The sequence below is a fragment of the Miscanthus floridulus genome, chromosome 11 (genome assembly GCF_019320115.1).
Source record: "Miscanthus floridulus cultivar M001 chromosome 11, ASM1932011v1, whole genome shotgun sequence".
In the NCBI taxonomy this organism is placed as follows: domain Eukaryota; kingdom Viridiplantae; phylum Streptophyta; class Magnoliopsida; order Poales; family Poaceae; genus Miscanthus; species Miscanthus floridulus.
In genome coordinates, this window is record NC_089590.1 from 76,840,549 (window position 1) to 76,901,496 (window position 60,948).

A 60,948-nucleotide genomic window follows, 5' to 3' on the forward strand; every position below is an offset into this window, starting at 1 on the left:
TGTGGTGGTGACCGCTGTCCCGCTGACCAGCCGAGTGGCGTCGGCTACCCATCAGGCTAGGCGTGGCCGCAACCGCTCTCTGACGTGTGCGGGACGCTACCGACCATGGCGCTGTCCAAGCGAACCTAAAGGGTTGTGCCTTGTCCTCTTGTTGTTTTGGTTACTGCAGTGCTTGCCCTCAGCCACACAACCCACCTACCAAGCCCGAGATTGATGTCGTATGTAGTTTATTACATCGCGACACCATGCTGTTACGTGCGCATGGCAGCATGCGGGCACACCTTCAATGGCTCTGTCCAAGCGCTAACTGATGCGCCGCCTATTCCTCACTAGTGCGGTCATATCCCCGCGCTGCCGTGCCTCGTCGAGTCATGGCTGGGGCATCTCTACCGGTGTCGCTTTCCCATGATGTGGCGGTGGCAGTGCACCACTCTCCCTCTCCCTTTCTTAATCACTAGCCCAATTTTTTGCACCGGTGGGTTGCTTAGCAAGTTAGCTAGGTGTCACATTCTCATCGAGCCCAGCCGTGGTCTGTTAATGATCAATTTTGGTTTCTCCTCGTCGTCGGTCATGTGCGCCGCTGTGACTAGAGGTTTGGGGGTAAGGCTTGTAGGAGTAGTAGCAGTTCAATTGTTCATAACCCTGAGTTCGCCTTGACTCCCTCCATCCGTTGCTTGCGTTATTTTGGCTAGGGTGCTCATCATCGGTGGGGTGACACGTCAGTGTCCATCGCAGAGCGTCGCCACCTCGCTCGGTCACACATGGCCAGACCGTTGTAGCGCTCCCATGCTTCAACCGTCAGTAGGGTGTACACCATGGTGAGCCACTGATGCTTATCCGCCACTTCTACTCTGTCGTGCGTACTTAGGCTCGCTGGAATAGTCATGCCACCACCGCGGATAGCCGCTCGCCGCTGCAGCCCACGACAGTGCGCCTTCGAGTCCCTAACCGCCACCAATCCGTGCATGTTTAGATGTAGATGGTGGTCGGTCCCTTAATGTCATCGTAGTAAGCCTAGTTTGCCTGGTGTAACCGCCTTGTGCCGTCGGCTGCCACACCGGCGCACGCGGGGATTCTAGGGACCTCTCCGTGGTAAAGGTGAAAACATTCGAGGGTTTGGTTAAAAAGTTACTAACGGTAGAATAAGTGTGCATAGTAGTCGTATTAATCTCTGAAAGCTCAGGGCCTTTCTGCAAAAGGGCTAACACGCATGGGCGCCCCTGGCCTTGGGCCGTACTGGGCCGCAGCGACGTGCACACAGCCACGCCGCGCTGGGCTGCCAGGCCAGAAAGGGTCGCTGACGGCCCTTTTCTTTTTCTAATTCCTTTTTTCTAATTTAGTTTCTAAGGTAAACTTGTAAATTCAATATAAAATTATGTAGTTGACCAAAAATTATAAAACCAATTTTGTTAGATTCCTAAAATCGTGATCTATCTACTAGTATATTTTGTTCACATAGTTTTATAATATTTTTAGAAGTGATCTAATTAATTTGAGGTGCTTAATATTGTTAAGATATAAACTTGCAGGAAGTTTTGTGATAAATTGGTGATAGTATTAGCTCTAAAATTTTCACAGTAAATTCCTAACATTATTAGGTGATCACTGTAATTTTTGTAGCTCCATAATAATTAGTTTGCTAAGGTAGCTAAATGAGTTCTAGTTTGAAAATATATGTTTAATCAATAAAATGTTGAAACACCTTAGGATTTTAGAATTAAAGGTATGGAGGGCTCGCATGGAGGCTTTACAAGGATAGGATGTGCAAGAAGACAGTCCAACCATAGTGAACTTGACCATGTACCTGCTTGCTCTGGATGAGCAGTATGATCGGCAATCCTCAGAGCTGAGGAAGTGCCTCCGGCGAGCCGAGGAAGCTGAGATCTTTTCTAGGATGCTCGAGGTGCAGCTTGTTGAAGTGCATGCCAGTGTGGCAGCCGCAGAGAGTGAGGAGACTGTCATGTTGAAAGCCTTAAAGGAGGCTAAAGATTGGCTTACCCATCAGTTGGGAGAGGCCTACCTTGTCACTAGGGCCAAGCGTAGGATGTTGGCCACTGAAAGGCAGGATCCCTTGATCTTGGAGAGAATCTCTGTTCACCCACCGGAAAGAAGGAGAACCGGTGTTGTAGTACCGCCAGCACCCCCACCCTTGGAAGTGCAAGAAGTAGAGCCCTTGCGTCCCCTCACTCAACCACTGCCTAGAGAGGAGGCAGATCCATAGCCAAGGCGGTAAAAGAATCCACCGAGTCCAGGAATGAAGATGTGTGGTCTGACAAAGTAGATTAGTTGCCTTAGGAAGATGTACCAATAGTTAGTGGTGTCTTTCGTCGTTGTCCTCCAGTACTGTAATCTTTCTGCTGTATTTCATTCATAGTTATTGAGATCGTCTGGTCGTAGAGAAGGTGAATGATGTGTTGCGAATGGGAGAGTGATTGCATGTATGTTGTACCTATATAAGGACGTTTGGAATGTGCATTCTCTTTACTTCGTTGTGTTTATTATGTCCATCTACCCTTAGGTCTCATTAGACATGCTTAGGGTTTTCAAGGGCGACATTAGGTGAGTTACAAGAGATGTTACTATTCAGGTGTGAGCAGACCCACCGTGATTGGATAACGTAGGACACTGTATTGACTAATTGTGAATGTCCTAGCAAAACACTTCAATCTCTTTAAATCAAATCAGTTGTGGGATTTGAATTCCTTGTCCCTTATTGCAAAAGGAACCCTTATGGTCTGAATCTTCCCTTGCAATACTCCTCTGATTCTATGGTCTATGACCCCACCGCCTTCATTGTGTGTAAGTTGGTAATAGTTGCCAGGTTAATAGCTTATGGTGCCACGATGAAACCGAGGGCCCCTATGGAACAACTGCCACATGGTGACGCTGCTCAGCACGCTCTGGTATCAAGGTTGTTGACCAAGTACCTTTACTAAGTTACACCGCCATACCGCTCTTGACACAAAATATTCTTCTTGGAAATATTCGGATGTTCAAACAGGAAATCCACAACGCGTTGATGAAATAGTGCTTCCTCAAAGTAAATAAGAGAATGTGGTTTTGGAGGAAGCACGTATGTCGTGATCTCAGTTCATACAAAAGGTTGGCGCCTATTATGGTTAAGAAAAAGAAGAGCAACAAGGAAAAGTTAGCCTTTGGGTGGTTGGGAGTGATTGGGAAAGCCTGTGTGGACGTCGTGTCCCAAGCCGTGTGTCCAGCTCGACCATGCTACGCATGCTGGTCACTATTGCCGCATGCCCTGTGGACGCCATCAGTGTCAGGGTCCACTAGCACCCTGTCCTCGCTTAACCAGAGAATTATGCCGCATCCACCGTACTCGTGTGTTGTGTGTTTCCCTTTTTCCCAGCATCCTATCGGCTTTCGATCCTCACCCTCATACCCGTACCGGACCCCCCTATTTTCCTATTTGGGGGACATGGCCGCCCGCACGCCTCCCTCGTCGAGCGAACCCCTATACTCTCCCTTTTCCTCCCTCCACTCAAGCTCACGTAGGGAGCACACCATGGTTGATGCTCTCCACACCTCATGACCGCCAATGTTTCCCTTCCACTCTGCCTGCGCTTCTTGGTGCATTGTGCCCCCACCTTTGTTCTCCACTATAAGATGCCCTTGCTCTCTCCTTCATCCTCATTCCCTCGAATCCAAAGCAGAGCTACGAGATCTAGTCGCCGTTTGTGAAACTAGGGTCGCCAGTCAGAGGTGATTGGGTAATATGAGAAGAAGAAGGGATCTGGATTTTTTTCAAAGGAGTTCCAGTCCATCTCTAGTTAGTTTGGTCTTAGAGTTCATGATGTTTGAATTCTCAATCTCCTATTTCTGGATTTGTTGGACATACGTCATGTTTTGGATAATGATTTTCTTGTTGTTTCTCCATTGTCCTCATCTATCTTGACTTCTAGATTAAGCCTTGGTTGTACTAGGTTGCTCTTAACCGTGTATCTCTAAATCCCTGTGTGGTTTAGTGTTCGACGTCGTGTAATCTTCCGTGTAATCGCATTTTCCCTTTCTGATTCTTGTTTCGAATCTCAGGACAAGATTCTTTAAGGGGGGAAGATTGTAACACCCCTGGTGTTACGAGCTTGTTTAGTACCGAGATTTAGGTCCAAGAAGGATTAACCTAACAAGTTTCTAGGTTTTAAAATTTTATAACGCACGTGAGGCGAAAAACAATTTCTATGAACAAGGATCAAACATAACTTGTATTTAGTACTTAAATAAAAATTGAAGTACAAGTTAGTAGATGGAAATGTAACTTTTACTTTTGGAAAATAGATGTTGTTAACTAGTGTTTTGGGAGCTCAAAAATCAAATTTGACGTTAAGATAAGATCTTTTCATTAAGTCGGCAAACACTTGAACTATTGTGTAAAATACCATTTTGGTGAATTATATTGAGCAAAATAGTTAAATGGTGCTTAAATATTTTGCTCCTATGAGTTAGTATAAGGGATGGACTATTGCATGAAATACTTGTTGGTAGCAGTTAATAGGGTTTAGGCCTTTTAAAAATTGTAACAAAAGTGTTAATGGCTGTTAGTTTGAATTGAACCCTAACTTTTCTAAGTATGGGAAAAGTAGTAAGACAATACTATCTTGACATTTAAATTCTAGCTAAAATGTTTAAACACTAGCTGCATGTTTTGGTATTGTTGATTGCATCAAAGTGAGTACTTTAGCGTGGTGAAGTACACGGATGAGTTGGGGTTGTCGTGGCATCGCAGAAATTGTCCTAACTTTGTAACAACGCGATGTCAATCTTGTTTCGGGCTTCAGTCGGGAACTGGTGTTCAGCGCAACGAGCTCCTGTTGGCACCTCTCTATCTCCCTCGATGCTCACTCCCCGACCATGATCGTTGCTCGGACAAGAAGCACTTAGTGGCTACTAGAATCTTGAACTCTTGCTTTAATCTCAACTAGGCTCTAAGCGGTTAGTTTTGACGCTTTAAAATTCATGCTTCGCACATGGTTCAGATGTTTGGGCCTAGGGACACGATCACCACGTCCGGTGTCACGCTGTCATGGGCTACCTGCACTACTACCGGCTGCTGCTACCACGCGCTGCGTCGCGTGTTGGCTGGTAACCCTATGGCCACGACTGTTGTCCCACTCACCAGCCGAGTGGCATCGGCTGCCCGCTGGGCCAGGCATGGCCGTAGCTGCTCTTTATCGTGCGTGGGATGCTGCCAACCATGGTACTGTCCAAGCGCACCTACAAAGCTACACCTTGTCCTCTTGTTGTTTTAGTTACTGCAACGCTCGCTCTCAGCCGCAATACCCACCTACCAAGCCCGAGCTCGACGTCGTACGCAGTTTATTACATCGTGATGTCGTGCTGCTGTGTGCGCATGGTAGCATGTGGGCACACCTTCAATGGCTCTGTCCAAATGATAACCGATGCACCACCTATCCCTCGCTCGTGCGGTCATATCCCTATGCTGTTGTGCCTCGTTGAGTCATGGCTGGGCCATCTCTGCCAGGGCCGCTTCCCGTGATGTGGTAGGGCAGTGCATCGCTCTCCCTCTCCATTTCTTAATCACCTGCCCGAGGCTTCCTAGTCCAATTCCTCGCACTGGTGGGTTGTTGAGCAAGTTAGCTAGGTGTCGCATTCTCATCGAGCCCAGCCATGGTCTATCAATGATCAATTTTGGTTTCTCCTCGTCACTGGTCATGTTTGCCGCTATGACCAGAGGGTTGAGGGTAAGGCTTGTAGGAGTGGTAACAGTTCAATTGCTCATAACTCTAGGTTTGCCTTGACTCCCTCCATCCGTTGCTCACGTTATTTTGGTAGGGTGCTCATCATCGGTGGGGTGACATGTTGGTGTCCATCGTAGAGTGTCGCCGCCTCGCTCGGTCGCACGTGGCCAGAACGTCGTAGCGCTCCCCTGCTTCAACCGTTAGTAGGGCTTACACCATAGTGAGCCACTGATGCTTATCCACCACTTCTACTCTTCGTGCGTACGTAGGCTCACCAAAACAGTCACGCCACCGCCGTGGATAGCCGCTCGTCGCTGCAGCCCGTGACAGCGTGCCTCCGAGTCCCTAACCGCCACCAATCCTTGCGTGTTTAGATATAGATGGCGGTCGGTCCCTTAATGTCATCGTAGTGAGCCTAGTTTGCCTAGCATAACCACCTTGTGCCATCGACCGCCACGCCGGTGCGCACGGGGATTCCAGGGACCTCTCCGTGGTAAAGGCGAAAACATTCGAGGTTTGGTTGCAAAGTTACTGGCGATAGGAATAGTGCGCATAGTAGTCATATTAATCTCTGAAAGCTCAGGAGCCTTTCTACAAAAGGTCTAACATGCGTAGGCGCCCATGGCCTTGGGCCGTACTAGGCTCCACGACGTGCGCGCAGCCGCGCCGCGCTAGGCTGCCGGGCCAGAAAGGGTCGTTGCCGTCCCTTTCCTTTTTCTAATTTAGTTTCTAAGGTAAACTTGTAAATTCAATATAAAATTATGTAGTTGACCAAAAATTATGAAACTAATTTTGTTATATTCCTAGAATTGTGATCTATCTACTAGTATATTTTGTTTACATAGTTTTATAATATTTTCAGAAGTGATGTAATTAATTTGAGGTGCTTAATATTGTTAAGATATAAACTTGTAGGAAGTTTTGTGATAAATTGGTGATAATGTTGGTTCTAAAATTTTCATAGTAAATTCCTAACATTATTAGGTGATCACTGTAATTTTTGTAGCTCCATAATAATTGGTTTGCTAAGGTAGCTAAATGAGCCCTAGTTCGAAAATATAGTTTAATCAATAAAATGCCGAAACACCGTGGGATTTTAGAATTAAAACATTTTTCCGGAGACAAAGCCTTACTTGATGGCTTGGATACGTAGACTAGTACGTTAGTCATTAAACTAGCTCGTTAGCTTATGGAGCGTAATCGTATTTTAGAGTTGCAGTTACCATTGATTAATTATGTCTCTACGTTGCATCCACGTATATCATAATAGGAACAACGATGGACCATGGAGATGACCGAGATCATCATGTCACCATGAGGGGATGCTAACTTTTGGTTATATCTTACCAGGCAAGCCCCGGTGCATAACCCCTATTATTCTATACTTTATCTTATGCTTGTGCATTAAGTTTCAAGGAGTTGAATGAAAACCACTTGCATATATATATCCTTATCGTATGAGTCCTACTAGTATGTCAGGATCGTGTAGATTGATATGCTATAGGATCCGGTAGAAGTCGAGTGGTTATCTATCACTCGCGAGAGATAGAAAATATATTATTGTTATTATTATATTACTATCACATGGAATATATATGAATGATAATTGGAGACCGGTCGAAATGGTACTTTGGATTTTGACTTGGTTAGGCATTCGAGCGAGGCTCGGATTGCACTTGTTCCGCCTATGTCGATTGAGAACCGTTCGTTATTATGGATGGTAGTCAAGACATAGACTTATTATCCTGAGCACATACTTGCTTATGGGAGCGGAAAGGCTCGTTATGCTCTTGTCGTGGGTTCAGGCTCTTTTCGGACCGATTGATTGGAGACGGGGAAAGGTGGAGGTCTAAGCACCATACTGAGACTGGGTCTCAAGTGTGGGGGCTTAGAGTCTAAGTTTGGACGGGGACCTGGACCCTATGATAGAAGTGAATGGGTTGGTCTTGTTTATGCTTGGGGTACAAGCGAGACATGTGTTTTGGGGTACCCAGATGGGATACATTGATTCGTGAATCGTAGTTTCTGTGAGACGATATGACTTGGCTATGGTCTAGCACCGTAGTAAGAACTAGAACTTGAAAGGTGATAAAATGGTTCTGATTGCTTACCACCTGCTTGAAAGTAGCATAGGTGCTTACATAGAATGGTTAGTTAATGAACTAATGATGACTGCTAATAAAATTGACTATAAGGACGCACGTTTAGTAATGCTTTCTGTAGATGCAATAACCCACAAGCCAAATAGCCTTGCATATCCTTAGAGTCTTTTATTTTTTCTCCTGTTGGGTAAGTCTTGCTGAGTACAATCGAGTACTCAGGGTTTTATTTCCCCTGTTGTAGGTGATCGAAGGATATATAGAGCTGACTCTTGTGTGTGAAATCCTCCTGGTGGGCCTAGAGAGGATTCCTTTCATGCTACGACCGTAGTGTTTAATTATAACCTTCACTAAAAGTTTTTATAAGAAAAGATGTAAAATCTGCTAGCATCTCTTGTATAAAAATATCCACTATGTTAATACTTCGTCATATCATTAAATTAATCTTGCTTACTCTGTAACTCTGCTAACATTGTTATATTCCGTTGTTATCATAAATTGAGGTTATATTATGTACTATAATAAAGTGATGTAAGAAATGACTTAAGAATGTTGTGAGCTTTATTCTCTCATTTATGATCCTGATGGAAAAATGTGGATTTTTGAATTCTCCCTTGGGGTATGCTCGACGAAACTATGTAGTTACTGTCCTCTCTTGGGTATTTAGTGTCTAATGGAAGACAAGTACTCCTAGGAGGCTTTAGATTAGGCGGTTCTTCCACAAAAACCGCGGCAAGCATTGTTGTTCGTTGGGTGTCACTGAGTGTGAGGTCTCCGGTGGCTCGGGTGGACTCAAGAACATGGAAGAACTCAATGATCACACAAGGGACACAAAGGTTTATCCTAGTTCGTGCTATCAGGGTCCTACGTCTAGCATTTGAGGATCTTTGTATTCAAGAGCACCCAAATCGGGGGTTACAACAGAGTATAAGAGAGAGATTTGGCAGGGGATCGCTCGGTGCTGATCCTAGGCTCATCGGTGGTGAGGTATCCTGCTCGTTGGAGAGGAGGAAGACGATGGAAACATTTGAGGAGCTCTCGTTACTCCTCTCAGGGTGGCTCTACGCTCGGTGCAGAGCTCGAGCTATTCGGTCATGAGGACTGGAATGATCTGTTCTATTCCATCCTCCCTCTCTCTCTCTGCAGTATTCGACCTCCCCTTATATATTGAGGTAGGTTGGGTACATGGCAGTTTGGGGAGTCTAGTCCATGGTCTACATGCGCCAGAGTCTAGGAGGGCCTTGCAGCAACGCGTATGGCTAACTTGTAAATTCCATTCCGGAGGTCGTTCCATTTTGCTATTGGAATGGAACATTCTAGTATTGGCCCATACTAGTGTACCATTCTAGACTTTATAGTAATAATAATATGTGAATATACTTATACATAAATGTGCATATAAATATATACCGACTTAACTTATGGTGTAATTATCACTTTTACCAAACTAACATATCATTCAGCAAGTTCATAAGACCTTATTTCAAAGTTCAAACTCCAAAGTTCATACATGGAAAAAATAAAATACATGCGGCCACGGACGATATTGATCGGTATTTGACCGGTATTGATCGGTTTTGCCCTGTATTGACTGGTATTTGACCCGGTATGGGATTGCGGCTCTTCTATACCGGTCAAGGTGCCAGTATGAAGCATTCCAGCCATTCCAGCCGGTACCAAAATGGAACTTAAAACTATGGCGGATGGACCTTGGTGTTGTCATGGAGTCAGAGAAGTCCTGGGCGTCGTCCGGTTGCTCTGTCCTGATGCTTTGACTATCAGGCTTTGTCGGCTTAGACACGCCTCCACCAGATGCATCTTCTGGAGGCTTCCATGGCGGCAAAGGCACTCGGCTTGAGGGGCTGACGAGCGGGCCCAGGAGCCCCTGAGCCCCTGAATCCGTTGGAGGGGTTTTGTCCCCTTGTGTCATGCCCCAAGTGTGACCTTGTCGGAGGAGTGGTTGGCAGCGCTTTGCCCGCGCGTGTTGTGCTAGGGAGCCCATGAGCCTTCAGCGCTTAGGGCACTTGCTTCTAGCTTGGGCCTTGGCTAGCGCTAAAGGCTAGGACCAACGATCGGACTCAGACCCCCTGACGATCGGGAGCCTAAGGCTCGGACGAGCCCTCGAGCCCCGAGCAGAGGTAGAGGGCATGCTCGGGCTCGGCCCAGTCCTTGGGCAGAAGGTGTGTGCGAGCGCACCAGAGGGGTGTAGCCCCTGAGCTCCTGGGCAATCCTGAAGGGATCGATCGAGAGGTCCTTTGGTCGGAAACCTCTTACCTCAGGAGTTAACATACCTCTATGTTAGGATCTCATCACCAGCCATCGATGCCCATCCAAAATGGATTGGGTTCTCATCCACGGTAAGAGAAAAGGAGAGTGCCTCAATAGACGCCTCCAAGGAGGAATATGATGCCCAACAACAAGGCAAAGGCTTTGCCTTTCCGTTAGAAGACAATCTACTTCCAATGACCAGCACAATCCAACGTTGATGGTCGCACGTCGACCACAACCACCATCGCACATGCCCTCATACAAACGATGCCACGTGAAGCAAAGATCAATCCCCATCATGAGCAGACTTAAGCACCCAGATAGCCTCTGCTGCTGCCAACACCCTGCGTCACCGGTAATGCCGCCGGAGACGCCAGATCCACACTGTGGCCGCTGGCGTGGCACACACGCAACCTCTATGTGCACTAAAGCCAGGGGCGCCCCAAGACCACCCAACGCCACCACCTATTTCCATGTTTCCAAGGTCTCACAGCAGCGAGACGACGATGCATCAAGGCGCGGCAGCAAAACAATTATATTCGAGTAGAAAACCCTTTTGCAGGTCCTTTTAGAAAAGACATTGATTTTAATTTTGAGCCCAAGTGGCTATGCTTTCTCCACATCATTTGGATTATTGCTTTTTTATTTCAATAATTAGATTATGAGTTGAATTTTATTATATACTAGGAAATTAACCCCGCACGTTGATCTCCGTGGTGGTGTTGGGGGTGAACTGGCCCGGGTTGGGCCGGCACAGCGCCTCCAGCAGCTCCTGGTACGCCGGGCTGATGGTCCCGTTTGCCAGCCGCTGCCGGTTCGTGGCCAGGAAGGAGGCGCAGTTTGAGCGGCCGATGGCGTGGGAGCCGCACATCACCACCATGTCCTCGGATGCTCAGGTTCTTCTCCTTGAAGCCGTCGATGAGGACCTCCGACGTGCTGTCCGGCCGCGCAGTGGGAGCGGCGGATGGTGTGGGAGCCGCACAACAGCACCATGTCCCCGATGCTCAGGTTCTTCTTCTTCTTGAAACCGTCGATGAGGAGGCTGGTGTTCTCTCCTCTGTGAGTATTTATCTCTGGAGTAAATTAGCGAGGAGGTTGTTTCAGAAAATAGGAATAGGAATGGTCTCTTGGTGGACATCGGTTTCAGAGATGGAGAGGGACAAGGTGATCGAAGGGACGGATGGGTGGAGGCTGCCTGTTCGTGTGCTGGTCGATGCGACGATTTGGACAGATGGATGGGCTTAAAACAGAGATGATGCAATGGCCTAGATTTCAGATGACGTGGCTCGCTGTGGTTGCAGCTTTATAGCAATCAATCAGCCTGTTCGTTTGTTGGTTTCATTGAGGACTTATCAGCCAACCAACAATGTTTTCCTCTCACAACAAACCAGCAACAGCCGGACTTATCAGTCTAGAAACCAATCAGCGAACATGCCGAATAATCTGGCCTCCATCTATATATTAAGAGAGAGAGGACAATGCTACGGTATCCATTTACTTATTAGAAGTTAATACCCTCGAATAAATCTGGGTAATTGAATTTTTAGAATTTTTAATTAATTTATTGATTAAGTGACCTAAAAAAAGAAGAAGAAAAATTCTCAAATCCCTCTCATCACGGCATCCGTGAGTGGACGTGCATGTCCCTCCTTCTTCATGCTCACGGCTAATGAGTTTTTCCTGTTTAGAATCGATCATGGCTAATGACGATATCCTTCTTTCCTACGAGTTTTTATTTATCTATATGGGTGTTATATATTTATATTTTAAATCCCTATGTGCCTAATTATTTTTTCCTAATAACACGTTAATATACACAATTCAGTTATCACTTTTTATGAAAATGTACAAGTTATGTATATAAAAAATATGTTACATCAATTACTTATAAAATAAATTAGACCTAACACGTATAATTAAAAATGTTACACGCATAAATACAAAGATCTTTGTACTTGGTTCTAAATACAACTATCACGTCATATAAAACACGTCTCTACATGTGTGCAGTGTGTCCAACTATTGGATGCATGTCCAAACATTGTCCACGTTATATAAAAAATCTTTTAGATCTCATCATGTTGCATCATATAGGACAATTAGATTATGCATGGGTATTAGATCTAATAGGCAGATATTTTATATATTTCTCATATTACTTCGTACGAGGTAGGTAATATGTGATACGTATTTAACATCTAGATTTTGAGTGTACCGTAGCAAAGCCTTGTATATAAACTCATTTTAGTTGTCAAGGACGAATCTACACCCAGAGCCGAGTCCAACAAAAGTATTTTTCTCTCGCACTAAACCAGCCAACAATACTTTTAACCAGCCAACAATACTTTTAGCCATGGCTTATAAGTTAAACCAGCCCAAACGAACAGGGACGGTGTCTTGGGTTCACAGGAAAGGCTCGCTCTTAGGAAATCCATAGGAACTAAGGGGTAACCCCGTGCTTCGCGCGGGTAGCCAGAGACGATGCTGGCAGTACACACCATATCCAACAGATTTAAGTATAGCAGCAAATGCGGTGTATATATCAGGCGATTGTGATTGGAACATAATAATCTATATATAGTTGTCTGCTTCTCTTGCAAGAAGTTGGTAAACTGAGTAATACTTGAACAAAATATATATATAAAAAAGAAGAGTGAAATAAATTGCCTAAGGGCACACATAAGTAGAGGTACATGGAACCATGTATAACCAAAATGCAGTGGAGAATAGGAGTACAAAGTAAGAGGTCTTGGTGGTGCTATGGACAGCTGCTGATGGTGGGATGATACTAATCCTGCATATATGCGGAATAAAAAAACGCAGGAATGTACTCTGTTTCCACCTAAGGCAATTGATCCCTGTGTACAAATGCAAAAGCAGGTGTAAAACCTGATGGTAAAGGTAAAAGAGATTAATATGTATAGCATTGTACTGAGAAGCGGCTGGTGGAGGGATTATTATTTGATGAGAACAAAGTGGTGTAATACTATGGATTATGAAGCAAACAGAAAAAGAGTTAGAAATAGCAGAAGCTGCATTAAGCAATTAATAATATTATTAGTGTTACTCTGAGCATATGGTAATGGTAAGGAAATATATTAATATTACATATGTATTTACCAAGAGTTTCAGGAATTGATTCAATGTGCACTAAAAAGATGGAATTAAGAAACAGAGTCTTCTATTGATAAATGGTGCGGAAGAGAGGTGGCCTGAATGGTAATGTGATAACCTTTGTTGTTTGTTCAATGGCCTGAGCACGCATTTCACAGGAGAGCAACAGCAGCAATATCATGAGGAGAGATATTAACACATGTACCATGAAGAGAGGTGGCACCATCAGAGGTAGGTGTACTATCAGGATGCGTTGCACGATGATGCCTCATTGCTTCACGGGGGGTCATTTGGGATCCTGACGTTGGTTGTCCATAACATGACAAAGAACTCGATGTATTCCGTTTCATCCGCCCGATGGCAGGGCGTTCTATAGGGGGTAACAAAAATTAAGGAACTCCATAATACGTGGACTCTAACAAAGTAAATGTATGTCATCACGGTCTTCTAGGAAAGGAACAAATATGGGAAGGTAACATTTGACTAACCCGAACACTAAGGGCTCAGAAGGGAAGCTTTTCTTCTGAGGGAGATGAGAAATTTCCTCTTCCTGCATGTCATCGACCTGATTTCAGATTTCTATACGGGGCTTCGCGGCACACACAGTGCAGTTGGCAGTGCTGTATGAAAGAGTAACTATAAGTTAGCAATAATGGTTGAGCAACAATAACATGAAGAAGTCTAGTTTTTTTAATGGTATAAGGGAAGAAAGCATCTTAGACAGCACGGACAGAAGTGAGGGTAAGCTGCAAGTAGTTAAAGGATCGCAGGTAAACACTGAGAAGGTAAACACAAAAGCCAAAAAACAATGATGCTCGGTACCAGCAAGAAAGGCGGAGCATAATGTGCATTGGTATTTGCTAGGCGTAAAATTCAGCAATCCTAGGATTAAGGATACAGAACCATAACAATTTAGAAAAGTATTCAGGCGCTAAGATAGGCATCATTGCCTAAGCACTGTCATAAGCAAAAAGACAGACGCCGGTTTTGTAAAATAAAACTGATTGACCAAAAACAAAACTTTTTGTGAAGGTAACAGTAAAGTATACACCCTTGGACAGACCCCAGTCCATAGTTATCAAATATTAATCATGGCATTAACCTGCTCACTGCTGGTTTTGATTCAATGTCTTTTATTCATGCAATCGTCCTGTTAAATCAGGCAGCAAGAACTATTGCAAAATCTGCAGGACATATTGTTTGGTTGAGTGCAGTGTAATGAAGTTCTGTATTGTCCCCAAACCATCAATGATCTATTTGAAGTACAAAGTGCAGTCTGTTTTGTCCAAGAACAAAGGATGCAGAGTAGCTGCACTTGTGCAATTTCTGAAAAGAGCTGGAAACTTAACGATAAACCGCATAGACCGAATAGGTATATATCCACAGTGCCATACCACTGGCGACAAAAATATATAGGAAAACTATTTTTTTTAGCAAAAATATATAGGAAAACTATGAGAAGTTTGAAAAGGTAGCTCACTGACCTGCTAACCTCAATTAGTGGCAAATGGTCATACCGCGGTTTCTCAATAAAGTTTTGTACCTATAAGAAATTAACAAAATGTTGCTGAAGCATTTCAGATTTATCATAGGGGGAAGAAATGCAGCGGCAGGATGCTGTTAAATTCGCAAGGCATGTTATTAGAATTAACACATACGACACTGAATCGTTGATGATACGGCTTCTGTTTACTAATATGCAAGAGAGCTGCATATCATTACTTTCTACAATTAAACAAAGTGCAATCTGTTTTGTCCAAAAACAAAGGATTCCTAGCACCTGCACTCATGTAATCTCTGGAAAGAGCTGGGATTAAATGATACAGTGCATGGAACGAATAGGTATATATCTGCAGTGCCACACCACTGGTGACAAAAATATAGAGTATAGGAAAATTATGAGCAGTTTGAAAAGGTAGCTCACTGACATGGTAGCCTGAATTAGTGGCAAATGATCGTACTGCGGTTTGTCGATCAAGTTTTGTACCTATTAAAAATTTAGAAAATGTTATCTGAAGCATTTCGAATTTATCATATGCGAAAAATGCATTGGTAGGATGCTATTAAATCCGGAAGGCATGGTATTAGAATTAACACATATGACAGTGAATGCTAAATGATATGACTTTTGTTTTTTTACACGCAAGAGAGCTGCATGTCTTTATATTCAGAATAATGGTGATGGTTTGACCAGAAGCCATTTGATACGTATTTCAATAGCCAAGGATGCTGTTAAGAATTGGTGCTGAAAAGCATACATGGGAAGTCATACATACCCTGACCTGCATAAATGTATGTGAACACTAATAGAATAATGGAGCCGAGCAGGCAGGCGTACGAATGGAGGATTGAGCGAAGTTGTCGCACCCAGGTCCGATGCGGCGTAACCTGTTTGAGGTGGGGACCCCTGTAAATTCACACGCATGCATGGTCGTTAATTTTTTTTTTTTTTGGGTGGGGGGTTGGAGAATCAAAGCTGGTGGTATGCGTAAAACACTTGTAAATTCAGTAATCAGATGAGATCGGAATACACATAACCAAATAGCATAGTTTAGGGTTTGGTGGATATTTTTTGGGGAAAAATCGAAGCGGGCAGTAGGCATAACACACTTCTAAATTCAGTAATCAGATGAGATCCGAATAGAAATAGGCAAATAGCATAGGTTAGGGTTTGGGCGCTCTGGTTTCGTGCAGGGAACAGAAGGGGTCGGCATACCTGGTGGGACGGCCATCGCCGAAGAAGGCCCCGCCGAGAGGACCAGCGGGGGAGAAGGGACGGGGGAGGTGCCGGGCTTCCGCACAGGCAAACGCGAGGGCATCGCTGCGTCGCCGCGCCGCGGCGACGTCGATGCGGTGGTGCGCCGCTGGGAGGCTATGGTGAGGTGGACGGAGGGCGCAGGTGGGGCGGTGCTCCGGCGGGGTCACGTCGCAGCCGGCGGCGGATTTTCTCGGTGCCATCGCCACTGCGGTTCCTTTTTTTGCGAGGGAAACAGGACGTCACTATTGATCAACAGTGCGGTTAACCAAGATTAGAGATCTACTAGCAGGTACCCCCGTGCTTCGCGCTGGGCAGCAAACCGGAATTGTAGCACCTCATATGATTATACATGGAACAAAAAGATTAACAAAATTAGTTACAGATGGGTTGTCATTGTAGCCGTTCGTACGATAATGTTAGCATAGTACATGGATGTTTCAGTCGGATATGGAGGCTCATTTTGCCATGGGCCAAGGAACTTTTAATGTTTGGCAAAGCTGTCCACCGAGCGAGCGAGGCTTGTCGTGGGATGCGTTCCATCAGACTGATTGTGGTGATGATAGATAAAACATCGAGGACCCAGGAACTATGCAGGCAGATTGAGAAGTATGTAGGTTAGGTGCAAAGGTCGAAGGATATACATTTGCATTTGCAAACCGAAGAATAGTATGAGAAAACAAAAAACTAAATTAGCAAATATGGCTTGTTGCTTACTGGTTGGCATTGCAATGTGTTTACTATGAGGAAAGTCGGAATTGGATAGTCAATTTCAGGTGCAGGATTAAGGAATTAGAAAAGCAATGGTTGGAATTGCAATGGTTGGAATTGCTTACTGAGTCTAATTCCTTAATCCTGCACCTGACACAATGGAACACAGCGACTCAGTCCGATCGCAATCCCATTGTAAAAGCATGGTTCAGGTGCAGGATTAAGGAATTAGAAAAGGCAGACAACACATTCATTTTTAAACATGACAGCACAGAGGAGACTGAGTCAAAAGCACCGCTGCGTACCTTGCCATTGTGGACCATGCCAACATCGCTACTGCAGGTCAGCAAATCCACGATACACTGCAAGCGTCGTACGACTGACGATGTCGTCGCCCAGGTATAGCCCGTGCTGGCTGAGCCCGCCCTCACCGACGACTTGATAGATAACCTGGGTACACACATGCATACCTGTAAAGCAAGGCCGAACCCAGTACTGTCCTCAAGCTCAAAATAGAACAACTGAGAAAAGAATTGTCAACAAACCTGCTTTGCTGCAATCGCACAATATAACAATGGAAGTGAAATAATATTTTCCACCTAAAGGGTACACTTTGGTGTCCTTTGGTGGGGCGCCTTTGGTGTCCCAGCATAGCAGGTCCCAAGCCCTGGTAAAGGAGGAGGGTTGTGTTAGGCGTGGCGAGCCAATGTAAAAACTTAGCCACTTTAATGGAGATGAAACCCGAAAGAAAATCGAGTGTGGCAAAGGGTAGAGCGTACGAGGATCTTTACCAACATTTGAGTACGAAGGAAGGAGAGAAGGACATTTATTCGTGAGAGAAAGACACGGGACTTTAACCAAGTTAAGTGCATTAAGGATGAAAGGGAGCATCTCTTGGTGAAGGAGAATGAGATCCGACATCGATGGCAAGAGTATTTTGACAAATTGTTCAATGGTGAAAATATGAACACAACCTTTCAGTTGGATGACTCTTTTGATGACACCAATAGGCGCTTTGTGCGGAGAATCCAAGAATCTGAGGTCAGAGAGGCATTGAAAAGGATGAAAGGAGGTAAGGCGATGGGACCGGATGGTATCCCAATCGAGGTGTGGAGATGCCTCGGGGACATGGCTATAGTATGGCTAACCAAGCTGTTCAATCATATTTTTCGATCGAACAAGATACCTGATGAGTGGAGGAGAAGTATATTGGTACCGATCTACAAGAATAAAGGGGATATTCAAAGTTGTACGAATTACCGGGGAATTAAGTTGATGAGCCATACTATGAAGCTATGGGAGAGAGTTATCGAGCATCGCTTGAGAGCAATAACGCGGGTCTCTATGAACCAATTTGGTTTTATGCCCGGAAGGTCAACCATGGAAGCCATTTTCTTAGTAAGACAAATTATGGAGCGGTATAGGGAGAAGAAGGACCTACACATGGTTTTTATTGACTTAGAGAAGGCTTATGATAAAATACCAAGGAATGTTATGTGGTGGGCTTTGGACAAACATAAAGTTCCAACGAAGTACGTCGGGCTCATTAAGGACATGTACAACAATGTTGTGACCAGAGTTCGAACAAGTGATGGAGACACGGATGACTTCCCGATTAGGATAGGACTACATCAAGGGTCAGCTTTGAGCCCTTATTTGTTTGCTTTAGTGATGGATGAGGTCACAAGGGACATACAAGGGGACATCCCTTGGTGTATGTTTTTCGCGGACGATGTAGTGCTAGTTGATGAAAGCCAGACAGGAGTGAATCAGAAACTGGAGTTATGGCGGGAGACTTTGGAGTCTAAAGGTTTTAGACTCAGTAGAACTAAAACTGAGTATATGAGATGTGACTTCGGCACTACTACTCGGGAGAAGGAAGATGTTAGTTTGGAAGGAGTAGTGCCTAGGAAGGATACCTTTCGGTATTTAGGATCAATGCTACAGAGGGACGGAGATATTGATGAATATGTTAGCCATAGAATCAAAGCAGGGTGGATGAAGTGGCGGCAAGCGTCTGGTGTCCTATGTGACAAAAGGGTACCACAGAAGCTAAAAGGCAAGTTTTATAGGACGGCGATTAGACCTGCTATGTTGTATGGTGCAGAATGTTGGCATACGAAAAGACGACATGTTCAACAGCTAAGTGTCGCGGAAATGCGTATGTTGCGTTGGATTTGCGGTCATACAAGAAGGGATCGAGTTCGGAACGATGATATACGTGAGAGATTAGGGGTAGCGCCAATTGAAAAAAAGCTTGTCCAACACCGGTTGAGATGGTCTGGACATGTGCAACGGAGACCTCTAGATGCACCGGTGCGTAGTGGAATCCTAAGTCAGGATAGTAACGTGAAGAGAGGCAGAGGAAGACCGAAGTTGACTTGGGTAGAGGCAATAAAAGGAGACTTGAAAGGATGGAATATACCCAAAGACTTAGCCTTAGATAGGAGTGCTTGGAAGACAGCTATTCACGTGCTTGAACCTTGATTGCTTCTGATGGGTTTCAAATCTACAGCCTGTTCGCTTGCTCGTAAACGATCGTAAATTTCCAGCCAAGAACAGTGTTTTTCTCTCACACCAAACCAGCCAGCAGTAAATAATCCACGATCGTTTACGGTCTCCCGAACAGGCTGCTAGCCTACCCCAACTTGTTTGGGACTTAAAGGCTTTGTTGTTGTTGTTGTTGTTGTTGCTAAATGGTACACTTATTCAGTAGATAACAACCAAATAGGTTGCTTATGAAAAATTACAGTAAACAGAAGTCAATGGTTATTAGTTAACTGACATAATCAAGTTCCATATTCAACAACAACAACAACAAAGCCTTTAAGTCCCAAACAAGTTGGGGTAGGCTAAATCAAGTTACATATTCATTTTTGTAAAAAGAAAAGCAAAAAATTACTTGTCCAATGTGAAGTTTAGAACTGGAACACAATAGGTAATGTGACATAGCAGTTATATGGTCAAATGATCATAGAGGATGGATGAATAGTAAGTTGGAAACGAACCTTAAGTTTAGTTTTAGCAGGCGGATAAACTGTACAAATTAAGCCCACTGTGCCCTCTTTTATCTGTTATGTACACAGGGAAAATTTGAGCTGAATGCTTTTGTACCTGTGAACATGTGTATAAATACCAATTATTTGGTCACTGCTCAAAAAACTGAACAGACACAGGGGAAAACTACAGGTAAAAGAAGAGAATGGTTATTAGTTAACTGACATGATCAAGTTACATGTTTATTTCTGTAAAAAGGAAAGGGAAATATTTTTTGTCCAGTGTGAAGTTTACAACTCAAGCACAATAATTGATGTAACATAACAGTTATATGTTCAAACGATCATAGAAGATGGATGGATAGTAACTCGACAACGGACCTTAGATTTTCTTTTAGCAGGTGAATGAAATCTACAAATTAAGCCCACTTTGGCTTATTTATCTGTAATGTACACCGAATAAAACTGAGGTGGCTGCCTTTTTACCTGCGAACATGTGTATAAATACAAATTTTGTAGTCACTGGTCCAAAAACTGGACAGATAAAGAAAAAAGAGGCACAGTGCTCTCGATTGGTACACCTAGTTTGCAGCACAAATATATCGAGCAAAGCAGAATAGCACATATATCATCTTTAAGGTGCCTAAACAGAGCAGGAAGTTTCGTATTAAAAGTACTGAGACTTGATAGGTCCAGCTCCAGTTCCTGTCCTATCTGCCTGAACGGCCTGAGCAGTATCAAAAGCATAGGTCACACGAAAAAGGACCATAATACTATAATAGAGGTTGATTAAGCTGCATACATTGAATATTTTTTTGCTGCCTGGTAAACGCCCTACTTCAATGAGGCTGCTGTACAGGCTATTGCAAGTGCAGTATCACAACAATATCAAAAGTAATGAAGGTGCAGTAAAAACTCAGAACAAATCAAGATAATTTGGCGGCTAGGGTTTGGCGAGGCACAGGCGCACAACAGAAGTGGCGGTCGTCAGGGAGAGGTAATGAGAGAGAGGGGGGAGGTACCAAACCGGCGAGCGGAAGGTTGGGCGGGTCAGGCGCGGTCGCGGCCACCGGCGGGGCTCGGCCGCGGCGCCGGGGGGTTGCTGGCGCGGGTGCGCTCCAGCGCACCTTGCCGGGAGGCGGCCACCGCCGGTGCGCGGCCGTGCGGCTGCGCCGTAAAGATGGGGCGGCGCCGGGCCTGCCGCCTGCTGTGCTTCTGCTGCAGGGCTGCGCCAGGGCGAGGTGCCGGGGGAGGGGGAGACGGACGCAGGCGGGGTCGAAGAAGCCATGGCAGCCCCAGGCGGCGACGGCGAGGAGGGCTGACTCCGTGGAGCAGGCGAGGTGGGGATTTTCTTTCCTCCTTCGATGGTTTAGAGGTGGGGAGGAGTGCACGGGTGGTTCCAGAAACATGCGACGATTTACTGTGGATCTACAGTGTGCTGGGTCTTGTACGCGGGAGGGGCGCTATCGATCAACCGTACCTTCCATCGGGAACGAAGGGAAAAAAATGTTCGGTGATTTTGGCTGGGCTATCAGCCGTTCGACGGCCAGGTGCAGCCGAATGGCTGAGCTAATAGCGAACCTTCTGGCCGCCTTCTGCTCCCTCGCTCAGTCCGTTCTCCGGCGCGCCGCGTGGCTAGGGTTTGCGCTTGCTCGCCTCTGCTCCGCTTTCCTCCACGCGGGCTGCGGCGGCCCTCAGGTCCGCTTCGCCGTGGCTGGCCTAGCAGCTGTGACCGGCTCCCTCCCCTCCCGCCTCTCTATGTCGTGAGGGCCCCCCTTGCCGTCAACAGCCTCCACGACGAACGCGAGCTCTACATCCCTCTCAAAAACCGCCTTCGTCAACGTCCGTCCGTCGGCAACAAGGTACCCCCGGATCTGACGCCACCGTCGTCCCACCCATCTGGATCTGACGCCTCCGTCGCCCCCCACCCCCACCCCTTCGGTTCTGAGGCCGCCGTCGTCCCCCCTCCGGATCTAACCCCCACGTGCTCGTTTTGCAGGTGTACCCCGAGCGCCGCCCACGAATCCGCCTGCCGCTTCGCCGGATTCGGGGAACCTAGGTACGTTCTCGTGCACCTACGTGCGTGTTGACTTGTTTCTCGCACTGTAGCGCTCTCAATTGAACTATTACCCTTTCTGTAGCGATTTCGTGGCCGTGCTAACAACTGCTGCTCAACACTACCCACACTGACAGCGTCGTCCACTTCATCTACACCTCACAGGAAGTAAAAGCTCATATGGACAGTGCAGTAAGCGTAGTGAATCCTTAACATCTTTTCACGACATGATAATGTATTTTTAAATTTATTTTGTGAGGGCAAAAGTCATCTGTAGTTTTGTTTTATAAGCAAGAATAATATAATAAGCTAACAATCTGTTGATTGCTTTCAGTAGTGACACCCATTGCCCAAACAATGAACTAACCAGATTTGCTTTATCATCGGTCAAGTGATTATGTTCATGTATTTTTCCAAGATAACTGATATCATACTTTATGCTTAAATTCATGTTTTTTAAATTCACAATGATAGATTTTTTCCATCATAAAGTTTCCTAAACAGTCCAAGCAGTGCGCACACAATCTGTGGAAACTGAAGGTCCAACCTGCTGAGCCGAAGCCTGAGCTGGACACGAAGAAATGCCATATTGTGCTTGATTGTTCACTTGTATCGCTAGTTTTTGTTGGCTTTGTAGGTGTCCTGATTGGTGCATTTGTTGTTGCTGTCATATGGAAGTGAACAGGTAGAATGTGTGTTAGTCAGCTAATGTAAGTGTGGGTTGGTTGTGTTAGAGTTGTGGCTCCCTGTTTCTTTTATAAACTGATGAGGTCCAAACCTTTTGATTAAGTTATAAATCTGTGGTTAGCTTCCAGTGAGCTCAACTTGATCTGTGGTAGCTTAACTTGATCTGTGGTCGCCATGTTTGAGCAAAGCTTGTGTTTATCTTTTCAGTGTTCAACAGCTTTAGATGTAACTGTTAACAAAAAATAAATAAATGTCAATGTTGGTTACAGACTACATATCAAATTGTTGATGTATGGGTACAGATCTTATATGTAGAGATGTAACAAGTGTAACAATGCATTATGGAGGTTCAGATGTGGCTTTTGTTTGTTCCTCAGGCTCCTTTGGTTGTCATTGAGATGGCAAGACTGATCTTGCATCCAAGGGCCTTGGAGGTGCTGTCAACTCCTTTAAAGCAAAAGTCTTGTTCTCGTTTCTTGACAATAACTCATCTGAAGGGAAATTTGGTGGCGGTAGACAGTTTTTGGGCGGTGGCGGTGGAGGCATGGACTTGGGCGGTGGCGGTGGCGGTGGCGGTGGCGATGGCATGTTTTTGGGTGGCGGCGGCGGCATGCTCTTTAGGGGTGGTAGTGGCATCTTAGTGGATATAGATAGATGTGATGGCATGTCCGCTTCTTCTGGCAGAAGCATTCCATTTGATCTAGGATGATCTTTCTTTGGAGGTGTAATTGATGAGCTCCCAATGTTACCTACCAACTATCTAAACCTGTCTTAACAATTTTGGACCCCAGTTGTGAGTTCTGGAAAGATGAAAGAAAACAAGAACACTCATCCATCAAATTCATGTGTGTTAGATGTAGATCCAAGGTGGCAAAGATAAACAGAAGACTCGATGCAACAGCTCACTCACTATCTTGAACCTTGCTGCTACAAGTGACCTGTGGCAAAGAGGAATGTCAACACTTAAACCAGTAGCACAGGACTCAGCACCAAGACCAGTTCAACACTTAAACCCAACTACAAGGTTCTAGGATTCTAACACTTAAATCAAGGTTCAACACTTAAATCAACATAACAGCATACCAGTAGCAGCATACTAGGTTCAACTGCTGATCTTACAACCATACAAGGTTCCAGCATACCAGGTTCACAACCATACATGGTTCCAACATTCTAACTACAAGGTTTCAGGAATCCAACTACAATGTTACACAAAAGCATATCATAAACTAGGGTACCCCATAAACTACAACAAGGTTCAACTGCTGATATTACAAAAGCATATCATAAGCTGCTAACAAGCTCTAGTCTTCATAGACTAGCCTCCTAAGGCTACTAACAACAGTAGTAGGTGGGTCGGCTGTTGCCTTCTTGAGCTTCTTCTTGATGGGTGTTTTCTTCTTCTTTGTTGTGCCCTTCTTTTGCTTCTTCTGAACTTTCTATTTCTTGCCTTGGGAGGGACCAACTGCATTTATTGGAGCTTGTTTCCTATATTTTAAAGGTGACATTACATATTGTGAAAGTGAAAACAAGACAGATTTAGTGCACAGAAACATGCCTTTTGTTAGCCTTGTTCCTTGGTGGAGCTCTCTCACCATCTTCTCCAATCTCTGCCTCTTTGCAAGTTTTTGAAAAGTGTCTAAAATCTCCACATCTCCTATATTTGACCTTCTTTTTAGATGCCCTTTTCTCCAAGCAACCTCTATGCCTTTGAACCTTTGGTCTTCCTGCTCCTCTACCTAGCAATGGTGGAAACACTTTGAATCCAAATTCCACAATAGGCCATTGTGACCTATCTAGGATAGGTTCAATTCTATCCTCATAGGTTGCCTTGAACCTAGCCACTGAGTAATACTCATGGACAAAATCTTCAATTTTCACCCCTCTGTTGGACAGAATCCATGCCAAAGCATGTTTGCAGGGCTTCCCTGTCAACTGCCACTGCCTGGAGGAGCATTTATGGTTCTGCAAGTCAACTGTTTGTCTTTTCTGATTGTTCCACTCATCCAAGATGGTCACTTCTGCAATATCAACATCACTAACTGATACCTTAACCACTTTGAGGTTATTGCTGATCAAGTTGAGCTCCTTCATCACATTTGGGAGTATTCCATCTATCCACTGCCTAGCAAGCATCTTTCTAGTGTATCTCTTCTTCATGATTAGCTCTCTGATTCTATCAACTAATTCATGTAGTAGCAGACCTTTGAACTTCTTTACTTGTGCATTGAAGCTATCTAAAATATTATTTGTCAAATAGTCACACTTGTTGTTTTCTGAAAATGCACACCTATACTAGATCCTGTTGTGGTGCTCCTCAAGGTACTCAATGGCTTTAGGTGCAAACTCAAAATTTTTCTTCATGTGCCACTGAAACAGCCCTTGTGTGTAGCTTCTAGCTGTAGGGTATAAGTGATCAGTGAACACCTCACCAGAATACTTCTTCAAAAAATTCTGATACAAATGCCTCATGCACTCCCTGTCTTTAGCTTGTGGGAAGCTAGACCCCACTGTAGTCTCTAGTCCTTTACATGCATCTGTACATATAACCAGATTTGGAACATCTCCTATAACCTTATGCAGCTGCTGCAGAAACCATTTCCAATTATCTTTAGTTTCTGACTCGAAAATTGCATAAGCGATATGGTACAACCAATTGTGTCCATCCACACTAGTAGCTGAAGCTAACTAACCCCTGTATTTACCATACAAACAGGAAGCATCTACCCTAATAAAAGGTCTACAGCTAGATAAGAATCCATCCACACATGGTCTAAGAGCAACAAACATCCTCTTGAATCTGTTTTTGGCGCCAATCTTCTCTAACTCTATCTCTACTAAGCTACCAGGGGATACTTTCTCAATTTGAGCTTTCCAATTGAAAAGCAACTGAAAACTCTCTTCATATTTACCATGGATCTGCTCTAAAGCTACTTTCATACCTGACCATGCCTTGGAGTATTTCAACTTAATGCCATAGTCACCCTCCAATTTGTCCTTACACTCAGTTGCACCTTTGGTTGGATTCTTCTTTAGCTAGTCTGCCAACCTATCTGCACACCAACCTTGGGTGACCATCTTTTCTTCTCTGAGTTTTGTGGTAGGACAGTTGTGTTCAAAAGGTAGCCTTTTGATCTACACAAACAAATGCAATAGGACATTAGTTACATAAATAACAAATTTAATAAACAACTTCAACAGTAATGACAAATTTACCTCTATTGTCTTGCCATAAGAATTTCTAGAAGCATATATACACCAAGGATATCCCTCTGCTTTACACTTGCAATAAATCTAGTAGGGTCAGTTTGCACACCAGCAAACTCGAAGCCTGTCTTCACTGCATAATGCCTAATTGCCTTCCTGAATGCAACAATATCAGGAAAGAGCCCTCCTTTCACAATATTGGGGTTTTCTAGATCATGAATCACATGGACCTCCTGTGGATCTGCATCATCAATCTCTGCCTCAAGAGGAACACCTCCTTCAGCAACACCACAATCATTTGCATCATCATTAGCACATGGTTCTGGGTGAGAACTGTTAGCAGTCTGTGCATTGTTAGTGTACTGATGAGGAGGTACGGGTATGTACATTCTCTCACCATCGACACCCACATACACCTCCTCATTATCAAACATGTCTGGCTCCCTACCAGGCTCTAGTTTAGGCTCTAAAGGATACTCTGGTCCTTTATCTGGCTTGGTAGCAGGGCTAACAGGAGGATTAGGCTGCTCAGCAGGATCTAAAATATGATTCTCATGCCTATTGGGATCTGGACTAGGATTCTCATGCTCAATAGGAGGAATCACACAAAGAGGCTCTAGGATAGCAAACTCACCAACATCTGTAACTTTTCTTTCAAAAACTCCTACAACAAGTTGGCAATGCATCTGATCCTTATACATTTCAAACACATCATTCAACTGGAAGTCATTAACTAGTCTGACGTCTTCACACATCCTTTTGTCAAAGAACCACACACAAGGACTCTGGGTAGGGGACCATTTGAACTGATTGGTCAAGCTTTGCATCAGCAACTCAAAAGTGAACAATCCTACCTCCACATCCCATTTTATCACACTACCCTTCGTGTAAGCTTTCCTACCATTAATGTCTGTAGTACAGAAATCTTCAACTTAATCTCTAAGGAGAACAACCGAACCCTAGCAGCAAACAAACAATTCACAAATAAATACACTAGGGTCAGCGCAATTCCTCGACCTACTCGCATCGCTACTCAGACTCAAGAGATTGAAGGTTGGAGATCCATACCTCTCCTCGCCGTGCTCCATGTCCGCGGGGTCAGCCATTACGCTCAATGGAACACCACCGTGAGGTCGCTGGAGAGGCTCCAATCGTCCGGGATCTGGGAGGACAGCTGGGGCGCGGGTTCCAGGACGCCGACGATGGCAACTGACTCAGGCGCGGGCGCGGGCTCCAGGACACCGACGGCTAGGGTTAGGGTTTGGGTCCCCGCCGTCGCTGCGTCGGGAGGACGAGTGAGAGACGGAGTGAGCGTGAGGAGAAAAAGGGATTGAGAGTAGGAGCCACGGGTGCAACGCAGGGCTCTTTCGTCTTCGGACGGAGCAAAATCATCCATATAGAAAATAGAATAATGCGCATAAGTCTATCATGGGCCAAACAACCGTAAGATACAGAAAATAACGAAACTCAGTGAAACGTATAATAATAAATCTTAAAATAGACGAATTTTAATGACTGCTGTCAGAATGGTAACGGTACCCAAATAAAAACGCAGCGACGACGGAACCGAGAAAACCCGCCGCTCCTGCAACCTCCGCCGGCCTCGACGCGACACCGACGGAGCACCGCCCCACCTGCGTCCTCCGGCAGCCGCGACGTCGCCCCGCAGCAGCGCCGAGCCGCCTCCACCCACCTCACCCGCGGCTCCGGCGGCGCACCACCGCAGCAGCTTCGCCGCGGCGCGGCGCCGCAGCAGTGCCGTCTGGTTTACCTGCGCGGAATACCAGCGCCTCCCCCATCCCTTCTCCCCCGTGGTACCCGTCCATGTCTCAGCCGCCGCCACATGTGCTCGCCTTGCTTTTCCGTATCCCAAGGTGACGACGACTACTGCGCAGCAGCGCGCCACCGTAAGCCGGGTGCCCAGGTCCTCTCGACGGGGCCTTCTTCGGCGACGGGCGCCCCACCAGGTATGCCGACCCCTTCTGTTCCCTTACTGCTGCGCGAAACCAGAGCGCCCAAACCCTAACATATGCTATTTGGCTATTTCTATTCGGATCTCATTTGATTACTGATTTTAGAAGTGTGTTATGCCTACTACCCGCTTCGATTTTTTCATACATATTATCGACCAAACCCTAACCTATGCTATTTGCCTATTTGTGTTCCGATCGCATGTGATTACTGAATTTACAGGTTTGTTACGCGTACTACCAGCTTCGATTTTTTCCCCAAAAATTATCGACCATGCATGCGTGTGAATTTGCAGAAATCCCCACCTCAACCAGGTTACGCCGCATCGGACCTGGGCGCGACAAATTGTCCAATCCTTGATTCGTAGAAATCCCCACCTCAACCAGGTTACGCCGCATCGGACCTGGGCGTGACAAATTCGTACAATCCTTGATTCGAAGAAATCCCCACCTCAACCAGGTTAAGCCGCATCGGACCTGGGTGCGACAAATTCGTCCAATCCTTGATTCGTACGCCTGCCTGCTCTGCTCCATTATCTACCAGTGTTCAGCTACATTTATGCAGGTCAGGGTATGTATGACTTCCCATGTATCCTGTGCTTCATGTGTTTGCCAGTATGCCAGTAGAGGGCAATTCGTGGATCCCTGTTTTCAGCATATTCACACAAAGTTGTGCAAACATTTCTTAGGATGGCCTGCGGACACGTTTCATCCAAAATCTTATCCATCCATCCAGCCCTTCACCCGACCCTCACCAGGATGGCCTGCGGACCCGTTTCTCTGAACGCGGAGATGCGTCTCTCTGCGCGACTCGAGGATGCGCCGCCCTCCACTCGGCGTGCGACCGCCCGTCCGCTCCCTCCGTGGCTCTGTCTTCTGCCGATTCGCTGTAGCCTGCAGCAAGTAAGGTAGTCGGCGGCGCCAGCCTCCGCGGGCCGCGGCTCCGCCCAACCGATGCCCCTACCGCCCCTCCTCAGACTCCTACCCAAGAAGACGCCGGAGCAGGAGCGCCGCCGCCGCTATATGCAGCAGGAGCACCGCTGCCGGTAGAAGCTCAGCTGATCTACATCGTGTCTCTACAGATCTGTTCCTTCTTAATTGATTTCTTTGTTTCTGGATCGATTCATGGGAGCATTCTTATTTGGTTCCTTTGTTTCTGGTTCGATTCATGGGTGATTTCTTTTGGCTGTGGATCGATTCATGGGAGAGAAACAGTATAGTCTGTGGATCGATTTATTTTGGCTGGGCACGCTCTGGCTTGCTCGGGGCCGGGGACCCCGTCGAGTATGGAGTCCCCGTGCGGGGTCAGGGACGGGGAGCAAACCTCCCCCGCGAGGTTTGACGGGGACGGGGATTTCTCTGCCCCGTGGGGACGGGGATGGGGAGGCGATCCCCGACGGGGAATTCCCCGTTGCCATCTCTAGCAGCCCACTTGCATCCCTATTTCTAGTATATCTGGTGTAGTTTAAAGTGTCCTATAAGTATATCATTTGCATGCTTGGTGTTTTCAGTGAGCTAACAACATAACATTAACATAGGCAGCGCCATTTCCTGCTTTAGCTAGTTTTTGTCAGTGACAATGGTCAGCCAAGCTACAGGAAAGTTCTCCCTTTTTTTTCCTGGGGTGTTTGTTTTGTTCCTTTCATCTAAAATAATGAATCAAAATACACAATGACAGATAATGGTATATCTTATATACTATAAAGTTCCTGAATAACACATGGAAGTCAATATAGTTGTTACTTGTTAAGCCTCAAATCCCTTTCACTCTCTGTCCATTTCTTGAGCAATCTTTCCTTGACATTGTAGCCAATATTTGCCCATGCTTGGATTTTAGTATATTTGATTAGTCGTGGATTTTTTGGCACTGATCTGGTGAGATTTTCATGTCTGGGATTCTAGACTGGATTACTTTCCTTGCATCATATATTCCTTGGCACATGATATGGTAAAAAATGACTTCCATGTTGCTTTATTGTTCCTTTTAAGCCCCGTTTGACATGCATAGGCTTATGGCTACTGCCTAATTTTACTGGGTTACATACCATCTGTTTCCTCCATGCATAGTTTTCTTTTGTGATACTTTGCATTTAGAACAAATTTTGGTTCAACTGGGAAGTGTTTGTTTAATCGATAAAGTGGTGAAAGTTGCTGCTTTTCGCATCATTTTTGTGGTTGCCCCTGTTTGAATTTCTTGTTAATTGCATCATGTTATGTCTCGTTGTTCAATGTAGGTCCCCCCCCCCCCCCCCCCCCCCCCCCCCCCCCCCCACACACACACACAAATTGTTGCTCATAGGAAGTTGGATAGGGATGCACCATGTGTCTTGGAGCATATGGACAAGGCTGAATATAGAACCCAATAAACCATAAAAAAACATGTCTCGTTGTCTGAACATCTAAAAACCTACAAGCCCTTTAGTTACAGTTTGCTCTGCCACATCCCATGTGGAGCTCCTGCCTTTTCAACCTAATTACTGATGAATTCTGTTTTCTTGAAGCTATATCTATTATCAAATAATCGTACTGATTGTATGCTAAAAAAATTTAAGGAACAAAAGCTTTCAAATAGCTTTACTGAAGCTTATGCTGATCTTGCGTGGTCGATGTAGAAATGCTTGAGTACTGGGATAAAATTTTCCTCTACCCATTGTCAACGTAGCTAATTTACAAATAAGACGTAGTAGAGTATTCCCTCTGTCCCATAATACTCGACCTTATAGCATTCTGAAGTTGTTCCAAATTAGTTGTCATTCTCACTTCCCAATGCACCTTTCTTTTTTTCAATACATCTCTGTCTCTATCTTTTATGGGAAGGAGGTAGTATGTTTTTCTTATGTAACCTCTTCATAGTTTTTTGTTTGCAGCAGCACATATTAAGGGGAATAGCTCTATGATGCTTTGATCATACAAGTTTCTTTTTAGCCTCAGTTAAACACATTTTTGTTAATTACTTAATTGTGTGTTTGATGTCCTGCTTTGAACTATTGCTTTACATAATTTATTTTTCATCCATATTTAGTTTGAATAGTAGCACTTAGATGGACACCTGATTATTAATGTTGAAAGTACAATCCCAATTTTGCTGTACAATATATCTAACTTCTTATGTTTGATTATGTGCAGGCTTCATAAGTATTGTTGCTTTATTGCTGCAGTATTATCGTGCACGATGCCATCGACCTTACTTGATGGTCTCCCTAACGAAGTTGCTCTCCAGTGCCTTGCACGGGTGCCATTCTTGTTCCATCCGATGCTTCAGTTGGTTTGCCGCTCTTGGCGAGCATCAGTTTGCACTGGTGAACTTCTCAAAATTCGGAATCAGATTGACGCGACAGAAGAGCTCTTGTGTGTGTTGGCGTTTGAACCAGAAAACATGTGGCAACTTTATGATCCCCTACGAGACAAGTGGATAACTCTCCCTGTCATGCCATCTCAGATTAGGAACATAGCCCGCTTTGGAGTGGCCTCAGTTGCTGGCAAGCTCTATGTAATTGGCGGTGGCAGTGATCGAGTTGATCCGCTTACTGGAGATCACGACAGGATCTTTGCAAGCAATGAGGTTTGGTCTTATGATCCGCTCCACCGAGCGTGGTCCCAGAGGGCTCCTATGCTTGTGGCTAGAGCGATGTTTGCTTGTTGTGCATTGGATGGGAAAATAATCGTCGCAGGAGGCTTCACTAACTGCCGCAAATCGATATCAAAGGCTGAGATCTATGACCCTGAAGCTGGCCTATGGGAGCCTCTCCCTGACCTTCGTCTGGCTCACAGTTCTGCATGTACTGGACTTATCATCAAGGGTAAGATGCATGTATTGCATAAAGGTCTATCGACAGTGCAGATTCTGGAAGATGGTGGCAGTCATTGGGCTGTTGAGGATTTTTCTTGGCTGCAAGGCCCGATGGCGATGGTTGGTGGAGAGCTGTATGTGCTGAGTAACAGCTGTATTATGAAGCAACGTGGTGAGAATTTCCCTGATAAGATGGTGTCGTGCGCATCTGAGTTTCAGAGCAGGATCGGTTTCGGGATGATTGGTGTGGGTGACAACATATATTTGGTTGGGGGAGTGATTGGACCTGGGCCGAGAAACCAATGCATCAAGCCGCTATCTGATGTTGATATCTTGAACGTCACAAGTGAGAGACCAACCTGGAGACCAGGGTCACCGATGACACATTGTCGAGGGAGCATCTGCGGCTGCGCTTTGTTGAGGATTTAGCCTCTTCCCAGTGTGATAATGTGGTATTCCACCATTGCTGAACTGATTGGAGAAGTCCTAAGTTTTATTTTATTTTCAAAAAGGTTGTTAATTACGCTTGCCCTTTGGATCCCCTGTTGTAGCATTGAGGGCATGCCTCAATGTCGGATTGCCAATGAGATATTATATACTGTATTGACAGATTGGTGTTCCGAAGCGCATTATATAATTCATCATTTTCATATGGAATTTACATGCTTAGGTGCTGTTTAAATGACACCTTGCTGATCTGAATCGCTTCTGCTGCGAGATCCCCCCCCCCCCCCCCCCCCCCCCCCCCCCCCCCCCCCCCCCCCCCCCCCCGCCACCCCGAGAATACGGTAATAAGGTGCACAATAATTCTGCGCGACCTTATTTAGCTTTGCGCGTTCTGCTGCCCGATCCAGGATGGCAGGGGAGTCTACGACCCAACAATAGTCTACGATCCACCTGATGTTCGACAGCAGCAATAAGCGGTTGTTGCTGCAGCTGTGACTTTTTCCCCCCGTCTCAATTCACTGTACTAACAGCACCAGAAGGCTGCAACAACATCTTATTGCTGCAGCCGAACAGGGTTGTCATGGGACTATTAACTAAGCGAAGCTGTGGGACCGTGGAGGGTTTTTTCTCAACGAAAAAAAGAATTATATTAGATAATAGCTGGGTACATCAAAATGTTACAAATACTCTGGATTACACAAATATCCAGAAATTGATTTTTATTTAAATTGTACTCACGCTGTGAATAGCTCCAGATCTCAAAACCGTATTGCCATATGGATGACCGCATAGACAAACACTTGGCAAAATGCTTGAGAACAAATGCCCAACGAACGACGGCCAACATTATGTAGGTGGAGTTGAGAAGCTTCTTCTTTCTGCCACCTAAGAATGTGGAAGACTGATTTGAAACTTATTCTCCCTAGTCCTTCATTGTGGCTAGATCTAACCACAATAAAACAAAGAAGAGACCGAAGAAAATTATTCCATGGCAACGACACCATCTCCGCCTTGATGTCACCGTTCAGAAATAAAAGTCTCTATGTCGTCGTACCGGTGAGGATGCTGATGCCGTAGTTGTCGCCCTCATCTTCAGTAGAGCCGCCATGGAAAAAACGATTTCACCCTGCCCTCTCGCCGTCGCCAGAGAGGAGGAGATAAATCCCCAAGACTTAAAAACTTGGTATAGAGAGACCCTAACCTTAAAAACTCGATCAGTGAAAAAACTTATTAAAAAAGATGGATCCCCCACTCCTTCCGACCTCCGATGATATACCGGAGGGGGGAGGGAGGGGACCAGCGGTGGTGGAGGCGGGGGGTGACGGCGGCGGCAGCGCTCGGAGTCGCTAGACGCGAGGGCACAAGAGGTCGAGAGAGAGACTCCTGTGAAATCGGCGACCAAGAAAACCTTGCTTTGGGTTGGGTCAGCACTTCTAGATCAAAGCCTGGGACCGTGGAGGTTATAAAATTATTCTGGTTGGGCATCAGTGTCATCCAAACACAAATTTGGATGTAAAATCAGGTGGACATAATTGCAAACTAAAAGAACTAACCCTTTTTTTTTGTGCAAAAACGACAAGTAAATGACTAGCTACAATCGCATCACCGGATCCGATTTTCCTTATTTGATATATATGTATATGTAACTATGTTTGACTAAATTCACTATAAGAAACGAACAGTAATGCTTAGTTTTGATTATATACATTCTGTATTTATTATATGCTTTTAAAAGAAATAAAAGAAACCGAAGTCTTATTGAAGAGAATCTAGCTCCGTCTCCGCTACCTTTTTGCATAGACCACCCTAGTTTCTACTTTGGAGTGATAAAATCAAATCGGATATGGTTGGCGACAGAAAATCGAAACAAAAATACTCCCTCCATCACTTTTTAAGTGTCGCTTAGATTTTTGTGCAGGTCAAACTTTCTTAAGTTTGACTAAATTTATAAAAAATATCGACAATATTTATATCTCTAAATAAATTATTATAAAAATATATTTAATGATTAATCTAATTATACATATTGCACACCATAGGTATATATTTGGACTAAGTTGAGTCCGTTTAACTCTTGGTGTGCGAGAACAAGACTTAAAAAGAGGAGGAAGTACACCAGATTTTGTAGAAATATAATAGGCTTCCACAAGAAATACAACTTTGCTTCGATTCATGAAGCTTTCCAGATCGATATCCAACTTTCAGCTGTCTCTTCATCGATTCCCTATAGCTTTTACGAAGAGCCTCGCTGATCATCCCGGGCACAACGGCGCCGGGGCCAGCAAACTGCAGGAATTGAACAGAAACAGCATCATCAGTAAAACAAACTCTCGAACCAGCAAGAAGTCAAGCGAGAGCTACACAACTGCAAATTAACCAGAGCATTATTGCAATCACCATGTTTTAATTAGTTAGCTTGTGGTGATACTGAGATGATACCTGAGCTCGTATCTTGAGCCCCATAAAGCCATCTGGTGCGGAAGCCTAAACCGAGGGAACGTCCAAGTGGAGGCTCTTGATGGCGTCGAACACCCGTGTCATCAGGAGCTCCTCCCACCGACATTGCACCTCCAGGAGCACGTCCCTGTCCGAGACGGTGACGGTGACGTTGCTGGTGCCGTCCTTGGGGAGGACCCAGTTGGGATGGCCGTGCTCCTTCTCCATGTCACCGCCCACTGGTGCCGTCCTTGGGGAGGACCCAGCTGGGATGGCCGTGCTCCTTCTCCATGTCACCGCCGAACTCTGGGCTCTTCCACTTGGAGCCCGCAGAGAGTTTCTTCCAGACACTCTCATTGCCAATGCCACGGGGCCTTGTTGGCCTTTGTGTTGTTTCGGATGGGCGCGACAGAAGTTCCCATTCCAGCTCTTGTACCCTTCGCTGAAGCTTCTTGAGGTAGGCTATCGTTTCGGCGAGGTTAGGCAATTTTACGTTAAAACTAATCCAGAAAAATAATAATAAATTTATGATGACAAATATGTACACGTGAGTGATTTTACTACTACTCAAATTAGCAGCAAATATGTTGATGAACATTATACTGATCATAGCGGAAAAGATATTAAATTTAACCAATTTGAGAATAGAGATGTACCCTGCGGAGTGACCTATGCCCAAGGCACCGGTGGCTCCAAACTCACTCATGGTGAGTTGCTCGAAGTCGCGGACCACAGTCGTTACAGGTCCTCGAACGTCCATCGAGAAGTAGACGAAGCTGATCCGAGGAAGAATGGGCACCACCAGGAAGGAGATGAAGGCGTTGCGATGAAGATGAAGATGGCGAGTAGTCGTAGAGACGCTCCCTAAAAACCTGATCGTCCGCACACACCCAAGCATCGCATCGCTCGCTCGCTCGGTTCGGCGGCGACGGCGACGCACGCGCGCGTGGCACGCCTTTGACCTCTTTCAACTTCTCTATAGGTGCACAAGTGTGTAGCCTATTTAAGTTGAGTCAACAATTAGTCAAAATCCCATACGGGACTAAAACTATATTGTACCACATCATTTAATATGGGCCTAGAATTAATTAATTTATTAAATAAAATATGGACCTAAACCCATATAATATTCAATAATCCCCACCAAATTCTAGGGCACATAAGAAATGTTCTCGATTTTCTCTGTCGTTTGATATACCAGTGTTTCGATGGAGACTGTTAAGTTGAACTTTCACCTAGAGCAAAGGTTACGCTTACTCACAACTATACAATAGACTATGCCTTAAATTGATAGTTTTGTGCGAAATAAGTTTCACCTAGACCCTTTACTGATACTAGGTTGCAAAAAACATCCCCTCTGGTTGGAGCCTATAAGTCATACTCCTGGCCCATTCATGAGTATCTAGAGATCACCTAAATCTCATAGACTGTGAATAGCAGTCAAACTCATATAGGTGTGTTTCTCAAAAGATGTTATATAGGACAACATCTTTGCTTCAATAAGCCACTTTGAAATACATTAAGGTATAAAACCAACCTGCCTTACAGAAAATGAAAGAAGTGCATCTGACATGGGTTTAATTAAGGGTCTTTCCTCACAGCTTACTCCTGGCTTGTTTCACCATTCTACTTTACGGGATCTTCGATCACATAGAACAGGTTACCACCATGATAGACTTCATGTGGGTCTCAAGCCCATTTCACTCGATGCACTATCTATCACATTATGTGACAGTCCCTTAGTGAATTGATCTGCCAGATTTTTAGACGTGTGAACATAGTCCAACGCTATCACTCCGGAGTTTCTCAATTTTCTGACAGATTTTAATCTCCGCTTAACGTGCCTTATGGACTTCATGTTGTTCTTAGAACTGTGTACCTTAGTTATCACAGTTTGGTTGTCACAGTTCATAGAAATAGCCGGTATAGGTTTTTCTACAACCGATAAATCCATAAGGAGTTCACGAAGCCACTCGGCCTTAGCACCAGCGGTGCCTAATGCTATGAGTTCTGCTTTCATAGTTGACTTTGTTAAAACAGTCTGCTTGCAAGACTTCCAGGAAACAGCGCCACCTCCAAGCAATAACACATATCCGCTTGTGGCATAAAGCTTATCAGCATCAGACATTCAATTAGCATCACAGAAACCCTCTAGTACCTTCGGATACCTGGTATATTGAATGCCATAGCTCATAGTACCTTTTAGATAGCGCAATACTCTCTCAAGAGCACACCAATGATTATCTCCCGGATTTGACACAAACCAACTTAGTTTGCTTACAACAAACGAGATATCAGGCCTCGTGGCGCTAGCCAGATACATAAGCAAACCAATGATTTGGGAGTATCCCAATTGATCCCTTGCTATTCTTCGTTTTTTTTCTTAATAGCACACTAGGGTCATAAGGCGTAGGAGCAGGTTGACAGTCACTAAATCTAAAACGACTCAATACATTTTCCACATAGTGGGATTATGAAAGTGTAACCCCACCGTTGTCTTCTCTTAACAGCTTGACATTAAGAGTAACATCAGCTTCTCCCAAGTCTTTCATCTCAAAATTATTAGACAACAGGTCTTTAACCTCCTTAATCACATTTAGGCTGGTTCCAAAGATCATTATGTCATTAACATATAAACATAAGATCACTCCTTCGCCCTCACCATACCGATAGTATACACATGTGTCAGCTTCATTTACAACAAAACCGACATATGTCAAAGTTTTGTCAAACTTCTCATGCCACTGCTTAGGAGCTTATTTCAGGCCATATAAGGACTTCAATAACTTACACACCATGCCCTCTTGACCATTTGCTACGAATCTATTTGGCTGATCCATATAGATCTCCTCCTCTAACTCTCCATTTAAAAAAGCCGTATTTACATCCATCTGATGAATGATAAGACCATGAGAGGCAGCCAGAGAAAGTAACACTCGAATTGTGGTCAATCGAGCAACAGATGAATAAGTATCGAAGAAATCTTCACCTTCTTTCTAGGTATAACCCTTGGTCACAAGCCTTGCCTTGTATCTCTTAATTGTACTATCAGGCCTAAGCTTTTTCTTGAACACCCATTTGCATCCTATTGGTTTACATCCATAAGGACGTTTAACAATTTTCCTAGTTCCAATAGACATAATTAAATCCATCTCACTCCGTACTGCTTCCTTCCACAAGTCAGCATCAGAAGAGGAATATGCCTCTTCAATGGTTCTTGGTATGTCATCCACAAGGTACACAAGGTAGTCATCACCAAAAGACTTTGTAGTTTGTTGTCTCTTACTCTTTCGAGTGACTATAATGTCATCCTCCTCAGGATTATGCATATGAGGTTCCTCAGAATGTTCTATTGGAATAAATTGCTCATGGAGAGTTATAGGTTCATGACTAGACGCGCTAGGCGCATTTTTTATGGGAAAATCACTTCAAAAAATGTAGCGTCTCTAGACTCCATGATAGTACCAACATGCATGTTAGGTACCCCAGAATTTATAATTAAGAATCTATATCCAACGCTGTGAATAGCATAACCAAGGAAAACGCAATCAACAGTTTTAGGTCCAAGTTTGTGTTTTTTGTTAATTTGCACATTCACTTTGGCCAAATAACCCCAAGTATGCAAATATGAGAGATTTAATCTTTTCTTTTTCCATTCCTCAAATGGTGTGATTTCTTTATTCTTTGTAGGAACTATATTCAAGACATGACATGCCATCAAAATAGCCTTACCCCACCATTCCTTAGATAGACCCACTGTCTTCAACATGGCGTTAACCAACCTAGTTAGACTGCGGTTCTTTCTTTTGGCAATCCCATTGGACTATGGTGAATATGGCGGTGTCCTCTCATAAATAATTCCATGTTCTACACAGAAATCAGAAAATTCACTTGAAAAGTATTCTCCACCACGATCAAACCTTAACTGTTTAACTTTTCTCTCAAGTTGATTTTCTACTTTAGCTTTATAGATCTTAAAGTAATGCAACGCTTTATCTTTTGTTTTTAACAGGTACATATAGCAAAATCTAGTACAATCGTCTATAAAAGTCATGAAGTATCTTTTGCCACCTTTAGTCAACTCTCCATTCATCTCACATAGATCGGAATGGACTAGTTCTAATGGCGCCAAGTTTCTCGTCTCCGCAGCCTTGTGAGGCATACATGGTTGCTTGGATTGCACATACACATGACACTTAGAACCTTTGACCAAATTAATTTTTAGGATTAAATTCAGATTTACAAGCCACGATAGACAACCAAAATTAACATGACAAAGACGTGAATGCCAAATATTTGACTCATCAGGGATAATAGCATTGTTCACAATTTTATTACACACATCATCATGCAATCATAAGCGGAACAAGCCTCCGCAATCATGACATTTACCAATAAAAGTTTCATACTTTGACAGTACATATTTATTGGACTCGAAGACAATTTTATAACCATCGCGACAACAATGAGAGCCGCTAACTAGATTCTTTTTGATGGAGGGGACATGCTGCACGTTCTTCAACAACACTGTCTTTCTTGAAGTGAACTTCAGAATGACCGTACCAACACCAAGAACACACACATGTGACCCATTCCCCATCAGTAAGGCTCCAGTCCTGCCGACCTGATAAAAAGAAAACAAAGAGGCATCATTACACACATGAATATTAGCCCCAGTGTCCATCCACCACTCAGGCTAATGACAAACTGAAAGAACAGTAGGTAAAGAATTACCATACCTAGATGTTCCTCCTTCAGCCTCGCTAACAACTATGTTTGTAGATTTCTTCTCTTGCTTAAATTTATGGTCTGGGCATGAACTTGCCCAATGTTCATCACTCCCGCAAACAAAGCAACTACCATCTTTATTGTTCTTTGTTTTCTTAAAAGTGGTTGTTTGTTTAGGCTTCGAGTTGTTCTCTTATTTGTTATTCTTCTTCTTATTACGAGATGTATTTGAATTTTTCTTCTGCACCATATTGGCACTAGAAGACTCAACGTCTTTCCCACGTGTGTTTTTTTGCTCTCGTCCTCTCTTCAACATCAAGAGACCCAATAAGTTTAGCCACGTTAAACTCTTGTCTCTTGTGTTTTAGAGAGATAGCAAAATCCCTCCAAGAAAGTGGTAGCTTAGCGATTATACCGTCGGCCACAAACTTGTTGGGCAACACACATGGGAACTGTTCGAGTTCCTTAGCCAGTGCCTGTATCTCATGAGCTTGTTCGACCACAGAATTGTTGTCAACCATCTTGTAGTCAAACAACTGCTCTATGACGTATAGCTCGCTACCGGCGTCAGAAACACCAAACTTAGCATCAAGTGCATCCCATAATTCCTTGCCTGAAGTGTAACGGAGGTAGCTGTCCTCATACTTGCTATGAAGTGCACTAATCACGATGCTTCAAAATAGGTTATCGGCTACCTTGAACTTTTCCTCCTCCTCAGGAGTAAATTATTCAGGTTTTCCCTATGTGGCGCGATAGCAGTTCATAGCAGTAAGCCACAACACCATCTTAGCATGCCATGTCTTATAATTTGTTCCATCAAAATCATTTGGCTTCAAAGCAGCAGCAAAACCACTAACAGAAAATTGCCTAATATCAGTTTTTTGGATTGTTAGGAATTTGGCAATTTCATGTTAAAATTAATCCAGAAAAATAATAACAAATTTGTGATGATAAATATGTGCACGTGTGTGATTTTACTACTACTCAGATTAGCAACAAATATGTTGATGAACATCATACTGATCATAGCGGAAAAGAGATTGAACTTAACCAATTTGAGAATAGAGATGTACCCTGCGGAGGGACCCATGCTCAAGGCACTGGTGGCTCCAGACCCACTCATGGTGAGTTGCTCGAAATCGCGGACCACAGTCGGTGCAGGAAGATGTACGCAGTACCGTCCCTCAAACGTCCACCGGAAAGTAGACGAAGCCAATCCGAGGAAGAATGGGCACCACCAGGAAGGAGATGAAGACGTTCCGATAGAGATGAAGACGACGAGCAGTCACGGAGACGCTCCCCAAAAACTTAATCGCCCACACACACCCGATCAGGTTTCCCGATGCGAATGCCGGTTCTGGAGGCCTGCTCTCTCAAACCTCGGAGCGCGTAGATGATGGGACGGGGAGTACTCGAATGCAACTCGACCGGAGAAAGGAGTGGTATTGCGCGTGAGGCAACAGGGAGATGTGAGGGAAGGTAATGCCAGAGAGATCAGGAAGACGAAGAGTCGAAGTGATTATGAGTAATCACCACCGTAATGGATGGTAACGGACCCGTAAGTAACTCTTCCACATTAGCGTCTGTATCCCTTCCTCTTCCTTAGCCAGTCCAAGTGGCAAAACCAACCCACACCTGCACGACACGACACGCATCACTCAGCTCGGCGGCGGCGGCGGCACGCCTTTGGCCTCTTTCAACTTCTCTACAGGTGTAGAGGTGTGTAGCCTATTTAAGTTGAGTCAACAATCAGTCAAAATCTCATACGGAACTAAAACTATATTGTAACGTAGCATTTAATATGGCTCTGGAATTAATTAATTTATTAAATAAAATATGAGCCCAAACCCTATAATATTCAACAAGGATCGATGCATTGTCCACCTGCCAATTTTTTATTTAAAAAAAAGCTTCAAGTTTTGATACAAACGAACAAACGTTCTCAAATCAACACGGAAGGATAAAAAAATTGATGGCAGATATCTTCATTGCCTTGTGAATGGACGGAACCAGCGACTTGAGGACGAGGAACATCTCGTTGAGCTTCTCGCGGCGCTTTCGCTCTGACATGACGTGATTCTTGATGCCACTTATTTCCTGCGCTGTTCCCGTCGTGCCCCCGCCGCCACCACAGTTGGTCCTATTAGCTCTGCTGCCGGCCACCACTTTCTTCAGCAATTCCTGCGGATCTTCGATGACCGGCACCGCTACCGCTTCATCGGAGCACGACTGCGAGGACCTCGTCCAAGCCATGAAACTGGTCGCGCTAGAGCCGTCAACTAGTGCGCTTCAGGTGTCGGCAGCGTTGTTAGTAGTAGCCCCCGGGGGCGCGGTGGCTGCGGGGACGACGGGACTTCGAAATTAGACCCGTCCACTATGATGAAGCTACCCTCTAGTGGTAGTGGCCGCACGTCCATTTCCTCGCAGAGGCTGTAGAAGTCGTCGATCTCCTTCGTGGTGTGCTCCAGGCTTGCATTGAACAGGCTGACGGGTTCATTTCCGGCGGCAGTCATCGTCTCCATGGCATTGTGACCGAGGTCCTCGAACACAACAATGTCTGCGACCTCGCCGGCTTCGTTTGCCGGCACCTGGCAATATCATTTAGTTTGGTGATACTAATATCATTGTAAAATTTCTCATTTTCAGATAATGTAGTATCTATATTGCCAGTGAACAACTGAACATACCGTATCAGTTGTACCCAGCTCAAGCACGCCACCCATAAAGGGGATGCAGACGATTGACTGCGGAAATTAAATACGATCCAGGGTGCCGTTAGTTGTAGCAGTGAGAAATCTTCAGACTACACAGTCTGAAAGTGCCCTGTGTAATGTTTCCGACGAGACGAAGCATGGAAAGCGCTTACCTGAATGGACGCGCTCTGCTTGACCGTACGTAGGCACCCAAGGCCACACATGCAGGAACCAAACACGTAGTTCACGATGATTCAACAAACAAATATTGCAACCGCGCGACTAGTGAAAAATATGCATGAAAGGCAAAAATATATGGGTGTTGCTAAAATTCATGTGCCTGAATTTTGTCTCCTTTTCATACGACGGTTATTGCATACATTTTAGGTTAAAATTGCAGCTTTAGTTTGTTGTAATTTGAGTATGCATACTTTGTAATTTTCGGATCCGAGAATAAAAAACTCGATACCTGACAAAATCTAATAAATGTTGATGTTGACACAAAGACAATTAACAATTTATAATCTTTTTCTATAGTTAGACAAGGACAAAAAGTTAATATATTGTAACACAAAGACAATTAACAAGTTATAAAAAAATTACAAGAGAACAAATACGATGTGGTTGTGCCACATGGCCAGCATGTCGTCTGATGTAACTCAAATTCTCAGGCACATGACGTTTAGAAAAGATGAAAATATATAGACGAGACACGGAGAATATAATGCAGATCGAGCGGTCTTTCCCGTCAGAACAACTGAGAAATGCGCATGCATACCTTGGCCAGGAGCGCGCGGGGGAAGGCTTTGCTGCCAGCGAGGTGCGCGTTGCACAGCCAGACATGCTCGTTGCTCTTAAAACTCCTGCCGGGCAACCTGTGGCAGCACAAAAAGCATAGGTCATGCACATCACGAGCATGTCTGGCTCGTCGAGGTGCTCTCAAGGTGCACGTTCTCTCCCTCTCTTGTTAGTCTCGTACACTCATCTAGATCGGGGAACGGCGGGGGAGAGCATTAGAGATGCCAGAGTTGGCCGTGTGGTGCGGCGGAAGCTGGATGTGTGACACGGAGGGGAGGTGGATACGTTGCTGCACAAACATCTCCCGTGCAGTCCGATGGTGGATTTCCTCCACGCGCATGCTGTAGTAAAGTTCAATATATATTCATCGAGATGAGGATGCAGGGCCCGTTCGGCTTGCTGAAACTTGGCTGAAAAACACTGTTCTGGCTGAATTGTTGTGAGAGAAAAACACTGTTCCACTTGAAAAAATAAGCCGAACAAGCCGGTTTCTAGGTAAGCTGAAAAAACAAGTTGAATTGTGTTGCATTTATTGTTCGTCGAAGAAGACGGGAACCAAAGAAAAAACAGAATGAACATACATGAGTTGGGTCAATACTGACCATCGGACGGATAAAGAAAGGCATACCCAATAACATGTACTAATAACTAGTACTCTATCTGTTTCAAATTATAAGTTGTTTTAATTTTTTTATAAAAAAATTGCTATGTCCATAAATATATGTTGTCCAGATACATAGAAAAATTTGATGTAGAAAAAAAAGTCAAAATAACTTATGCTACGTTGTGTGCTTGTCAATGCCGATGTATGTGCTTGTCACATCTTTCTCTTGATTTAAATGGAGCAGTATTCTCATATGTATGTGCTTGTTGATACCGATGTGAATTGTAATAATATACCCCATCCGTTTTAAATTATAAGTTGCTTTGATTTTTTTTTATACTATGTATCTAGATATAATATTATGTCTAGATACGTAGTAAAATGGATAAACAAAAAAAATTAAAGCGACTTATACTTTGGAACGGAGAGAGCATGTTTATTGATGAGGATGCTACGCTGTGTTATATTTGTTGCTCGTTTGAGAAGACGGTAGTCAAGAAAAGAGAATGAACATACAGGGGCTGGCGGCCTAGGTCAATAGTGACGATGTGACGGATAAAGAAAGACATACGCAATGACAAGTAGTACACTAATACTAGTACTAAACGGAGGGAGTAAATGCAACCTACGGAAGAAAAATGACACTTGAACTTCCTCGAAAGTGTTGGGTGATATTACAAACCGATACTTATTACTTGGCCATAAGTGACAGGTGCTTATAGTGATGTGGTCCTATTGCCTGTTACTAAGTGATGAATTAGTCACGCGTGTATTTTTTTAACTTGTCATCAATGACGCACGGGGTGACAAGACGCCGTCACTACTGACATTTCTTTTTCATGAAGTGACTGGCCGGGAAACTGCTTGTTGTACGCCATAAAAGAATTATTAATAATTTTTTTAAATGATGAATCTGTCACGGTCCTACCCGGGAGGTGTGAAGCTGCTACTGCTGGCATGGGCGGCGGCTAGGGCTGGCGAGGGGTGGCAGCTGGGGCTGGGAGGCGCAGGATGGGGAGGAGGCGTAGGGAGAGGACCGAGGCTGAGAAGGAGGAAGGATAGGCCAAGAGCTTTCACTATGTTTTTAATTAGATGAAACGGTTACATCGCATCTATATTTATCGTTCCTAGAGGACTTGTATCCAATCCAAACAAGGAGTCCCTATAAATTTGGATCCTCCTTTCCTAATAAACCAATCCTATTTTATTTTATTAAAAAATCTTTATTCTAATTTTCCATCTAAATTGGAATCTCCCGGATAGATGCGTGCTACAATACCCACGGACACGGTTCACACTAGGCCCTGTTGGCCGGTTTTGGGCCCAACAGGGCGCCTTGGCCAACCGGGGCCCTTTTCGGGCTTTGCTGGGCTCAGCCAGAGGCTCGTATTTAGGCCCTCTTTGGCACGGCTCATCTAGCGGCTTCTCGAGCGGTTTTTGATGAAGCCGTGCCAAATGACACTTTGCAAAACGGCTTACACCTAGAAGCCGGAGAGAAGCCGTTCGGTGTCTTACACAGGGGAGGGCAAGCCAAAAAATGTGGCTTCCCCCGGTTTCTTCCTCACCTACGCGTTGCTTTTCCATCCTTGTCCTCGGGCCTGCTCTCCTCCCCGGCGCCCACGCGCCAACGGCCGCCTCGCTGCGCCGCCGGCCTCCTCCTCCCCCGCCGCCGGCCTCCTGCTCCTCCCCGCGCGCCTCCGTCTCCTCCACCACGGCCGTCGGTCTCCTGCTCCGCCCTGCCACCGGCCTCCTGCTCCGCCTCGCTGGCCTCCAGCTCCGCCCCCACCGCCGGCCTCCAGCTCCGCCCCATCGCCGGCATCCTGCTCCGGCCAGCGCGCCCCGCCTCCGCCCCTGGTTCCTCCCCCGCGGCCAGCCTCCTGCTCCGCTGTGCCGTGCCCCGCCAGGATAAGGCCGGGAGGGAGAGGCCGATTGGATAAGGAGAGAGGAGGGAAAAGAAAAGAAGGGGAGAAGGAAAGATAAATAAAAAGTGAAAGAAAAAGAAAAGAAAAATGAAGAGAAAAAAGAAAAAGAAAAGAGAGAAAAAATATAAGGGTATTTTAGATATTTGACATCTTCTTTATATTCTAAAAAGCTAGGAGAGGCCGTTTTGCCAAAATATTTTCGTACAAAATAAGCCTGAGCCAGAAAAAACTGTTTTTCCATAGGAGCTAGAGTTAGAGCTGTTTTTTTTACGAGACAGAGCCGTGCCAAACCGACCTTGTGACAGAATCTATGGGCAGGAATAACGTGATGTTCACTCATATAAAAGCGTTTGTGTACTACTAGCATTCATTTGCCCTAACTTTTCCAAAATGTTTTAAATGATCTAGACCAGAGGAGTAGTAGACATGCTGCTTGCACGTTTCCAAGGTCTCAACTCATAGCAGCAGGACGATTGGACGAAGACGCATAGCGCGTGACGGCAGCAAAACAATTGCATTTGAATGCGCTACATGCGGAGAACCATGTGCGAAGGTGAAGCTACGGCTACGAACCACCAGTGTGCAGTATTGAAATAACCGACACGCCCCTGGCTCCTCTCGGACCAGGGTGTTTGGATCGCTGCTAAAATTTAGGAGGTGTGTTGAGAGAATATTGTATGGGGTGTTCAGATACTAATAAAAAATAAATTATATAATTCGTCTGTACTCTACGAGACGAATTTTTTAAGCCTAATTAATTCGTCATTAACACATATTTACTATAGTAAAACATTGTCAAATCATGGACTAATTAGGCTCAAAAGATTCGTCTCATAAATTAGTCGTAAACTATGTAATTAGTTTCGTAATTAGTCTATATTTAATACTCCGTACATGTGTCAAACATTCAATAAAACAGCGACTAAAATTTAGGAGGTGTAACCAAACACCCACTAGGTCGCCGTCTCGAACACAGAATCAGACGATCTGAGTGATCGAGGCTTCGGGACTTGGGAGAGCACTGCACAACCTATTAGCTGTCGGGCAATGATTTTTGCATGTCAGAGCCTGCTCCAGGGAGGCAAATAAAATTAGGTTTTGATCAGCTGATTTCTGCTTTCAGTTTGAGTCATCCCTCCGTCAAAAAAAAAAATCATTCGCGTACAGATTTAAAGCTAAAATTGTTTTTTTTTTCTAGACCGAGAGAGTACATGTTTCCGTCCAAACTTCTTTTTCTTAACAAAAATTGAAGTGCAGAACCCTGCAAATACACCTGACAAAAATGTGTTGTATAACACGATTTGGGCCCTTCTATGTAAGAAATACAACTTCGCTTCGATTCATGAAGCTCTCAGCTGTCCCTTCATCTCTTCCCTATAGCTTTACGAAGAGCCTCGCTTATCATCCAGGGCACGACGGCACCGGAGCCTGCAAACTGCATAGAAATTGAACAGAAACAACTGCATCAGTAAACCAAACTTTCCAACCAGCAAGAAGTCAAGGGTGAGCTACATGACTGCTAATTAACCAGAGGAGTATTGCAATTTGCATTTCTTAGTTAGCTGGTGATACCTGAGCTCGTATCTTAAGCCCCATGAAGCCATCTGGTGCCGAAGCCTGAACCGAGAGAACGTCCAAATGGAGGCTCTTGATGGCATCGAACACTCGCGTCATCAGGAGCTCCTCCCACCGGCATTGCACCTCTAGGAGCACGTCCCTGTCCGAGACGGCGACGGTGACGTTGCTGGTGCCGTCCTTGGGGAGGACCCAGGGGTGCTCCTTCTCCACGTCACCGCCGAAATCTGGGCTCTTCCTCTTGGAGCCCGCACAGAGTTTCTTGCTGACACACTCGTTGCCACGGGCTCTTGTTATTGGCCTTGTCGTTTCGGATGGGCGCGATGTAAGTTCCCTACTGGACTCCAGCTCTTGTACCCTTCGCTGAAGCTCCTTGAGGTAGGCTATAGTTTCGGCGAGGATTGATGCTTTGTCCACCTGCCAGATTTTTTTTTTAAAAAGACGTCTTCAACTTTTGAACTTTTGATAAGCAAACAAACGTTCTCAAATCAACACGGAAGGATAAAAATTTGACGTTGTGTTCTTCAGTACCTTGTGAATGGACGGAACCAATGACTTGAGAATGAGGAACATCTCGTTGAGCTTCTCCCGGCGCTTTCGCTCTGACATGACGTGATTCTTGATGCCACTTTCCTGGGCTGTTCCCTTCGTGCTCGTGCCCACACCACCACCACAGTTCGCCCAAGCACCGCGGCCTGCCACCACTTTCTTCAGCAATTTCTGCGGCTCTTCGATGACCGGCATCGCCGCAGCTTCATCGGAGCACGACTGCGAGGACCTCGTCCACGACATGAAACTGGTCGAGCGAGCTGGTTGCGGGGACGAGGGGACTTCGAAATTAGACCCGTCCATGATCCAGCCATCCTCTAGTGGCAGTGGCTGCACGTTCATTTCCTCGCAGAGGGTATAGAACTCGTCGATCTCCTTCGAGATGTGCTCCAGGCTTGCGTTTGACAGGCTCTCCGCTTCTCCTAGCTCCTGTCCGTCTCCCCCAGCGACGGCAGTAATCATCTCCATTTCCATGGCATTGTGATCGAGGTCCTCGAACACAACCATGTCGTCTGCTGCGGCCTCGCCGGTTTCGTTTGCTGACGGGGGGTTGGAGCTCGGCTCTTGCTCTTCGGAGTATGTCGGACATTGCGGCTCCCAGAAAGCTGCGGTTGCTCGGCTGACCAAGTCCGGATCCTCCAACACCTGGCAATATCATTTACAGCAGTTTGGTTAAATACTACCTGATCTCCAGGAGAATTAGGCACAATGAAAAAAAAAATCTAGCTGTTATTTACGCTCCTCTTCCGGTTCAGCTAGCCGTTATTTTCAGATAATAATGTATACAATATATATATAAATGGCCAGTGAAGTGAACAACTGAACATACCGTATCAGTTGTACCCAGCTCAAGCACGCCACCCATGAGCGGGATGCAGACGATTGACTGTGGAAATTAAAAACGATCCAGGATTCAGTTACATGTTGCAGTCAGAAATCTGCAGACTACACAGTCCGGAAGTGCCCTGTGTTTGTGTTTCCGACGAGACGAAGCATGAAAATCGCTTACCTGAATGGACGCGCTCTGCTTGAAAGGCCACACACATGCAGGTACCACACACATTGTTCATGATGATTCAACAAAGATCGCAACCGACTAGTGAAAAACATGAATGAAAGGCAGAAATATATATAGACAAGACACGGAGAATGCAGATCGAGCGGTGTTTCCAGTCAGAACTGAGAAACATGCATGCATACCTTTGCCAGGAGCGCGCGGGGGAAGGCTTTGCTGCCAGCGAGGTGCGCGTTGCATAGCCAGACATGCTCGTTGCTCGTAAAACTCCTGCCCGGCAACCTGTGCCAGCAAGAAAAAAAAATGTTACCATCTATTTTCAGGGGCATCAGCTATATATATATGCTTGTTGTATCGAGCAGTAATCGATACCCTTGGCCAGGCCGGAAGGCGTAGGTCATGCAGATCACGTAGTACCACTCGGTGTCGCCCAGGTCCTCCGGCGACAGCGAGCCGACCGGCCGCGCCGGCGCCGCTCGACGGTCGCACTCGCCGGACAGGAGGGCCTCGTACACTTCCCGGAGCTGCTCGCTCCTCTGCATCACGAGCTGGTCGGCTGTCAGCTCCACGGAGTAGGAGATCTTCCGCGTCTTCACCTCGCCGTTGTAGAACCCGTCCGTCCACGTCAGCACCCTGCAACCAGATTTTCTCATCCGACTTCTACGACTGTCTCCAACGAGAAACTCGCACGACTATTTAAACCCAAAATAGATAGCAAGAGATTTAAAATTAGCCTCCAACAGAGTATTTATACGGGAGATCTATTTTGAGTTGCCTAAGAGGTACAACCAAAATATGGACATCCTCTCTCCTGAAAACTCATTTATAGAAATGATTCTCTTTTGTGTCTTGTTGTTCGAAAATATGCCGAATAGATATTAAACCTTTTACCTATAGCGATACTTAAAAGACGAATGAGTCTTGTATTTTAGGTGTTGTCGTTGGAGATAGCTTAAGCGCGTCCTCAATAGTGTCCAGCTCAGCAAGCTAGGAGGAGCACCAGGCCGATCAGGAGGAGAGAGACAGAAAATCCACAGCGCTAGCGACGGAGGAATCGCTTAGCTCGCACGTTTCTCGAGAGTTTTCACGTCTCTGAGATACCTCACCACTATCTGACTTTTTATTTTTTTAATTGTTATTAGGCTATATACGTTAACCGGCGATTTACCAAGACCGTTGCGGACGCTCTAAGGGAGAACTTTTTATACAGTATACAGTAGTATCTATACCTCCTATCTGTATATGTGTGTGTCTTTTCCCAAAAAAAATTATGACCCTAAAATATATCACTTTTTGTACATTTGATTGAAAGTCCAATATTAAAAGGCGGGTGAGATGATAAATCCATATTTGAATTTCTTAATGTTTTTTCTCTGCGTAGATTTTTTTTTGTTTCCTCTAACATCATTTCTTCTTTGCACCTTTTTTATCTGTCGTTCTCGTTTTTCGAGAAGCCAACGTACTCAATATTGACCAAATATATTAATATTTATAATACATAATTAGTATCATTAGATAGGCTGTTGAATTTTATTTTTATAATAAACTTAATCGGAGATAAAAGTATTTTCTACAAACCTAGTGACAGTTGAGAAAGTTTGACCAATAGGTTTCCCATAGAGACAGATGAAAAGGGTAGAAAAGTATAGCATTATATTATTTAGAATAAAATAAATATGCCCTCAGATACATAGTGTTCCCTTTTTATCGGATGAGATAGATATCTTTATTGCGAGATGTGCATCTGTCAACATGACTTTTTTATATTATTTTAATATAAGTATTGAATGCATGATATATGAATTACTTCTTCCGTTATCTAGACATAACTTATATCTAGGTACGTAGCAAAAGCTACGAATCTAGAAAAAATAAAACACATTATAGTTTGGAAAGGAGGGGTATTAATTATTAGCATATTTTGAAATATAAATATTAGCAGGAATTTCTTTGGAAAACTCAAAGTGTAGTAGAGTTTCACAAGCTTATATATGGACCTCAGCTTCTAGATTTTGTTGTCGTTGAATATTTAGTAGTTTCACCAAAGAAGAACAGAATCAATGGTTCTGTTCGGCTTAAGGATGGCAACGGGTATATACCCGTCGGGTATCACCGGAACGTTCTCTTCCCCGCTACGGAGAATTCATCCCGTTCCCATCCCCATTAACTGTCTCGGGTATAGATTCTTGCCCATCCCCATACCCGTCGGGTATCGGTCGGGTACAGATACCCGACGGGTACTGCATACCTGATAAACAAGGACACTTGGGGTCGCAGCTTTGCAATCGGAGACGTTTCTTCTTCACCCGGGTATAAGTGTCGGAGTCTCGGAGACGCCGAGGAGAAGGAGCGAGGTTGCGAGGAGGACGAGCAAAGGTGGCAGAGAGACCGAACTGAGGAAGCGAGGGGCACAAGCGCTCGTGAGACAGGCGTGCTTGTGCTGCTGGCGAAGATGGTGGGGAAAAATTGAACGATGGTTCCTAGAACACACAAACTATATATATGACTGTTCAGATTTGGACCAAAATATCTACGTTGAGCTTCTTTGGGCCTAATACTCGCATGACAACTCAAATAGTCGGGTTCCCCAACGAGTAACGGGGACGGGTAAACAGGGAACGTTCCCGTACCCGCTATACCCGTCGGGTATGGATTCTTGCTCATTTAGATACCCGCGGGTAAAGATATGATCCTATCCCCGTCCCCTAATGGATTAAATACCCGTCGGGTATCGGGTCCCCATTGCCATCTTTAGTTCGGCTGTTCTATAAGCCGCTTGTGCTGATTTGTACGGCTAATTTATTGGGAGAGAAAAATACTATACCATGGTTGATAAGCCGGCTTATAATGGCAGCCGAACAGAGCCATTGTTAGTATTTGCTAAAACGTGTGAAAGAAGAATTTTCTTGAGAGAGACGGAATAATAAATGGCTTTACTAGTTTCCAGTTGCTCATACGTACACTTCTATTAGCTGTGATCTAAACTTGCATATAGTTTCAGCTCAAAACTGTGGTATTACAAGTGGAAAGATGGGAGTTGTCCAGTTTGGTAATGGTAATAACACTGCATATATAGCTACAAGTGGAAAGACGTCTCAAAAGAAAACTACAAGTAGTGGAAAGATGGGAGTTCCCCAGGTAGAGAAGACACATCACGTGACGACGTGAGTTGAAAATCGATCCAGTACTCTCTTAAATCGAGGAGATTGAAGAGTAGGAGTAACAAAGTTTCATTCAGTAACTAAATTGGATGTAAAACCTGGCGACATCTTTGCAAAAACGATAAGTAAATGACTACAATCGCATCACCGGATCCGACTCTCTTTATTTGATATGTATGTATGCGCTGGGAGCCTGGGATATAAAACTCATGCAAATGATGTGACGACGACTGACGATCATTCATCAAAGTTGCAGAAAACTGCCAACCAAATATCAACTGTATATTATTAAGACTTCAATTTACCCTGGTTGAGTGCTTGAAATGGACCAGAAAAGGGCATAGCTCCAGTTGGTGCTCCTCGCGGCTGCAGCGAGCTGGTTCCTCAACTGCCTCTCTGCAGGCTGCAGCAGCTCTTCTTCCTGAACCGGGGAAGCTGAAAGCGCCATGGCGCGCCTTACTATCCCTTCACGCAGAAGCCAGAAACCGATGATGTTACTATAAGAGACGGAGAAGAAGATCATTAGAAGAATATAATTCCAGCTCGTGCAATTTGCAAGTAACCATTTTCATTTCGTGTACCTGATACTGTAGTCTGTAGGCTCTAGCTGCACAAAGTGACAAAGAGAGTACAACAACTCGATTCAAGATCAGTATTATATTGCTTATTATTATCTACTGATCATTAGACGATCCCTCATGAACGGGCGCCCGGGGGGGGGGGGGGGGGGGGGGGGGGGGGGTGGCGGCGGAGGGATGCTAGAAAGACGTAGAAGGAAGTAGCTAGAGAGAAGCACTGAAACAATGCAAAAAGTTTCATGCAAAGGGCGGACAAGAATCGGAGGAGGAGCTCCCCTCCGCGTTAAGGGGATCGAACGGGCATATATAGGCATCCACGTACACTCTCTATGTTGCCAACGTCGAGTTGGCGACCTCGGTAGCTGGTGAGGACCGGAGGACGAAGACGGAATACTATATGCCTGCTGCAGATGCAGATATGCCACGAACCTTGGGATCCAAGATGGGTTTGAGGACGGAGCTCCATGACGCGAGAAGAAATATAGCTCCGGCCTGTAGCAGCGCATTTATTAAGGAGTGCAACTTCTTGTATTGAATACAGTATGTGTGATGATGAAACGGGAGGAGTTGGAGTTCCGTTAAGCTTGAAAGACGAGGGATACACAGACGTATAGTATACGTGTGTGTAGTTCTAGCATGCTAGAACCTGGAAGCGGCGAAAGCGTCTTTTGAGACTTCCCGTACACTCATGTGTAGTCATGTCCGCGACACACTCACACGGTTTGGTAGATCTCTCTTTCAGGCCATAGTTCGCCACGCGCCCCTGTGGTGAGCCGAGGTTGCGACGACGGAATTGACCGCCCCGCTGCGACGAGATTTTCTGCTTCACTCAGTTAGAAAAGTGGTGGTGAGCCTAAAGCTTTTAATGAACCAAAACACATGCGTCAGAACTGTGGCCACCTAAGCGTGTTCGGCTGATCTGGTCTCAAATTGTTTCAGCTTATTTCAGCTTATTTTCTCTCATAGAATACTATTGAATCAATCGAAATCAGCTGAACTACAATAAAAATCTATACTAGCCAAAAATCCCCTTAGTTTTTTCATTCATTGAACAACGGCGACCAACCAAACACCCCCTAAGTTTTTTCATTCATTGAACAATGGACCGTGCATGTGCGAGAGGTAACTTAATTATCTTCAAGTGTAACTCTCTTATCTTACACCTAAAAAATATCTAAAGTAATAATCTATCTGGTGATACCAAATCACGATTTCTCTATTTGTGGATCTTAATGGTGCATTGAATATGGACCAGCCCCAAAGAAAACACGTGTGAAATTAATTATAATTAATTACATCCCCTAAAAAAATATAATTAATTACAAGGTTGCTTTAAGATTTGTGCAAAATACTCTGGGTTCTAGTGAGGAGCTCGCCGACGTCGGGGAAGAGAACCTCGCCAGCGTTAGGGTTTGGGTAGGTTAGGGAATCTGTTCCTAGCAGGCTTAGAAGGAGGATTTGGGGGGCCAACCACTATATGAAAAAACGGTTTGTAACACCGGGACAAATTTTTTATAGGGGCGGTTGGTGATGGAGCCGCCCCTACAGTGACGTGCTCGGGACCCACGAGACCAGCCGCCCTTATAAACGGGTCGGATTTGTAGGGGCGGCTCACTCACCAGCCGCGCTCCGGTGTTTCTATTTGTAAGAACTGCCTCTTACCATTGCTGTTGTAAAATTGATCTGAGGCACCGACTGTGTTTGCTTGCTTGCCTGCTTGTTGCTTCACCTGCAAGCACCGACTGTGTTTGCTTGCTTGCCTACTTGTTGCTTCATTCATACACACTGCAATTCATAGCAGCTAGCTTCTACGGCTTATGAACATGAGTACTAATAGTGTCAAATTTTAACTTTTGATGATCTTTGTGAGACTTCATTTGCTCTAAAGCAACTCCGGGCTGCAGTTTCTTGGTATATGACTGATTCTTTAGTTTAGTAGGCAGTAACTTCATGTGTCTATTTTTCTATACTTGGCAGTATACATGATATTAGTTGCTTACAGTATAAATTTTTCTATACTTGGCAATATACATGATATTTTTCTATACTTGGCAGTATACATGGCATATATTCACATAACTTTGGTTACCCATATTATTTTTTTGTTGGATATATAGAATCAATATTTTTTCTATACTTGGCAGTATACATGATATTTTTCTATACTTGGCAGTATACATGGCATATATTCACATAACTTTGGTTACACATATTATTTCTATACTTGGCAGTATACCATTGTTTAGTAGATTGTTTAATATACATATATATTTCAGCTGTCTGTGCTAATTTTTTGTTTAGTAGATGTTAGCTGTCTTTTGCAAAACACTGACCCCTCTTATACCATGTCATTTACAACTGAAATAGATGTTAGTTGTCTTTTGCTAAACACTGACCCCTCTTATACCATGTCATTTGCTTGCTTGCCTGCTTGTTGCTTCACCTACAAGCACCGACTGTGTTTGCTTGCTTGCTTGCCTACTTGTTGCTTCATTCATACACACTGCAATCCATAGCAGCTAGCTTCTACGGCTTCTGAATATGAGTACTAGTAGTGTCAAATTTTAACTTTGATGATCTTTGTGAGACGTCATTTTCTCTAAAGCAACCCTGGGATGCAATTTCTTGGTATATGACTAATTCTTTAGTTTAGTAGACAGTAGCTTCATGTGTCTATTTTTCTATACTTGGCAGTATATATGATATTATTTGCTTACAGTACAAATTTTTCTATACTTGGCAGTATACATGGCATATATCCACATAACTTTGGTTACCCATATTATTTTTTTGTTGGATATATAGAATCAATATTTTTTCTATACTTGAAAGTATACATGATATTTTTCTATACTTGGTAGTATACATGGCATATATTCACATAACTTTGGTTACCCATATTATTTCTATACTTGGCAGTATACCATTGTTTAGTAGATTGTTTAATATACATATATATTTCAGTTGTCTGTGCTAATCTTGTGTTTAGTAGATGTTAGCTGTCTTTTGCTAAACATTGACCCCTCTTATACCATGTCATTTGCAGCTGAAATAGATGTTAGCTGTCTTTTGCCATCAGCTGCGGCTCTATGTTTGCTAAGCAGCTGTTGCTTTTTTATCAAATCTCCCCTCTCCTGTTCTCTCCTTTGTTTTGCCGATGATGAAATTGTCTAAGTCCATACATTATATAGAATATGAGCTGATGATCAAGAACTTGTGAGGAACTTGGCATCATTAGCAGCCGCCCCTACATTACCTTCTCCTCTCTTCTCTGTTATGATGGCTTGATGCTCCAAGTTCATGATCAAATGATGATTGACATGTTTCTGAGGCCTCTACTACCGCTACTACTCGTTTTCTTAATATATTATTGTTTTATAGGACTACTTTGGTTTATAGACCTTTTTAACTTCTTATATCTTCTCGTGTATCTAAAGCACACTTTCTTGCATCTACTTCTACTCTTCTTCATGAGCTGCCAATGTTGATGCTGCTTTGTAGACCCTCCTCTCCTAGTCCTACTACTTCTACTCTTCTCCTCTGCTTCTACTTCTTCTACTCCTATCCTTTCTTGTTCCTCTACTATAACTGTTTTCCTTGACATAAATTTAGGAGAAGATATGGCCGAACTCCCTTCATCGGATCTGCCAAATAGTTATGTGTATGATCTGGGCTTTCAACCAGCATTGGGGAGGACAAACCACCCATATCCAAGCATAGTAAGTAACATGTTTAAAGACACCTCTATAGATATTTTATTTTGATATATTGAAAGGATCTAGGATGCCGCCTAGAGGGGGGTGAATAGGCGTTTCTAAAAATTAACACCTTTAAATGCGGAAACAATTAGAAAAGGAAGTAATACCACCCCTCACAAGTTAGCCACAGAGTAAACAAGATATAAATAATATATCTAGAAGCTACAACCCTGCAACACAAAGTTAGAATAGAGATCAAATAATATTCAGCCCTGAGCTCTAATACCGGACGTGTCCGGTATACACGATTTCTACATATAAGCCCTAAACTTGCTCCTTTCGATTTCTAACTTCAAACCAAAATGTAGGCACCTACATAGATGATAATATACACAGAGAACCTGCACAAGAGCTGGAGCAACACAAATATCAAATGAAATGCGAATTGAGATACGATATTTGTTTTACCGAAGTTCGGACTCGTTCGAGTCCTACTCTCCGTTGAGGGGCAACGGGCGACCCAGCGAAGGTCAACCCTAGAGGGTACCACGAAGGTCACTCTAGCCAGAGTCTTTTTCAACTCCTTTTTCTCTTTCCACTACTTGATTCTGAGGCGGCGGAATCGACCGTTATAAACTTTTCGAGGCACACCACAATCTCTCGGGTGCTCTCTGGCGATGCCTAACTGTCTAGGACAGAAGAGTCCAAGAGTAATAAATACGAATCACGAGATTGATAATATGCACAAGTGCTCAAGTGGTTGGATTGCTCGCTTTTTGAATTTCTCTCAACCCACTAATTGATTTGGCAATTTGGATCACACACTCACTAAGAGAGGGTTTGAGAGAGTTGGCAAGGCTCAAAAATGTGTATGTGTATCAGCAGAATCAGCAGCCTCCAAAGGTGGAGGCTTAGGGGTATTTATAGCCCTCTTAAAAAAACTAGCCGTTGCCATACCGGACATATCTGTCGACATAGAATTTTCGTCCCGTGTCGAGGACACACGCAGCAAGCCGGAAGGGTTTGCTCGATCGAGCTGTAGATCCGTCTGGCTTCAGCGCAGGGATGGTCGATTCTGCGCACTCCTCCCGAGACGTGCCAGTCAATTTGACCCTATAATTAACAAAGAGAGAAAACTTATTAGTAATTAAGGCAGAACTTATCGGTGTTGCCAAATAGTCCTGAATGTGTGGCTCTAAGAGCCGATATAAAAGGAGATCGACTAAACAGTCGATTCTAGCATATTTATGAGAATAAATAGGTTAAAGCTCATTGGGTTGTATAAGGAGAATCGATTATCATTCGAGATAAATGTCATTATTTGAGCAGATATTAATCAATGGCAATAAGATGTCAACAATGATTGGTTTATGCTGAGCCAATGATTACAAGCAACCGAACCCCTTTTATATAAAGAAATAATTCAGCACCATTTAACCATTTAATAAAGATAAATCTAATAAACATGTTAGATCTCATCTATCGATATGACCTGTGGGGCATGAGGCAGAATCATGTAGGCCGTAGAAATAACAATAGACTCAATGACCCTAACTCATTACTAATATCAGTGGAGCATGAGGCAGAATCATGCAGGCCGTAATACAATAATAAGATCATGGGGCTAACACAACTTTCAACCTATCTTTACTTCAACGGTCTCGTGATGCGAACTGCTCATGAAAGCACTCAATATCGGCTAAAACAGTCGATTCAGGCATAGCGCACAGTTAAAGTCATGCTTTATCAGGAATAGATCTACCGAATAACGATCCCCACTCTAAGGTGTTAACAGTGGGGTGTGAGACAGAATCACACAGCCCATGATAACGGGCCATGGAACGGTTTTTAGTAGCCAATAAATCTACTCAAGATGCAACATGCTTTAACCGCACGCTATGCACGATCAAGATTGATGTAAAACAATCTATAAAACGTAACTCATCGTTTAATGTACAGATTAGATCAGTTTTAGATTAACAAACAATGGACTAAACAGGATATAAGGCCGATCTAGATCAATCCCAATTGGTCAGAGTGATATTGCTATAATTTAGATAAATAATGAAAGCAATAAGCAATATCGGTAACTTGATGAATCTACCAAAGACTGTCATTCTAAGGTAGAGCCGATAACTTGACCTTGATCTAGTTCATGCAGTAGGGGTCGACCGGATCGATGCAGTCATACTTGAACTAGACAAAAATCAATAACTAACTTATACTAGAGTCGCAGTGGAGGTCAACCGGATCAATGCAGCCGTACGAACAGAGGTATAAGCCATGACAATACTTACAACAAGCAGTAGAGGTCGTCCAGATCGATGCAGCCGTACTTGTTAAAGAACTCGCCGAGATCTACTCTACTCCTACTCCTAAGGGGTGGCCAGAGCCAAAAAAGTAAATGACTTGTATATTGGATTGATTGTTGTCTTACAATAGCCAGAGTTCGGTATTTATACTCGGAGTCTAAACATGAATCCTACTTGATCACAAGTCGTTACAATCTTCGGTATAAAGGAAAACATTCCTAATTTAAGATAACTTGGACTCTAATCTTTCCCCTTTTGTAGAGTCCACCATGTTTCATCCTGGTGCCGATCGTAGCCTTTGTCATTATTTGCCAGCGCTGCCTGAATAAAGCCAATTCTGGTGCTGCATTCGAATCAGCTAATTCCGATCTGCACACAATTGCTTCTTTGATGACATGATCTTAGGAGCTTTTAAGTCTCTGCAAGACTCCTTCCAAATTTTGGTGTAAACATATGTCTCCCAATTTTAGGATAAAAGTAATTTTATTCCAAAATTATCATGTTTGTATCCCTGATTCGTCCGCAGTCATGGGTAGATAATCTTGATCTGGGGTCTACTGTTTGTCGCCGTCCGCAGCTCATGAGCCTATGCCTCAAAACTTTTACAAGAGCGTCACTGCTTCATGGGCACTTGGATTCATCTTTTCGAGCCGGCTATAAAATGTTTATCCGACCCTGGTGAGAGCAACTCAACAATCTAGTCATGTTTTTCTTCCATCTGCTCCCTCGAGTGCTTCTAGCTCCGCCAGACCCTCCATGGTTCATTCTTTTACTATAAAAATCTTGAGTGGTTAGAAGAATCCTTGTGCATAGGGTGATTGTGTCGGTCATTCTAGCGCCTTGTTGAGCAAGACGATCAGCTACTGTGGCTAGAAGTCTTGTGATATCACCTGTGTCTTCTCACCATGCACGTAGAGTTGTTCTAGTGTTTGCAAGGGCTAAAATGTGTGGACACCTTCCCCTTGTTCGTTCCACCAAATGCCCACTAGAAAAGTCACAGGCTTCTTTTCCACAGTTTCCCCAGCCACCGAGAATCAACTTGGCATCTGTTGGGTGGCCTTTCCCCTTTCTCTGGCACAATTCTATCAATAGGCCGACATGACTCGGTTCACGATGACCTTTGGCCTTGTGGGGATCTGGACTCCCTTCAATCCAAAGAAGTCTTGGTGGGTCGGTCTCTGGTCAATGTAAATTCTTCGTATCCGCCCCATGATATTTTGTAATTTGGGGAAGTAATAAGTCCGAATTTATTATTTCTTTGTTATCTGTCCCCTAAATTTCCAGAGTATTGATCTATTTTCATTCCTGATTTTAGTTTTATACCCCTGGCGAAGTCTATCTTCTTGCCTTCCCGAGTTATATATACGGGCCATGGCTCTGGATCGAAAAACCACCTGCTTCGTCCCAAACTTCCTGCATCCTTAGTATAGTTTCTGCTTTTTTCGTAGGCTTGAGATCATGGAGAACATCAATAGATCTGCTGAGGAGGCTCTTGATGGATCTACATCATCATGCCATCGCATCCATCGTCAAGAGGGCGCACCTCATGATGCTCCTATCATTTCAGAGCAGAGGGCTAACTCTACTTAGCCTTTGGGGTCATCCTCAGCACCAATTTGTCACCAGCTTCCCTGCTATCTGAGGAGGCTAAGAGATAATGCCGACTTGACCGCTTCCATTGACCGGATCAGCGAGAAACTTCTCGACTGCCTCGCTATTGCGGAGTCGGCTCTGGACATAGTTTAGGGCCGATCACCCCCTGAGGCTAACCCAGTGCGGGAGAGGCTGGCCAAGGCTAAAGCCAGAATCACTGGTAAGATATTTACCATAATTTTATGTTTCTTCTTAACTTTTGCCTCCAATACCTTGATCATCTCTTCCTTAAATCCTTTAGATCTATCGGTTCAGCTGAAATGCCTATGTTTAGCTATGGACCATGCGGCGGGATTCGTCAATGCTAGGGGCGTCGTTCCGATAGTTCGCTTGTAGACATCCCAAACCACATCAGAGAAGTTGCTCTTCATGGTGTTCATTATGGCGCTGCCATGGCTGGTTGCTGCACAAGTTCACTCTAGCCACGATCTTTGGCTTCTTCCCCATGGAGCTCCAGCCACCGGATACCCTGGAGATTATGAGCGCCTAGTCGAGGATTTCTCGAACGCTGCCAACTCTGTAGTCTTGACCTCCTAGATGATGATATAGTGAACAAAGTGTTTTCTGATCTATAGCTTGTAATAAGTGACATCAAGCAAACAATTCCATCGTCTCCAATGATTTTCCTTTTACTTCATGCACCACTTTGTCCGTGTTTGCCTCGCTCCTGTGGGCGACACGTATTGTATTGGCTTTTACCCTTCTGGGTTTATCTTCGCACTAGAAGCGATACCTTTCTGGTATCGGTTATTAGAACTGACAGCTGAGCAAATTGGCTGTCAAATATTACTCCAAACATTAGGGTAATATTCCTTTAAATATTCCCCATTCGATTGCTCTGCCGAATTCCTCTTCTCCTCTCAGTGTTTCCAAAAATGTAAATATTACCAGGCGCACAACGTTTGATCCGATAAGGTTTTTCCCGATTAGGCAACCATACCGGCTATCTCGCTTTTGGCCGTCAAGGGTAATCCATCCCCAACTTTCTCTGGAGTCTCATTGCCATTGACCGTCATAAGTACATCTTCGAGAGCATCCCTAGATTAGCCAAAGAAGTCAAACAGATCGTGGGAGCTGATGCTATTTGGCTTAGAAATTTTGAGAGCGACCCATGACATTCTAGACTTGAAATTTGCATGTCAACGCATATCTTGTGTAGAATCAATCATACTCTCTGCTATTTAATTACGCTTCTTTTTTGGCTAAAGAACCAATTTGATACAACCGATCCTAGACTTCTAATCCAATCAAGTCTGAAAACACGACTTTTATTAAGAGAAGCCTTTGATTTCCTACCTCCAGTTGCTCAGCGTCGTATTCCCATCGGCATTAGTGAAGTGGCGCTTTGCCTTCCATTAATTGCGGTTGCCTTTTGCGTGTCCCACGGCGTCCGCCTCTTCGCTTCAAGTCTT

The 60,948-nt window shown here is 44.4% G+C and overlaps 3 protein-coding genes and 2 pseudogenes across 13 annotated transcripts; 1 reads left to right on the forward strand and 4 right to left on the reverse strand.

Moving 5' to 3' along the window:
* Positions 1-12,614: 12,614 nt before the first annotated feature.
* On the reverse strand, positions 12,615-20,815 carry LOC136491273 (uncharacterized). Of its 10 annotated transcripts, none has more exons than XR_010767998.1 (12): positions 20,039-20,071; positions 19,670-19,775; positions 17,207-17,328; positions 16,967-17,111; positions 16,247-16,287; positions 15,912-16,167; positions 15,472-15,602; positions 15,124-15,182; positions 14,688-14,738; positions 13,684-13,745; positions 13,314-13,565; positions 12,615-12,939 (listed from the first exon to the last, which is right to left on the reverse strand). XR_010767998.1 is itself a non-coding variant. In XM_066487534.1 (11 exons), the coding sequence occupies exons 4-11, from the start codon at positions 16,990-16,992 to the stop codon at positions 13,472-13,474; spliced, it is 714 nt and encodes a 237-aa protein (XP_066343631.1). In that variant the 5' UTR covers positions 16,993-17,111; positions 17,207-17,328; positions 19,670-19,775; positions 20,039-20,071; the 3' UTR covers positions 12,949-13,471. The 10 variants fall into 10 exon arrangements, 2 of the variants coding, with proteins under 2 accessions (XP_066343631.1, XP_066343630.1); XR_010767999.1 differs by having other exon boundaries at positions 12,616-12,939; positions 13,401-13,565; XM_066487534.1 differs by lacking the exon at positions 12,615-12,939 and having other exon boundaries at positions 12,949-13,565; positions 15,478-15,602.
* A 1,924-nt stretch (positions 20,816-22,739) lies between these two features.
* LOC136492242 (protein RIK-like) lies at positions 22,740-23,236 on the reverse strand (annotated as a pseudogene).
* Positions 23,237-27,151: 3,915 nt separating this feature from the next.
* On the forward strand, positions 27,152-31,986 carry LOC136493471 (F-box/kelch-repeat protein SKIP30-like). The gene is made up of 2 exons (XM_066489558.1): positions 27,152-27,574; positions 30,704-31,986. The coding sequence occupies exon 2, from the start codon at positions 30,750-30,752 to the stop codon at positions 31,794-31,796; it is 1,047 nt and encodes a 348-aa protein (XP_066345655.1). The 5' UTR covers positions 27,152-27,574; positions 30,704-30,749; the 3' UTR covers positions 31,797-31,986.
* A 1,922-nt stretch (positions 31,987-33,908) lies between these two features.
* On the reverse strand, positions 33,909-42,580 carry LOC136492243 (anthocyanin regulatory R-S protein-like; annotated as a pseudogene).
* A 3,517-nt stretch (positions 42,581-46,097) lies between these two features.
* On the reverse strand, positions 46,098-52,023 carry LOC136491274 (anthocyanin regulatory R-S protein-like). Of its 2 annotated transcripts, none has more exons than XM_066487535.1 (9): positions 51,877-52,023; positions 51,601-51,792; positions 48,507-48,767; positions 48,320-48,416; positions 48,129-48,143; positions 47,949-48,005; positions 47,102-47,764; positions 46,568-46,987; positions 46,098-46,430 (listed from the first exon to the last, which is right to left on the reverse strand). In XM_066487535.1, exons 2-9 carry the CDS (start codon positions 51,741-51,743, stop codon positions 46,359-46,361), a joined length of 1,728 nt encoding a protein of 575 aa, XP_066343632.1. In that variant the 5' UTR covers positions 51,744-51,792; positions 51,877-52,023; the 3' UTR covers positions 46,098-46,358. The 2 variants fall into 2 exon arrangements, with proteins under 2 accessions (XP_066343632.1, XP_066343633.1); XM_066487536.1 differs by having other exon boundaries at positions 51,601-51,760; positions 51,877-52,004.
* Positions 52,024-60,948: the final 8,925 nt, after the last annotated feature.

Coding starts and splice junctions, on each gene's coding strand:
- LOC136491273 (XM_066487533.1), bottom strand. CDS start 16,992: ATGTTGGCATGGTCCACAATGGCAAG. Junction 16,168..16,246: donor GCCCAGCGCGAAGCACGGGG/GTACCTGCTAGT, acceptor TCGCAAAAAAAG/GAACCGCAGTGGCGATGGCA. Junction 13,566..13,683: donor TCTGAGCCCTTAGTGTTCGG/GTTAGTCAAATG, acceptor TACCCCCTATAG/AACGCCCTGCCATCGGGCGG.
- LOC136493471 (XM_066489558.1), top strand. CDS start 30,750: ATGCCATCGACCTTACTTGATGGTCTCCCTAACGAAGTTGCTCTCCAG.
- LOC136491274 (XM_066487535.1), bottom strand. CDS start 51,743: ATGGCGCTTTCAGCTTCCCCGGTTCAGGAAGAAGAGCTGCTGCAGCCT. Junction 48,768..51,600: donor ATTTCAAGCACTCAACCAGG/GTAAATTGAAGT, acceptor ATCTGGTTGCAG/GGTGCTGACGTGGACGGACG. Junction 46,431..46,567: donor GGCTTAAGATACGAGCTCAG/GTATCACCAGCT, acceptor ATTTCTATGCAG/TTTGCAGGCTCCGGTGCCGT.